At 38.4% G+C, this 65,656-nt stretch overlaps 5 protein-coding genes across 11 annotated transcripts in view; all 5 read left to right on the top strand.

Moving 5' to 3' along the window:
- Positions 1-5,201: 5,201 nt before the first annotated feature.
- On the top strand, positions 5,202-43,508 carry htr4 (5-hydroxytryptamine receptor 4). 2 transcript variants are annotated; one of them, XM_084708656.1, is made up of 7 exons: positions 5,202-5,446; positions 15,938-16,019; positions 24,366-24,479; positions 26,596-26,796; positions 28,141-28,294; positions 30,722-31,287; positions 39,019-43,508. In XM_084708656.1, the coding sequence occupies exons 2-7, from the start codon at positions 15,985-15,987 to the stop codon at positions 39,104-39,106; spliced, it is 1,158 nt and encodes a 385-aa protein (XP_084564782.1). In that variant the 5' UTR covers positions 5,202-5,446; positions 15,938-15,984; the 3' UTR covers positions 39,107-43,508. The 2 variants fall into 2 exon arrangements, with proteins under 2 accessions (XP_084564782.1, XP_084564790.1); XM_084708664.1 differs by lacking the exon at positions 39,019-43,508 and adding an exon at positions 31,945-32,255.
- A 4,043-nt stretch (positions 43,509-47,551) lies between these two features.
- On the top strand, positions 47,552-52,565 carry lman2 (lectin, mannose-binding 2). 2 transcript variants are annotated; one of them, XM_084708643.1, is made up of 8 exons: positions 47,552-47,761; positions 48,453-48,571; positions 48,797-48,914; positions 49,147-49,226; positions 49,746-49,907; positions 50,748-50,862; positions 51,172-51,291; positions 51,537-52,565. In XM_084708643.1, exons 1-8 carry the CDS (start codon positions 47,569-47,571, stop codon positions 51,695-51,697), a joined length of 1,068 nt encoding a protein of 355 aa, XP_084564769.1. In that variant the 5' UTR covers positions 47,552-47,568; the 3' UTR covers positions 51,698-52,565. The 2 variants fall into 2 exon arrangements, with proteins under 2 accessions (XP_084564769.1, XP_084564758.1); XM_084708632.1 differs by lacking the exon at positions 49,147-49,226 and adding an exon at positions 49,016-49,098.
- Positions 52,566-52,999: 434 nt separating this feature from the next.
- On the top strand, positions 53,000-56,545 carry tmed9 (transmembrane p24 trafficking protein 9). Of its 3 annotated transcripts, none has more exons than XM_084708611.1 (6): positions 53,000-53,187; positions 53,627-53,727; positions 53,896-54,021; positions 54,277-54,423; positions 55,096-55,241; positions 55,429-56,545. In XM_084708611.1, exons 1-6 carry the CDS (start codon positions 53,043-53,045, stop codon positions 55,598-55,600), a joined length of 837 nt encoding a protein of 278 aa, XP_084564737.1. In that variant the 5' UTR covers positions 53,000-53,042; the 3' UTR covers positions 55,601-56,545. The 3 variants fall into 3 exon arrangements, with proteins under 3 accessions (XP_084564737.1, XP_084564729.1, XP_084564747.1); XM_084708603.1 differs by having other exon boundaries at positions 55,408-56,545; XM_084708621.1 differs by having other exon boundaries at positions 53,009-53,187; positions 55,096-55,550.
- Positions 56,546-57,078: 533 nt separating this feature from the next.
- Positions 57,079-60,945, top strand: b4galt7 (xylosylprotein beta 1,4-galactosyltransferase, polypeptide 7 (galactosyltransferase I)). 3 transcript variants are annotated; one of them, XM_084708585.1, is made up of 7 exons: positions 57,079-57,691; positions 57,858-57,899; positions 58,223-58,552; positions 58,725-58,950; positions 59,358-59,441; positions 59,600-59,704; positions 59,837-60,945. In XM_084708585.1, the coding sequence occupies exons 1-7, from the start codon at positions 57,639-57,641 to the stop codon at positions 59,984-59,986; spliced, it is 990 nt and encodes a 329-aa protein (XP_084564711.1). In that variant the 5' UTR covers positions 57,079-57,638; the 3' UTR covers positions 59,987-60,945. The 3 variants fall into 3 exon arrangements, with proteins under 3 accessions (XP_084564711.1, XP_084564702.1, XP_084564720.1); XM_084708576.1 differs by having other exon boundaries at positions 59,831-60,945; XM_084708594.1 differs by lacking the exon at positions 57,858-57,899 and having other exon boundaries at positions 57,080-57,691; positions 59,831-60,945.
- A 2,611-nt stretch (positions 60,946-63,556) lies between these two features.
- Positions 63,557-65,656, top strand: part of emx3 (empty spiracles homeobox 3) — a 7,523-nt gene continuing 5,423 nt past the window's right edge. Inside the window, exon 1 of the mRNA XM_084698990.1 lies at positions 63,557-64,255. Within this exon, the coding sequence (XP_084555116.1) occupies positions 63,910-64,255 (346 nt within the window). The 5' untranslated portion in view covers positions 63,557-63,909. The remainder of the gene's footprint in view (positions 64,256-65,656) is intronic.

Here is a 65,656-nt window from a genome sequence, read left to right as displayed (position 1 = left end):
GGATCCCCTCCTCCAGAGACGGTTGGTAAGAGAGAGGAGCAGAACACAAGCTAAACATAGTCATACAATGTCAATGGGTTTTGAAACACCAAAGGACATGATGTACATGATGGCTAAGGACATGATGACCTGTCCTCCACAACTTCCATGACACAGAAATACAGATCATAATATTAGGAAAATATACAAAAATATGTAGGATTCTAATAACGTTCAAACTGTAGAGCTACCATGGATTATGATGAACATAGACAAATCTTAAATCCAGTTTCTCCCACAGATCTTGTAAAACAGACTGCACATTCAAAACTTCACAGTGTTGTACTTAAGATAGGATGTTATTGTTGATACAATGTATTATCTATGGAATCATGAAATTTAGTAGATGAGATTATGTTACTTTTGAGCTGTGTCTAGTAAAAAAACGGACCATTCCTTGATACTAGTCTTTCATTATCTGCCGCACTCCATATTTGCATAATTTGATCATTGCTTTGGATAAAAGCGTCCGCTAGATGGGTAAATGTGTAGTGCTTGAAAAGTCAAAGACCAGCCTCTATAAAGAATAAATACAGATTGACAGTTAATAGTCAGGTCCAGACATAAATATGTAAATTTAACATTAAAATGTGCACTTAGAGCAACCTTCCTGTGTAACAACACCATTCATTTTTGTAATCTACACAACATTTGCATAATATCTCTTGCCTTCAATTTTCTATCACTGTATGGGCAAACAGCTAGTACAAGGAAATAACATCTTCATCAGGTTCCTTGGGGAAGACGTTTTTTCTGGCTCCTGCTACCTTTTAGGTGGTCACAAAACTCAAACCCCTGGAAAACAACTTCACAATGAAGTGGCACGTTTAAATGCATTTGAGAATATTCTGGAAATAACTATATGAGGATCATTTACAGATAATTAAATTGAGCTGCATGAACTACTTTTCTCCTGTGAGTGTTGATGGCTGAAACAAGGTCACTCCATGTCCAGTTACTGAAACAGTCATTCATTATGTATACCTTTTGTAATACCAATTTAGAAACACATTAAATAATGTAGTGCACATACCTTTGACAACTGCTACAGCCCGCAACAGCTCCAAGGGGCTGCCCTTAGGTATACCCTCCATGATGAGGCGAGGCCTATTATGCTCAAGGGCCTGCTCCTCTACTGCTGTGAACCCAATTTCCAATGTCTTGTGTTTTCATTTCTTAGCCTACTTGGAAGAGCATTTTCTTTTCTTTTTTGGGAGCTGAAAGGAAAACTTCTGTCGTCAGCTGCCACATCCTAAATGTGTCAAGATACAGCCAGCTGTGCGTTTTGTGTGAGTCTACTATCCTCACCACATTGAAACAGTTTGTCTTGCTCATTAACCTTATAAACGGCAAACACATTGGGCCCGACCATACTGCAGCTCTGTCATCTCATGGGTATTACCCCACCTCAGGTTTCCACAAAGTTTGTAGGCCGTGAAAGTTGTGGGAGTCTGGAAGAGCAACGACACACGAGAGCAATGCTGCTCTTCCTCTCAAACAGCCTCCTCTTCAGCAATTTATTACACTGTGTGATTTATTTCCAATAAATATTTGAATAAAAACCATCAATCAGTCAATCAAGCACCTTTAAAAAAAAAAAAAGGATCTACTATGTAAGGTTTCCCTTGCAAAAATGTAGGCTTGCAGGTTGTATGGGACACGAGAGGTTGTTGCAGTCCTGTCTACATTATGCAATTACCCTGCTTCAGCACATTATTTTTTTATTTTGATTACTAAGTTGGTCTTCACTCTTTTTCTTCTTCCTGTTTTTCCGAGCAAAGCTCTCGAAGGGTGACGCAGACAGTGATGATCCTTTAAAGACCTGCCTCCTCACACAAACTGTACATAGTCCCCACATGACTGGGACAATACACATTTGATCATTGCTGTCAACATCTCAACTTGCAATCGTAAGAACATTCAGTTGCATGAAAAGGCACAGGGTCACCACAATACACTCCTTAAGAATCCAACACTTCCTCTGTGGGATGTTGGATTCTGAACAGTACTCCTATGAGTAATGAATGCCACTTGAATATGACAAAGGAGACACTGCAGGGCTGTAAGCAATGTGACAGAGAGCTAGATGAGCTGGCGGCAAATGGCCAGGATATTGCGCCCACAGCACAGGTAAATATGGACCATTTTGCCAAAATGCTGTTTCTTAATTGAATGCCCATAAAAGTCATTACCTGAAAGACACCAGGTATTTACATTTAGTCATTTAGTAGTCACTTTTATCCAGAGCGACTTACAGTAAGTACAGGGATATTCCCCCAAGGCAAGTAGGGTGAAGTGCCTTGCCCAAGGACGCAACTTAATTTGGCACATCCGGAAATCAAACCAACAACCTTCTGATTAATAGCCTGACTCCCTAACCGCTCAGCCATCTGACCCCTATTTCAGGCCTAACTCCATTATTCAGGTGTTCCTTAGACCCCAGTTAAAGATGCATCGATAGCCACTGCTAAATCCTTGAACACCGTTCTAGACCTAGCAAGCGGTATGGGATGTTAAGAACCTCAATCTTTTTTATTTATTCCTACAGTGAACATCCATCCCAACCTAGTGAATGTAGGTTTTCGTAATGTTTGCATATGTAGAGATTGTTAGTACTCCCCGTGTGTTGTGTCTGATATCACCTTTATATGCAACAGACGGGGTCTTGCAAGCTCTGTCAGGCTTTTCTGGACCGTGTTCATCCCTCAACGTGAATCGAGCACGCCATCTCTGACTTCCCAAGCGCCACCAGTACCAGCTACGCCAACGAAAAGCTAGCTCTTCATTGACGCGGGTGGCCCCTACGTACTTGAGTATGATACTCATTTGTACCCGATTCACACCGGGGACACATAGTCTAATTACTTATTTTCACACAACCTCCGTTTGTACTGTTGGGCACCTGATCGGTGATTTGAACTAGCCAAATTACTCGTGTTCAATAATTCCAGCCGCTTAGTTGAGGCGGTCTCGTCGACTTCTGGAAAAATTGCCTGAGCAAGACACAAAATTGTTTATCCTGGAGCGTTAGACGGGACCCATGAGTGTAAGACAAAACTGCAGTACGCTAAACGCTACCCAGGTGTGTCTGTGGTCCAACATTTTTGTCCATTCAGGTAAAAGTTTCTTCCCGCTTCCTCTTCTGTCTCCTCCTCTCATCTACACTGACTCATATGGATTTACCAGGCTAGGGATCATAGTTTCCCTAGATTCACCTCAGTCTATAGAAAGAACAGGTGCTCTGTTTTAAACAGTCAGTGTCTTTTCATCTATTTTATTTGACAAAATATTGTTACAACATCATGCAATATCTTGGATGTAATGCTCAAAGCAATATTCACAAATCAGTTTCAACCCCCCAATGCAATGTTTTGGTATGTTGGTCCAATAAGAGAAAGAAGGAACAGAGATGGAGACAAACGGTGGGGTGCAGAGGGAACCAAGAAGAGAGACAGAATTAGGGAGCCTCATCAAAGCCAACAGACTTGTTGGGTGGTTCATGCACAGTCGTTATCATTGGTATTTCCATGCCGCCTTCGCAAAATGTTTGAAGTCTACAAAGAAGTCTACCATTATTATTGCAAATTACTGTATAGGTTGATATATTCAGGATGGAAAATGTTCCTCATAAATCTGTAGTAGCATTTATTACATCAGCTTTGTATTACCATTGATTGGGACATTGATTCAGTTTCCTAATTATAATAGAGTAATTATAAGATTAATCATAATCTGTAGAGCAGATTCGTTTCTTTACATTCCTCTAAATTCCTCTGCCACAACCTGTCAAATGCATTCAATGACTATTGTTTTGCATAAATTACTTAATTACTCAGTGTAATATATATTTCACAAGCCCACATACGTGTTGAGGCATGTTTTTATTGTTAAGTTGGTTATGTAAACTGCTGTTATATGAGCCTCAAGTATGAACCCTGGCCTTTTAAACAAAGATCAGATAGAGTAGCAGTGCTACTACCTGTGGTATTGTTAAAGGCATGTTGTGAGAACGAGATAAGGGTGTACGTTTGGTTAAACATTGGTGAGGACACCCTTTTTCATCACCCAATAAATGACTAATACCCTAAAGCTGACCTTTACTGGAACTATCGCTGCCATTGCTGCAGTCTACAACACGTGGAACTACCTTGGAAACTAAAACTCCTAAGTGGGGTAAAACCGATGGTTTATGCTGAGAACTTGGACCAACTAATAACTATACGGCCTATCTAACTATCACTATCTAACTATCACTGCCACAATATACAGAAAATACATCAAAACTATACCACTGTTTAACACTTTCACTGTTATAATCACTAACCTATTAAAAAAATGAAATGTGACTGTTGCTCCATTTATTCCTGCCTCTATTGGTGCTTTGCTGTATTGCTTAAGGAGTTTGGACTGGTTAAAACCTTCCTGCACTTAATATTTTTTTAAATCTTAGAGTAAAACCTTTAAAAAAATAGTAACACATTTTATTTGTATAGTCCTTTTTACAAGCACCATCACAAAGGCCTTCACATATGCCCATATAACTGCACCTCAGGAAACTCAGAGGTGCCAGAAACCTTGGGAGGAGCAATTCAATGAGGGATGTCCTCCTCCAGAAAAGGTTGATGTTTCGTAATCATCTTTGCACTTTTACACAAAGCAACAGACAGAGAATTGAAAGAAATGCCATATTAAAATTGTATTCTGACCTACAAATGACACTTGATATTGAGCTCTAGTACCTATTTCCATTGATCATCCTTGAGATGTTTCGACAACTTTCTACACACTTGGGTTACTGTAACTTCAGTTTATTAAACATGTCTAGTCCATCTAATGTCCCACTCCCTTAGTATACAGTACATGTCATGAGTGAACCTCTCTCATAGATTGATAATTAGTTTGATATTCTATTCGTTTGGCTGCAGTGGCTACTTTAATTAAACAATGACAATTGACCAGTTGTCAGTTTGATCTATTCAAGCGTATTTGTTCAATTAATTCCTGTACGAATTATCAGTGTGTGAGAAAAAACAGACGGCCAAGCGTTTCATAAATCGTGTAAATTGTGGTGGTTCAAAGAGGAGGGACTTCAAGATAGTGTTTGAAGGGAACATCGAGGGCTCCGTAGTCGCTATGTTTTTCTATAACCACACACAGCTCACGGTGTAGACACGCGCGCTAAAGCTTCCATCCCTTTCCATGCGTGCTTAAACTGCGGACTGCGCTCGAGGCTTAAAATGGGAAATTATTTCTGTTCGTGAAATAACATTTTTATTGACTACATTCTATTCAGTTAATAGTATTCAGTTATGATTAGAGTATTTTGTCACAAGTCGAGAAGCTGACGACTCATGGGGATATAGAAACGTAACATGGTTTTAGGACCCGGCGTTTACACTTGGAAATGGTAAGTTTATTATAGTCTTGCAGTAGGTTGGGTATAATATTGGCATATTGTAAAGTAACCTGAGTACTATATCCCCCATACAAACTTAAATAAAGTGTAACCTATTGGAATGGGATAAAGAAAATGGTGTAAACTACTGCACATATAGCTTTAAGGAAATATATTTTTGTGGTTACAAAAATATAGCCTACATAAATCAGTTTTGCAATTTTCTCTCAAAGCACGAGGCTTTTGAGATGATCTCAGAATTGCTACTACTGCATACAGTGAATTCTACTGTCACGTACTTTCTTATTTATCATATGTGTGGTACTTACGTATTATAAAGACTTATACTTGCATACTATACTAACCTCACGTATGCATAGGATAATTGGATGAATTGAGAAAAAGCCTCACCGTTAACATTCTTTATATCTTTTAATTTACAAAATGATGTGATGTCCTGGCTCCGTGGACTGTATGGAGCAATCACAATTTGACAGTGTGCTTTGCTTAATGTTGTATACACATAATACAATGAAAGGAACTTGGCCTTCCACTTACAAAGTTTTGTCTCTGATATTTCTTTTATTTTGTAATCACTTTATCTGCTCTTTTTTTTATTATTCAGCATCACTATAGAGAAAGCAGAGTTTCAGAGTATGCTTTTCTCAGCAGTGCTAGTGCTGCGGATCACAGTTTAGTGTCAGCAAACATGGCAAAAGTCAAGTCAGCTATGCATGTTGAACTGCTAGGTAACTGTAAAGTTACACATAACTTAAACACAAGGCATTTATTTAAATTGACAGACATGTATAAATACAACCCTTCACATGCATCCAAACCCCACTTGACTACCTCGACCACAAACTCAGTCTATAAGTCAGGTTTAAGCAGCTAGCCCACTGGGACTTCACCTTTAACTTACGTGTTTTAAATTTCACCGACCAGCCCTGGGCACACAACTGAAAACTCGCTGCTGTAAAGTTTGTTAGTTCATTACTTGTTTGTCTGGTACAAGTATTATTATGCTAAATGAGCGTAAACAATCTCCAGAAGTGACACATCTACCTCCTACCTAGCATGTTAAGGCCATATATAGAATTTAATGTAAATACTTCATATACTGTATACTAGCAGCGAGACAAACTGTCTGTGACCTCTCCTGAGTGAGCAAAGCTGAGCACCCTGCCTGCTGCCTGGTCGAAGTAAAGCTTACGCAACATTCGAACAAGCCAGTTGTCAATAAGGTTTTGCCAGGCGGCTGAGGCAGTGGAGGGGATGTATCGTTATGGATGACAGGGAATGGAGTCAGAGCCTTTCTAACGAGATCAATAGCCCCACACTGCATTAGGAGGATGGTAGAATCACTGGCGAACCATCTCTCTCTCTCTCTCTCTCTCTCTCTCTCTCTCTCTCTCTCTCTCTCTCTCTCTCTCTCTCTCTTTCTATATATATATATACACCTTAACAGAAAAGATGTACAGCCTCTGGGACGGTGTTCAGTTTACGGAACACTCCTCCATGGTCTTCTATGACTCAAATTTGAGGGAAATAGCCTCAGGTGTGTTGCTAGCACCATTGTAGTTAATCTCTCTCAAAAACTCTTGAATCCGGTATGATGGTGGAATCCCTTTGTGATAATTGGACGTGTTGACGTTACAGTGGACATAATCAGACACAGGGCTCCTGGAACTCTTTGATGTGTGAGATTAATGAGAATATGCTCCCCTTGGTGGATGAACTGAAAGGTTCTTCAAATAACTACAAATTAGAAAATCCAACCCAGTATGGTCACCTACATTAACACTATTGTATTCTCTCCGAGAAAAGAGTACAGTAATTTCTGAAATATCTGGGATGTTTGAAAATCACAGTTTCTTACATTAGGCAAGGGGTTGGAATGGTGGACATATTTGGTAGCAGTCTGTAGCAGCCAGACAGCTTGTTAATGGGAAACCAACAGAGCCAAGACAGTGTTGGCTTGTCTGACTTGACCTGCATGTGAACACCAATGCAAACCAAGGTCAACAAACGTGTGAAAAACAGCCTATTTAGAATATCATATGGATTTTTTTAAAATTGTAGGTGCTTTATGGGGGACAACGTTAACATTTGAAATTGTTGAAACTGATGGCCAAGTGTTTCTCTGATGTGCCTTGTGAGTTTAAAATAATAATCTCTCTGTACAATAGAAAATGATCATGCAGGCTCCTCCCCCCACCCCAGACACCAACTTCAAACTTCTATGGTGACAAATGTCAATTTAATTAAACAGAGGAAGATGATGCAAAAAGGTAAACGTCCTTACTAGGTCATCAACAGGCCCATCTGTAAAACCCATTGCATTAACAATCAATCACATAAATATGAAGAAACCTAAGGTTTCCCCCAAACTCATTATCTTTACTTTAATGAGCTCCAGGGATTGTGTGAGTACTTCTCACAAGACAAAATCAATATTTGAATTCAGATTTTGGGCAACAATTTATATGTTACATTATCTATCATATTGGATAGAGCGATTATTGTAATATAAACATTGGAGGTACATAGGATTTGCTATGTTAATGTAAATGGTAGAGGCACAATAAAGCACAACATGAATGAGGGGAAAAAGGGGTAAGTGGATGTTGTAAACGGGCTGTTGAAGGTTGTATTACCAAAACAAGATCAATGTGACCATCCACTTAACTCTGGAAATCCCAACCACCCACAAACCGAGTGTTACTTGTGTTATATAAGTACTGCTAAACTATAGTGAAGTGTAACTGCATACAGCACTAGTCAAAAGTTTTGACTGGTACTATATCTGTTCTTATGTAACTACAATATTGTTACAATAGGTAGTGGTATGTAGTTACATGGTAGTTTAAGGATTAATATTTGACCATATTTTGTGTTTAGTGAAAGATTATTTGCATTATAGTAACACTGACTGAAATAAAAATATGTTACAGTGACTGAATGGCTGTTAAATATCGTAGATAATTGAAAGTAACAGAATGACAGACAGTCGGCTGGATGGAAGACAAATCCTGTCCCAAAGAGCTGCTGCTTCCGCATTTATCCCATTGAGCTGGCCTCTGTTTAAATTCAGACACCACTCAGCCTGTACACCCCCAAAACACACACACACACTGCACAGACAAACACACCCACTCCCGTTCGCATACTCACAGACACACTTAAGACTATGCTCTTACCTCCAAATTTATTGTGCTCTGTCTGAGCTAGACTCCACTGAAGAAATCTCTAGTTTATAAGTGTCTGGAATGTTAAGGCGTTCCTTATGTTATGGGCTAGCACATCAACATGCCTACTGCTTCAAGATGAAATTGAAATGGTACATTTCCACTGGCACTCTTGACTCTGGTGTTTGGCTCAGAATCTTAGACTTTTGTGTTTATACTACAAGGAACTGTCCCAAAGGAATTGGGACCAGTAGCCTTTGGTGGACTTAGTCTAACCAGGGAATGTTTGAGCCTTTTTTGGTCAGATTCTAGGGTTTGGCAGTGGATGTCTGATGTCTGTATTCTTGGTAAAATAACGGACAATATGAATATGTTTTGTCTGTAGGTAAAGCCATCTTAAAAGACAATATTTTGGACATCTGGCTCAGCTGATTCGCACCACTGGTTATGTATTCGCAGTAAACAAGTTAAATGAAAGATAACTTCTGTATCATGCCTTAGACAAGCTCAGGTGCTGTGAGATTAGGATGAACTGCCAACTAGCTGCCTAGTTAAAGCAGTTTCTTGGTATGTTTTGGGGATGTTTGTGATGTGTTGCACATTACGGAAGCAAGCAAGTTGGTTCATGGCCATTTAACTAGAATTTCAAAAAAAAAAAAGGAAAATGTCGTTTTCTTCTCTAAATACCAAACACATTATCAGTTTGTTTATGATGACGTTGATAGTGTGATCCTCCCTGTTTGCTAAAAGCCCTGTAATTACACTAGGGTAGTGAAAACACAGCGCATACCGGTGTAAATGGGAAAAAAAATAATTAACTGGTGTGGAACAGACACACCAAAAATGTGGATATTCGTGTTACATAAATTAATGCAAATGATGAAGGTATGCAAATGATGAAGGTATGCTAAAGCCTTTGTTATAGATATTATTGCATTTGTTGATCAAACAAAACCAGTTTATAAGCACCTGGCCACTGGCTCACAATTAGAGCCTTTAGGAACTTTTGGCGATGAAGCACAATATTTCTATCACTCTGTCTATAGATATAAAATATATCATCTTAATCAGCTGTGAAATTAAAAGTGTAGAAACAGAACCAGTCTATGCTCTTGTACTGGATAACTAACATGAGGTAAGAACAACAGAAACAGAAACCTATGCCATGATATTTGATGCCGACTGATTTGATTTTACACTTTATGTCTCAGCTGATTAAGATGGTATATTTTATATTTATCAATTTGGAAATTGATTGTCCATTGTAAAATGAAAAGTTTGATGTTGCTGGATACAATTGCAAACGTTTGTGGTTCCCTGGAAAAGCTGTTCAGACAACCTCTTTCACGAGTTGTTCAGTTCTCAAGCTGATGTTCAAAATTATGAATATAAAACATATTAATTTGTCTTCTTGTGAGTCATGCATATGACCCTTTTTGGGTAGTGGAGGTGTATTTTGCACTAAAGAGGTTTATGTTAATATGTGTGGGTGGTATTAATTCCTTAGATATGGCAATTGCAATCATCCATAAACTTGTTTCTCATCTTGATATTTTGCTTTACAATTTATTGATAAAGTTGTTTTTCCATTTCTGGATGTATCTAGAAAATGATATATTGTATTTTTATAATTTTCCTCTGAAGTAAAAGTGAAAGTAAGAGATATAAGAGATATGGCTATGCTTTGAAGTGGCTTTAGGAATGTAGCCTCCTTTTACAGACATAATTTCATCAAGTGTTTGAGAGTGATAGAAATATTGTGCTTTATGGCCAAAAGTTCCTAAAGGCTCTAATTGTGAGCCAGTGACCAGGTGACTATAGCAACCTTTATTTGGCGGAACTATATCCACTTACACTTACACTCAAGCACTCTCTATACATACACATACACGCTTGCACACACATACACACATCTCCATTGGTCCAACTGAGACCCCCAACTCAGTCCTTTACTTTACCCCCAGTTGGGCTATAGACATGTCCCTGATGTTTGCTTTTCAGTGTTTTTGCGAACGTCTCACAGTCCAAACGGAAGTGGAAAGTGCATTTCACACAAACCAGGCAGAGAAGTTTCTCTATAATCAATCACAGGTCCTCCCTGCTGAGCAGGGCTCAGTTGGATGATTTGTATAAGTTTGCACAGGAGGCTCAGAAGAGAGCGGAGGGGAAGAAAAAAACTAAAATTCCACTGACTTACAGAACTCCTTCTAGGTCCAGCACTTAGACAAACATTGAACATATTGACTCACCATGGAAGGCAAGTGAGAAACCATCAAAGTTTACCCTGGCAGGTGTAAAAGTTTCTTTATTGCACCAGTCTGGCATGCCAGTCGACTGTCATTGATCAATCCTTGAACTGGAAAAAAAAATACTTGTGCAATATCCCCCAGTCATGAACATAGCATTTTTAAGATTTATTTTAATATTACTAACCGAGAGTGAGATCATGCCGGGAAATATCAAACTGAGGCTGGAACGTATCGACCGAGCGATACTGAAAATGCTTTCTGATAAAACATGTATTAAGTACAACAGAGTGGCACATTATTCTTATGTCTGTGACTGCTTGAGACAGTTTGACTTTCAACATTGAAAAGATGGATTAGCATTGGTTCTCAATCCTGGTGGAGGATTTGAATCAGGTTCCAACGCACCTGATTCAGATGAATAGGTCATTACCAAGCTCGGGAGCAGCCTGATAATGACCCATTCATTTGGATCAGGTGTGTTGGAGCAGGGAAACATCGAAAACACGCAGGACATGCAGGCAGGGGACCAGGATTGAGAAAGGCTGTCTTAAAGGTAGACTTTCTGATGGCTATCAGTATATTGTCTGTTTAAAGGCCTTGGTGGCAATGATCAAGTGGAACAAAACATTTTTCATATTTTATTGGACTATGGCTCCAACTTTCCTACACCTGCTAGCCAAGGAGCTAGCCCTTATCTAATCGTTTTTATTATTTTTTATTATTTCATCTTTTATTTTTTTAATTTTTTTACAACAATAGTTTTGAGTTGTTGGAATATAATAAAAGTGAACATCTCATAGAGCAATAAACCCATGATGAAATTTAACAGGAGGACCAATATTCTGCTTATCACTCCAACATTCCTTGCATCTTTACAGACGACAGCTTTTAAAGTTTTGAAGGAGCCATAGCTATGATTTACCTAATTTTCTTTTCCCATGTGGATGAGGTTAGCGCACTGGCATCCTGTAAGAAACCACTCCCATCCAGAGGGCAACGCTTCATGATAAGATAATGTTGATCTCTCAGAAAACGTTGTATTAATTTGCATTGACCCTCTTTAAGCAGACGTGGATCCAAACCATGTCATATTAAGGCCTCCCTGTCGTTTTTAAAAGATCTTGTGATGTTAGTGACATATTACTGTTAAAAAAATGGAGGGCAACAATCTGCAGACTTAAATTGTAAATTGAATTTGCCTCAAGAAAAGAGTTAATTAACTCATTTGAGGACCAAAACTATCAAAAATAAATAAAAATAAAAATACACAGTGAAAGATGATCAAATAGGCTTGTGTGATCAATAATTGTATATTTGATTTGGAGACCTCAAGGGTCTGTAACTGTAAATTGATCATTGGATCTGCCATAGCCCCATCTTCGGTGAATATGTTTGCTAGATCATGTGTCTTCGTTGAGGGTATCTAATTTTAGCCTTGTGTCTTATCTACATCCAGACAATCAGTTTGACATTTATAATGTTGGCTTAAGAATTTTAAGGCTCTGACTCAGAATATAGAGCCCTCTTCTCAAAAAGTCCATTACTTTATTTTATGGGTCTTGCAGCTGGTATTCTATCAACAGATGAGTCACTATAAAATAATAGCTTAAATATTGCTGCCGCAAGGGCTGTTAATGATCTTTCTAAATGTCCTGTGATCACTTCAATATGAATGTTTGCTTTACAGAAGGGTTTGGAATCACATTTCCAACTGATTTGTTTAAAACCTGCCAAAGTTTAGTTTACCCAATCAATCTGGTGTCATGAAACATTTCGACACTGTCATTCATAGCATAAAATGCTTAAGAACTCTTATATGGCAGTTGTTGTTGTGTGCATTGGTATAGTTATTTGTATTATTCAATTTATTATTTTCGATCAATACTATCATATTTGTATATACTATATTAACGTAATTACCAGTTCTACTTTTCTCTTTAAGCTATTAAAAATCACTAAGTATTATTTTAGTAAATGTTAAACCGTTGAAAACCCTTTGACCCTGCATTTCCCAACCATACTGTACATACTGTACGTACAGTAACAGAGCTGGAGTCAGAAACAACACCAGTGATTCTCTCTTGGTACAATGCTTGGCTTGGGATGCTACAGAACTTGACATTTACATGGAAGGTGGTGGTCAGTGAAAGAGCCAGCCCTGCTGCATGATTGCACAACACAACCACATGATGTGGATTATTAATGGGTTAGAACATTGCTTTAAATTCTCTCCATGCCTCAGAAATGTACTAATGGTACTGACACCAAGAAAGGCAAGAGTCTTCAGTAAAAAATGTATGACATCAGAACCACTATCCATCTTCAGTTTCAAATGAGTGTTTCAATTAGAAATCCATTTTATAAGTGTGTTTGTTTATGTGTGTGTGTGTGCATGTGTGTGTGGTCTTTAGTACAAGTGGTAATAGTGTCCTGCTGTTCTGTTTTGTGTAATTCACTCACAAAGACAGTGGACCATATTTGTATAATAGGGTAACCTAACCTGAGATTTACAAATGAAGTGAAATATTCATAAAGAGGCTGTGCTCTTCAAAATCATTTGTTGAAGATTCAGAAGGTATTCAGTCATTCACAACAACAAGTTCCTATAACCTATAACCAAGTGCTCTTCCTTGGCAGGGAATGCTAAGGGAGCTGTGAAATAGGGGAAACTTAGATACAAACAACAAATTGTAGAATAAATGGATCTTTTATATCATTTTACTATGTCAAAGGAAAGGTTATGGAGAGCGGAGTCAGCTAAAGTGCAGGAGCACCCGACATTTCAGTGGAGATAAAAGTCCAGAGGATCAGTTATTTAAGTTAAACATTAATTCAGATGTGCAAGAAAGAAAAAAAAAAACATTTCGAAAAGGTTGAGCTGACAGTGTAAAGTTGTTTCAATGTTAGAGGTAGTAGTTGCTCATGTATATATATCTTTCTTCCTGACTACTTTTCAATGATTTGTCCAGCTTATACTACTTAAGATAAAAAAGTAGCTTGATAATTTTTCAGTATTTATCTATATGTTAATTTCCATCTACTTGATTGGTAAACAACTGGGTTGGTGTGAGGAAGAGCTGGGTATGATTCCTAGTCTGTAAGCTAAATAGATCATGGGACCATTTAAAAACCCTTAACCAGTCAGACTTTGTGACTGATTGTAAGACAATGCTTCAGGGTACTTCATTCAGTCTGAAATGAGTCTGAAATGCCTGTCCAGAAATTACATTGCAAAGAGAAATGGTTAAACACATTTATGCTTGATGAAAACAAAGTGTGTTTCATTATAAGGCTACAAACCTGACCTTACCAACCTACTTGTCCACCATTTCTCTCCAGATATACTCCAGAGACTATACTGACAGTCAACAACATTGCAGTAGTTTCAGGGGGTGAATTAACATTTTGTTAAATTGAAATCCAACATTAAGCGGATATACTTTGAATTTCAATGTCACTCAATACAAATTAAAAGGAAATGGAAATTATATTCATGATTTCATGAATGAGATTTCTAATTAAACACTTGGCTGCAACCAATGCTCCCAGTTGCTTTGAAGGCTTGACATGTGATGTATCCAGGAAGCATGTGCATGTGATTTGCAGCACATTGAAACACCGTACGGTTCCTTTGAGAAAGCTATTAGCCCCTGTAGTTCAGAAACGTGTTATTTTTTTAACAGATAATGTGTTCCCCATGTGGACACATTATCTCAGGCAAGATAGGTCTGTGATAAAAGGAGCAGGCACTGTGTACTGCTGCATTCAATCACACTCATCTATTAATGGGTTGGATCAAGTCTTCCCTGTTAATGCAGTCAGGTGCCAGCACCAAGCAGCTCTGTGGAAGCCTGCAACCTCGTTCAGGTTTTGTCTGTCCCATAATAAAAATGTCACATTGGAACTGACATTGGCAATGTTTCCAAGATCTAAGCGTTATAAGAGCGCTCCTAAAAAGCTCTTAGCGCTAAGAGCTTCTTAACGAATCTGGAAAACGCAGCCATTATTGAGTGTTTATTCAGACACATTTTTGGTAAAGCATATTGTCCATGTTAAGGTTGTTAGATATTGAAAGTCCATTGGTACCAAACCAAGTCTGTATGAATGCAAGAGTACAATACATGAAGCTGTCAGTAATGCCATCATGGAGCAATACTACGTTAGCCTTCCACCTTGAAATGATCACACTGCACCAATAAAAGAATAAAAGCACTTTGAACATTTTTATGCATGGTATGGCAGTAAACTTGTAGCAATGGATACCAACCAGGAATAGGAAATTAAATTGTACCAATAGAAGATAAAATTGTGTACTATGGACTTTGACCATTTTAATCTTAGTAAAATGCTATGACCTTTAAAGTACTCCGGAAACTGTAAACATGATTCACTACAATGTCAAAATTAGAAGGTACTTGTAACCTGTTTCAATGTGAGAGCAAGATGCACAGTATAGAGCAAGATGCACAGTATAGAGCAAGATGCACAGTATAGAGCAAGATGCACAGTATAGAGCAAGATGCACAGTATAGAGCAAGATGCACAGTATAGAGCAAGATGCATGGTAAAGCTATATTTCATTATGAATGTTAGGATTTGTGATGCTCAAATTAGGGTAAGCAGTACAAAATAATTGTACTTCGTTTCCAACCTGGTGTGGATTATAAACGCGTGGTTGAGTGGTGGGCAACATAGAACATAATAAAAATATGGATGTAGACGACGGTGAACTGCAGCATCTCTGTTTAGACCGTAATTATATGGACAGAATCAACAGGAATCAGCAGCAATGCTGCTTGCACTATTAATGATACCTTTTTTGCTTACACCCATTAATAGTACTGTACATTTAGCACATAATAAACTACTAGTGCCTCCTATTTTCATGACAAACAATCTAGACAGAAAAGTCTTGTTGGAGGAAAGATAACCTTTTTTTGGGGACGTGACTACAAAAACCTTTGATATTTTTTCATGGAACACAACCTTAATTTACATTCAAGCTGAAAAATGATACCAACTTTCAATACTTGTCATCCTAACTGTATCTATGTTTTTTTCGGCAGGGTGTTTTTGTATTCATGAGCATATAAATCTGAGCTTGGAAGGCCAGATGGCGATGATGGAGGAGGTCAACATTAATGAGAGGTGAGTTTAAACTATTCTTAATAAATTAGCAAATATTCAAAGAAACCAACCAGTATAAACAAGTAAACAAACAATACTTTACTTTTATTTGCGGCCATAAAGGCAACAGGCATCTATTTTGGCCTGTTGTGTTTCAGTTGGTTGAACATTATACCATAGCTACAGTTATGTGGTGGGGGATTACATTCCTACAGGGATAAAATTCAAGATGCATCTACCACCGTACTGTATGTCACAATGGATACTGTAAATGGTAATTTATGACTATTTGTAGTCATTCAGTATTGAAGGAATCAGAGGCTCCTTCTTCCAGAATCAGCATTTTTGTGCCCACATCCTCTGATACTCACTGAAGTCTTGGTGTCATGTGACATACTTTGGAACCTGAAGGACATATTTGTCAGACAACATTCTAAACAGAAGCTCCAAATAATCATACAAAAGAAAAGTAAACACCAATTTAATAGAAATATTACTTAGGTTTAGCATATTTTGTTTGTGCTCTCCAGATTTCCGGGTGTTCTGTGTGTTGCTATTTTCAAGGACATGCTTAACTTCTGGAAGTGCTTTTATATTTAGGATATTCTTTTAGCTCATGCTTACAGAATGTGGGCCTGGGAATATTTCTTCAGTTGATTCATCCTGTTAAATAACTGAGAAAAATATACCAGCAAATGTAGACACACAGATCTAGGCACAAATCCAACCTAAGATGCATCTGCATGCAATCCTAAGACTCCCTAACAAAGCTGTCAAAATCTGTATTGATAAAACCCATGTGCCAACCCATGTGTTAATAGCAATATCAAGTACAGCAGTTAAGGTAACATTGTTTCAACATACACATTCTCTTTCATGTCTCATGACATGATTTATCCTACGTCTATACGCTCATTTAATTAACACAATTAACACAAATGACAGTATTATTGATGTTAATTTATTGAGTCAGACATTTCAATTTGTATTCTGGTGCAAGAGGGGTATCTACTTGTACAGCAGTAGTGGTTTCCTACCTATTTTAATTCAGGAGTCTATGATCCAAGTTTCTTTCTGTTCATTTCTGTTCATGTCAGTAGACATATTAAGATGGAGAGAATACTGCTGCTTGAGTTACCCCCTATGTGGAAATGATTTGATTTGAAATGTCTGTGGCACTACAGGGATTATATGGGAGGTATAACAAATAGAATATTACTGAGAGACGATAGAAAGCAAAGTTATTGATATTTCATTAATCTAGGCATACAGCACATTGTTTATTACTTGTACTGATCTTCTTAGCTGGCAAAATAGCTGGATAATAAACTCTAGTGTTTGCAATTGGTGTACTGAAAAGGTCTAATGTAGTCTTTGGTAGTGAGCTGAGTAAAAAAACAAAACAATATTTAATTTAAGTTAGAATCAGCTTGGAGCAACCACCTCAACTTCTGTTACATCGGCACAGGATGAAAGGTGATATGGCTAAATCACCACAGTATATGAAACAGAAGACTTCCTACATATCCTCTGTTTGCACCATTAAGCTCAGTTTCACTGTCCTCTAAAATACATTTAGCTATCTCATATGAAATATAACAGTTTAAGGTATTTAAATGATTGTAACTCTACATGAATTAGTCTTTATGAACAAGTAGATTAAGTGATTGTTAATCGTTGAGACTAATCCATCTTGATGACCCGTTCCATGGTTTATTTCCTACTGTGCCATATTTAGAGTCATATGTCAATACCACACCGGGCTTACATCTGCAAAGAAGAGAGACAAGTAGAATTAATTCATGTGAATTCCTTGAAAACTCTACTGCATGTTGATCGAAAGACTTATCACAGAGATCGCAGATCAGTGTCCCCACACATCCGCTCTAGTTGATGTTTCTTTTGGTATGAACACAAGCACTAAGACTGCTGGTCCTCCAATTTGCCACAGGGCAAATGATAAGTGTTATTTTACTTCTGTCTGCCTTTTGCCAAGGTGAGCAGGTATCCAAGCAACAGAGTGGTAGCCCTTGTCTGCAACATGGCAGATCTGGCAAACACTTGAGAAGAAAATTACTCATTCATCATAATATGACTTCTGTGGGTCTGTATTTTGGATGAGGTACAGATACGTGTTTGTACAAGTATGATCAGCATTTTATTTGAAATAAATAATCATATTGCAAGTGTCTATTTTCTTTGTTCCCAATCTGCTGTGGTTTTCTGATTTCCAGTCGGCATGGTGCTGTAAGGCGTTTGTATATCATATATTCTTTATGTCAAATAATTTAACTTATACATAGATATAATGCCCTAGCCGCATCTGCATGTTTAAGAGTCTTTGCTAAGTCATGCAATGTTGCCAAGCAACTCATACTGGTCTTTGTCCACAGTCAGAGTGCTCAGTACAAAATGAAAATGAAACCAGAAAGATTCACTCTTGTAAATTCATCTTAGATTATTATGAAGCTACTGATACATAATGTGTGTAGAGTGATAGCAATTGCAATGTGCTTTAGACACACTTTAGACAAGAGGTTTGCCACCTTAGCAACAGCTCAGTAATAATGCAACATTTCCAGTGAATATGTGTTGTGTTCACAATTACATTCTATAGACATGTCATGAAGATGAAAAAGAAACATGATAGAGATTTGAAGCCTTGAACAGAATGTTAAATTATTCTCATCAACAAATATTGTAGTTTTTTAGCATTCGTGTTTATTCAGTTTCTCCCGGAAGGATGTCTATATCAGCTGGGATAGAACCAATTTAATTCAAAACAATTTTACTCCCAGCTTGCCCCTGGTGCTAGTCATTTCCAGATTCCCTTGCCTAAAATATAAGACCTAAACATAATGAGACTAGTATATTATTGAAAATAGGAAAGGGTTTAATATATATGTATATATATATATTTTTTTTTTTTACAAAGAATGTATTTGTACTGTTGTATTTGATGGTTGTGTTTCACCTCAATTCACCAACCATCAATTGACCTAATATACAGTTTCACAGAAGGTGTCTTGTGTGAATGGTTGTGTCTCAGGCTGTAGGCTAATGATGAGTTTACCGAGATGAAATAATGTAGACATTTCCTGCTTTTCAAGAACGTTTTCTTTCTTTTACACATATTTCAAAAGCAGAGAGGGCCTTCCTGTGCCCTACTTTATCTTTCTACAGAGAGTGAAATGATTTTGTCTGACATACTGTGATCCAAATGGTATATCAGTCAGATCCAGTTGTCCTGAAAGGATAATGCAGTGCAGTAGGTTGATCATCTCTGTCACAGATCATTAGCTCCACCCCCCTAATCTCATGCCACCACATGCAGCCCAACATAAGGTCGTCACATGACCTATGTTTGCCATTTTGTGGATCAGAATGGGGTCCAGAGACATAGTGATCTTGAGCAGACCAGGGTATAATGTCCCCATCTACCAGATAAAGTATAATTCTACGTGTAGAAGTAGCTAAAGGTGTAGAAAATATGTATTTGCTATATTTATAAATATTTAATGAAAAATTAAAATTGCAGAAAGAATGTTAAATGTCAAAATAGGCTCTCCATCAGTTCCCTTTGCACAGCTTTTGCAGTTCTGGTCATGGACCAGGCAGATTATGTTTTATGCTTGAATTTGTGATGTACTTGGCATTTGCATTTATAATGTGTTCAAACAGTACATTTAGTCATTTAGCAGACACTTTTATCCAGAGCAACTTACAGCCAGTACAGGGACATTCCCCCGAGGCAAGTAGGGTGAAGTACTTTGCCCAAGGACACAATGATATTGGGACGGCCGGGAATCAAACCAGAAACCTTCTTTTATTACTAGCCCGATTTTCTAACCACTCAAATTCCAAGACTCCCTCCTAAATTAGTAAATACACAAATAATTCATGGACTCATTCAATTAAATCAGTTGACTCTTCACCACATGAAATACTGCCCTCTAAAATCAGTTCTAATAATAAAAAATATCTCACAAGCATTATATATCTACCTGAATCCTACAGTGACCTAACAGGAACCAGTTTCACGAATGTTTTTACTGTGAACGATGGGCCAGTATGCTTGAAACTTTCCAAGTTAAAGTCTGTTTGATTTTATTCATTTTTTTGTGCTCTCCATTGAATCACAAATACTGGAAAGTGGGTATTGAGTTGGAAATAGAATGCTATCCACGTGGTTCACAAAACCCAGTACGCATACCACATACTCAATCACATTGCTTTCCCTCTCCAATCCATCCTCTGTGAAATTGCATCGTTCAGAGAGTCAGAACTACTTAGATCTGTCCTTGAATTTTACACATCTAAACCAGATTGTATTTCAGAGTTTGTTTTTTTTAACCTGATTTTAAATGAGGTAACAGTATGTAACTGGGAGAAAACTCAGTCACCACCTATCACTTCAGTTGATAAAGAAAAGCTAGCTTTGTGAGGGAACATCAGCAGCAATGGTTTCTTGCAGAGCCCCTTTCACTAGAAAGAAAATAACCATCAGGACTAAAATAACATGCTATCCAAGCCCACTTAACATCAAATTACAGCCAGCTTGCACTCTCAACCTCACCAGCTTTCTCTCAAGAGGTCACAGATGAACCATTTCACAATAATCTATTGAGTGTATATTCTTATGAATTGTAGGGAATGTTTGCTTATCTATCTATCTATCTATCTATCTATCTATCTATCTATCTATCTATCCTTTAAATATGTCAGTGTCTAAATGGCTGTGTATACATAACATGACTTTGCATTTAGCATACAAGACATTGAATTATAATGTTGTGCTACAGCAAAGCAGTGGACACAATCTGGAGGGAGAATGAGTTTTAGATTAAAAAACAACTGAAGAAAAATTATTCTTTTTGACTTACCAAGGAAAATATATGGCGTAGTTTCTAGGTTGTTATTCTTATAGAACCTGTTTGAGTTGTTTTAAATTAATAAAAAATAAAATAATTTAAAGGCTACTAACACTAATATTTCCTACACTCTTTCCCTACCTCAATATACATTTCTGATTGTTTGATGCACTTACTAATAAGAATGGCAAAAATTGTCTAGATACTGCTAGACAAACATTACTATGATGTTGCTTATCAATGTTTCCTTTCCGCATTTGCTCCCTAATCATAACACTGATTTAAAATGTATTTTTTGCCCTGTAGGAGATGTCTACATAATAGCTTCCTTGTAGTGTCTTGCTGAGAAAGAACACCACAGTGTGACTGCTTTCCAGCTATTTGTTGTTTAAAATTATATATTTGTATGGAGGGCATCTTCCTGTTAGTAATTAGTCATTTTCACAAACAAGAAAAAAAGCAGGAAGCAGAGACCTTGCATTGCATAGTCAAATTTAATATGCAACAATCACTGTATGTGATCTCTGGATGGTTGATACGTTTGCTATAACAGCAAGAGAAGGTATAAAAAGTACAGCTTTTTTAGAGTAATGGAGACAGAATACATTATTTTTGTAAACCATACTGGGATTACTACACTCACCAGTTGGCTTGTCATCCTGCATCCATTAATTTACAGTTCCTAAAGGTTCATTAAAATCCACAGACCACCGAGATGGATGCCAATCAACAAGTGAAATCTATCTTTATATCTCTGAAATCAATCAGAAAACACTCCATGTGGCTAAGATTTGGGACCAACCATTTGATACTGTGGCAGGTTAAACTCCTGGGTGGGAGGTAGACCTCAGACTCAGATCATCTGTCTGGCAGGGTTGATTGAGCCAGCTAAGCGTTGATTGCAATTCAGCATTCAACCCAATTACAAGTCAAGGGTCAAATCTCTCAGATTTCATGAGAGGATGAAGGCACAGGCCAGTATTGCCAACATACTTCAAATGTAATTTCCTCACCTTAATGTGATCATAAATAACATTGAGTATTTTTGCTTTAGTGTTAGGACTCTTTAGAAATAGCAACTTGAGCATGCTGTGAAGAGTGTGTATCATGGCGGTTTCATTGCGTCTTTTACCAGTGAGAGCATAACTCCACAGTTTTGTTCTTCAATCTGCAATCACTGTAATTGAGACCTACTTGTGTTAAATATGCCAGAGAGTCACAGACAGTCACAGACTCTTTACTATTCATGTCTGTCTTCTGGGTTTTAATGCACATTTTGAATAGTCCTAATAAAAGCCTTATCCAAGTTGATTTATTTGTTTAAGGAAAAAACCTGGATTATATACAATGTGGTAAATGCTTACAGAACCAAGACACCAGGGTCCGGTAATCTTGTAAAGGCCACATTACTGCTTTTTACATATTTATTGATATTCCATGATACAACATTATTCATTTCTGACATCTGTTAAATGCAGCTGTTAAATCCCTTGTTTTCCTCCCATCACTGATCCGGCCCCATCTGTACAGCATGTAACCCAATTCCCAATCAGCAATGAATCAAAACACTCCCTGTAGTTTTCTTTCTGTGTAGTGGTTCGTGAATGCAATTTTTGTGAATGATTGTGCAGATGAGAAATCATCAGCAATCAGAATCTGAGTGAAGACCTGCAGTTCCTAGAATGCAATATTGATTTAGGTTTACTTGTGAGACAGAAGAAACAAAACATGATCAGACTGTGCCATTTGCGGAGGAAAGCTAGCCAAGGACAGGGAAGCCAACTGCAATGATGAGAAGCTGGCTTTAATGATGTGCTTTGAAATTCACGGTTTCAACTCTTAGTAATCAGTTAGAGCAAGCATTCTAGTATGAAAAGATTTTTCTCACCATTTGATGAAGCCCAAAAAATCACTTAATTGTTGAGAGTTGAGCTTGAGACAAGCCAGTCAGTAACTGTTAGGTAAATCTTTAAAAAGAAGCAGAGTCGTTGGGTTCAAAGAAAGTCAGATGGCATGTATGAAGATAACGGTCAGAGTTTATAGCATGCTTAGTACAATAAGGGTCAGCATGTTTACGTAAGCCTAGTGTTGCCTGGAGTTCATTTGGAGGTCTCCTCTTTCTGCACACAAGGAATGCTGATCCTTTTATGCAGTATATAGGTTACATCCTTAATTTCTCTAACAGTAACCCTTACCTCAGATATACAGAAAGGTGACGACTAAAAGAAAAAAAACAACATAAAAAGTCTTACTAAGGTGTTGGGCCCCAACAGACCACCAGCCAATGTGCCTTGGCTTGGAATCCACAAGTCTCTGGAACACTATTTGAAGGACAGTGGGGGCTATAAATGATTTTTAAAATTGTATTGATAGTAGAGTTGGAGAGAGACAGGGAAGCAGGTAGTATGTGCTCTAACGACTAAGCTAATGGGGTGCTCTGGAGGGACAGTGGTGGTGAAGTGCTCCTTCTAACACGTCACTCTCATGGGGGTTGAATTTGAGTGAGGTTCAAGTTCAAGTCAGGTGACTGTGAAGGCCATAGCGTGTTCCACATCATTTTCATACTCATGAAACCACGTGGGGGACCCTGTGCGCCTCCTTCTACCTGACAGTAGACCTGGAAGAGACTTCTCGTGTCTATCAGGATAGAAACGTTTCATCAAAGGTTGAAAAATAATTTAGATTTGATATGCAGTAAGCCTTGACTCTGAGGACCCAGAGCTTGTCATGCAGGAATAAGGCTACCACGGCACACCAGAGCCTCTGGACTCCTCACTGCTGTCTTGGTGCAGCCTACTCCACACTCACCCACATCTAGAATATGGTGAAGAATGACTCATTCAACCATATCACTTTTTGTCCACATCTCTGTAGATCAGTGCACCACTGAATGTGCATTCATTTTGGAATGAGAGGTTTAAGCACTGCGACCGATGATATAAAACGACAATGTAAAATGATAGTATTCGACGGATTGTTCTTTTTGACAGGCGGACAATGTATGTCACTGTTATTCCCAGTCACCTGAGAAATGATTGTTCTTCTGTTTTTCTTTACAAATTACACAAATGCGTGAGCATCGCGGTAGTCCAGTGCGTGCTGTAGACCAAAAATGTAAACCCTATTTACTGATGCCTTTACCGGAAGTTGAGCAGTCTTTGTGACTGAAGCTCCTGCAATCTGTACCTTTTTAAAAATCACTTAGATCATTACCTCTCGCCATCTTGGTCCAAAGCGGAGGTAAAGTGGAAATGCTAAATATGTTTATACACCCCATAGAGCATGTTAATTGCTTAATTGTATCATGCAGCAAACCTATATGGAAGCATCTGCATTCGAAATGTTCATCCTCTCTTTTCATTCAGGTTTTTCCTTTAAAATATTTTGGCCATTTTTGGTATGACGTAAGATTAGTTACTACACATAGCAGTTGACTGTATTAATGACATGATAAATACACCAAACACACTGTAAAAACATTTTGCCTTCTCCACAGGGACAGCATGCCAAAGCGGATTGCTCTCATCTGCTTTCTATCTCTGGTCATGCTGATGACTGTCCTGGGAAACCTCCTTGTCATGGTAGCCGTCTGCAGGGACAGACGGCTTAGGTGAGTCTGTGTACAAACACGCACACACATGCACACTCACATGCTCTAACAAGGAATTGGACACATTCCTTTTTGTTGTTGATCACAAAGCGTCACTACATTAGACTTATGTGACGCTCCTCTGACCCTGTTTGTTGAGCTTGTCACAAAGTGGTGGCTTTTATCTACCAACACATACACTTTTACATACACAAACTCCTTATACAATTATACAACACCTGCAAGAAATCTATGAATACATTGAATCCCCCCCCTCCCCCCACACACACACACAAATTTCGCCACATTCCCAGAAATCGAAATGACAGTTAAAACTGATTTAGGATGGAACAGTCTTGTTGTCTGTCTTGTTTATAAATAACAAACAAGCTCCAGAGACTCTAATATGATAATAAAAATGAGAAATTGACTTGACCTTATTAGCATCAAACTAATTCAGATGGTCCTTCAACTGTCAATCTGAATCTGTTTTTGTTTTGTCCACCCACTCCCTTCCTGGCCTTGCTTATCCAAGCCTGTTGTTTCTGTCAAGGACATTTCTGTGTACACGGCTCCATTGTCCTTTGGTTGTTTTGTGATGTAGCATGTTCCTGACATGTTCAAATGACTTCTGAGTTGTCTAGGGTTCAACTCAGTCGCAATCAAATTCCTCCTGTACTTTACAACAGTGGGAATATGATAGGTATGGCTCACTGGTAGAGCATTTGACTTCAGATCAATAGGTTGCAGGTTTGAATCCCTCCATTTATATTTGCTTTGGGTAAAAGTGTCTGCTAAATGAACAAAGCATTTTATTATTTATTATCATGTAAAAATGCATCAATGTCAGTCATTGTAACTATAGCTTAGTAATTAGTTTGTGCTTTTTCTGTCTGGAGACAAACTTAATGTCGGGTGTCTCAAGAGTCAAGTTTATTTAGTCAAAACGAGAACGCGCTGCTCAATGCATGTTATGTGATGTCATGTTTAAATGTTTTTGACAGTGCATTCATGCACCTAAACGTAAGCAATGTTATACAAATACATCAAAATATTAAATGACATCAGTGTAAACCGTCAATCTTGTTTATATAAAAAATTTACTCGTTTTGACTTGACGCCAATGGGGCATGTTATTTTTCTGCTCCGTTAACAGACAGCTGCTAAATACCCTTTACAGCGTGTTTTGGTTAAATGACAGAGTGGTGGCCGTTAGCCATTCCCAGTGAGCTATTTTTATCCATCAAGCAAGCTTGTGAGTGGTTGGCTTAGACATACTTTTATTAGTCATTAATGGTGCGCCCTGGGCTCTGGTCTTCCTCACACACGCGCACAGAACCATTCACACAAACAGGAGACGCCACCCTGCATGCCAGAGAACTGTCCAGCAGCTAAACATCACTATGTGAATGTCTCAACGCAGCAATATCCCTCTTTTGTTTTTCACTGTTCTCTCTCTTTCCCTCCTCGCTGCTCTGCTTATCGTCCAAGTATGTGTATTTTGCAAGTTACATCCAATTTGCTTAGCTCATGGAAAAGCATTTTTTAAGTTATGTCACGCTTCTTTTTAAATACAAAGAAGACAGAGAAGTCCAGTATGCTAAGAGTTCAGAAAAGTTCCTGCCTACCGAAGCAAAACAATGCTGAAACACCTGGAATAAAAAAATTAGGACTTGAACGTTTTTGGAGTGTACAGAGAAGTTCTTGCATTTTCAAATCCAAGAATTCTTTGTATTTTTGACTTCCTGGTACATATAGTGTAATTTGGGACAGGTAGTGTAGCATTCCTAACCTGCATCTGAAATCAAATACTTAAACTTTGTATTTTTTGCTTGAAGAAGCAAAAACTCACCGTCTCTGCAAGGTGTCTTCAAGGTGCTAAGAATTCCTAAAATAGAAAGGCAACATACTGCATGTAATGGGCCATTCAGACCTTTCTATGCTCAGAACCAGAACTACACACATTCAAAATGCAGAAATATAATACGGACACTCCTTTTATTTGTTGTAGATTGCTTTTTATGTGCAGATACTCCTCCTTGGTTAAAAACAAAAATACAGCTTTAACATAGTTAATGGTACAGTATTTTTTTTTAAGCGTTCCATTTCCAAACTCTACTTCACCTCCCCCATGTAGAAAAATCAAGACCAACTACTTCATAGTGTCGTTGGCGTTTGCCGACCTGCTGGTGTCAGTCCTGGTGATGCCGTTTGGTGCCATTGAGCTGATCCATCAGAACTGGATTTACGGAGAGACGTTCTGTCTAGTTCGGACCTCACTGGATGTTCTCCTGACCACTGCCTCTATCATGCACCTCTGCTGCATCGCCCTGGACAGGTGAGCTCGTTCACTCACTGCTGCGTGTTAAATAACTAGTTCACCTTGAAAGCAGATGAAACGGAGCACTTCATCAGAGGTTACTGTTGCTAAGATGGCCACGCTCATTGATAGTGGATGAGTGTCAGTGTAAAGTCTCTAGATACTTTAAATCCATTCTAATTTAACAGCTGCTAATATAGACACAGTTTCAGTTGACGGAAGGGCATGACCTACTCAAGGATATTGGAATACAGCCCAAATAGTCTGGAGATCTTTATTCCTATTTTAGCTGCTGTGTGAGATGTGATGTCTCTTCAGTTTTGGGAAAAGCTGCTACCTTTTTCATATCATGTTAATTGACAGGTTTCTAGTCGTGTTTATGACACTTTTGTAATAACCCCTGTCAAAAGCCCCAGCACTTGCTGCAACTCTGCCAAACACTTAAATGGAAAAGATACCACTCGCTGGAAACAATGAACACCAGAGAAAATGGAAAACGATGAAACCCTCAGCATCTTTTTCTCTCACATAAAGTGCTTTTTGATGGCAGCTATAATAATTGACCGTCAAGCTGGTATCAAGGGGCTTTGTGCTCTAAGAGACTGCAGACTTTCTACTGTGATGATAGGCTAGTGCGATAGCATAATAGGCTTTGCTGTGCATTGTAACCCCTGTTGTGCTTGTGCCAATGTGCTTGAGGCCCTGTTGGCAGTTGGTGACTCTTCAAAAGTGAACCACACTATTTTGTTTGTGCTGAATTGGATGATGGGGTTGAGGATGTATGGCTACTCTGATTAGATTTTATATTACAATCGATCACATCTGTTGAAAGGAATACAGTATATTGATATTCTATGAAAAAGGTATGAAGAGCTGAAAACTATATTGATTGACAATCCTGGCCGTACCGTGGTACAGATGTAAAAAAAAATGACACAATGTCACATGTTAGAAATGATACAGTGTCACATGAAACAACTCGTGAAACAAAATGTTGATATTTTAAAGGCACAAATGTACTGGAAGCCGCAGGCCATGTGTTGATAGAACTTTCGGCTAACATTATCCAGCAATTTTTTTATGGTTTGTAGGACATAATAAGTGTACTGTAGCCAGTTTCCAAGGTTTTAACCAAGACCTCTGCTCAAGTATTCAACGATGACTGACATGATAATGTACACATGGATGAGTTGCCTACTGTTGTACTAGTGTTGCCCACTGTTGATTGGCCGTAGCATAACTGTGGAAAATGTGTAAAAATGTACAATAACACAGCTACTTCATGATATGGTCTTTATTGCATCAAAGCAATTACAATGTAAATGTTATGTAGGGATAACAATGTGTGTCTTTAATTTCCAGGTATTATGCCATTTGCTGTCAGCCCCTTGTCTACAGAAACAAAATGACACCACTGAGAGTGGCTCTGATGATGAGTGGATGTTGGGTGATTCCCGCTGTTATATCCTTCCTGCCTATCATGCAGGGATGGAACAGTATTGGAATAGACCACTTGGTGAGTCATCACAACTATTATATCCATGTGCATGTGTTTGTTTTTGTCAGCATTTTTACACAGGCTATACATAGTCATTCAGACTTTATAATGCAAAATCCACATTGTGGCTTTTAAGATCAATTGCAACACCTGGAGAAAAGCTTAATGGATGTTATGAGGGTCTTGCTAAGATGTGTATGTTGAATTTGCAGCAGGACTGTAAACATATCAAGTGGCCTGGGGGGCGATGTAATGAGAACCATGTGAAAGCAGGATTGAGACCAACATGCTTTATTGTTGATTTAGTTTTTACCTAAAACTAATCCAGAATTTCAGTATCCAACAATCCCATTTGGTTTGGCTAATCTGGATGAAGGGGGAGCATACTAAATACATTTAATTGGCGTCCATACTATAGAGGCCAAGAATCAAGACTCTAACTTTGTTTTTAAGTTCTATACATTTCAACAGGAGTCCGATTTCAACCCAAAAGCTTTGGAACAAGATTTGCGCTAATTCATGGGTCTCTGACATGAGAGGAATGTCCAGATGAGTGACATGATTTATCGTTTTCTTTAAACAGGGTTTCTGATTCATTTGAACCTAATATGAACTCTCATAAATCAATGGGAAGTTTCTAATATTGTATTACTGTTGGTACAGCTTGTTCAGCATTATACATTCAATAGAGTATTCCTGTAGAAAATAAGGATCATTTAGCTGGTAAAGCTAAATTTGGCCATGCCATGTGAACTGTCCTGTCTGTGAGCTGAGTGTTATTTGTTGCTATGACATCAGCACTTTTAAGCTGTAGCACACTTTTTATTTATCAAAAATCAAACTATTCATCATAACATCAGCACTAATCTATTTACTGCAATGCATAACAGAAGAGCAGTTACAATATCTCCTGCCTCCATTTTATTGGTCAATGGGGATTACAGTGATATTGGTGAGTGGTGCATTTTAGCAAAAACATAACTATTGTCAATAATTGCTGGAGCTCACTTTGCTTGAAAATGCATCTCAGTAGTATCTCATTTAGATGAATAGGTTTAAGGTTCGACTACACAAGCTTTAAACACTGCTCTTGACAGCATTATGAACATTTAACCACAGAACTTGTGTTCTTATATACATTGATACACAAGATTAACGTGAAGACAGCAGTACGATTTACAATACTTTGATGTTTACAAACATTGAGAAGTGTCTTTTGGTGTTTTATTCACTTTCTGTAGCACTTCTTTAGCAACTTCTGCATTTTTGCATGTCATCTTGGAAACAGTTGAATTCCAACAGTCACTGACGCAAGCAGATGTTTTTTTGGGCCTTTCTTCCTGCTATTCTTTTTATCACAAGTGAGTCACATCTGTAGTAACAGTGGTTTTGTCAGAACAGAGTGAATACAGTGTCAAAGTCCAAATGTTTGTCTGTCTACAGAGTAACAATTCATCCCAGCAGTCGGCTTGCTGCGTCACTGTCATTTCACACAGCATCAGTCACACAAACACTCCTGCTGGTCTAGAAAAATTGTGATAATAGAAGAAATGTGTTTATTATCCAGGTGTGCGTCTTCGTCATTGCCTACATTGCCTCCAGCCTCCAGCTTTGGTTCTGTTTGACGGTGCTCCATCTGTCAAATTAACATTGCACATTATGCAGCTCAGTGCCATTATTTAATAATCTAAAACTGCATCCTCGGGTAGTCACAATCTCTCGTGTTTTCTAAAAGCCGAACCGTGCTGCAAAAGATGGATGCTCGCATGGGCTCATGGGCTGCATGCTCACTCTAATAAATACTTACATGCTTGAACTAATACTTGTCTGGCAAAAACAATGTTACAAAACAAAAGTAAATGATGTGGATTGTTGAGACCAAAAATATAACCCTAAACCTTACTGATGATTACTGTAAAGAGTTCCCTAGTATGCCAACACAACTATGCTAAAGTTTGTGCAAAGAGAAAAGTCTAGTTATTTTAATGGCCTATTAGATACTATTTTGGACAAGGAGTAAACAACATGTCTGCTAAGTTGGTTTATGTGGAGAAGAGCCAGAATGAGGCATGACTGATGCTGCGTTCTGCCTCTGGCTAACACTGATGGGTTTTGCTTTATTAAAGAAGAATAAAGGGATTATGTATTTATCGATTGATTCATTTTCCACCTTCAGCGTCTGTGGATTGTGGCCAAAGAAGCTGGGGGGAATGCCAGTGGTAGCTAATGATTAATGATCATTTAGTCTGAATCCTTTTGCTGTACAGCTCATCGATACTCTTACATTTTCCAGGATTAAAACGGATTGTAGTCACGACAAGCAACGGAACTGAATTCGAGTACTGGAAAGTACTGGAACTACACGTTTGCCACCTGTGTGTGTACACGTGTGCTTGTCTGTATTTTCGCTGCGTCTGACACATTTTCTACCTCCCCCATCTGCAGATAGAGGCGAGGCAACAAAGCAGCGAGGGCAGTAACTCAACGCTGTGCGTCTTCATGGTCAACAAACCGTATGCCCTCACCTGCTCTGTGGTAGCCTTTTACATCCCGCTGGGCCTCATGGTCCTGGCCTACCAGCGTATATACGTTACTGCTCGTGCTCATGCACGCCAGATCAGCATGCTCCAGAGGGCGGGAGGTGCCAATGCCTCGGACAGCGCGGACAACCAGCGCAACCATCGCATGCGGACGGAAACCAAGGCAGCCAAGACTCTTTGTATTATTATGGGCTGTTTCTGCTTGTGCTGGGCACCGTTTTTCATCATCAACGTGGTGGATCCGTTCATAGACTACAGCGTACCAGACAAACTGTGGGCAGCATGTCTGTGGCTGGGATACATCAACTCCATGCTCAATCCCATCCTCTACGCCTTCCTCAACAAGTCCTTCAGACGTGCCTTCCTCATCATTCTCTGCTGTGGCAGGAAGCGATACAGGAGACCCTCCATCTTAGGCCCGGGAACCCCCTGCACTGCTACGCAGATCAACGGATCCACGCATGTACTCAAGTAGGTGTACTTCTTTCAAAGGCAGTCATTCATAAGACTACATGGGCCCTATCTTGCACCCAGCGCAATTGACTTTGTAGACCGACGCATGTATCATTCCTATTTTGCACCCAACGCACAGCGGACTTTTCCTTCCACAGACGCATGTCGGTAAATTAAGTTGAATGAACTTGCGCTCTGATTGGTTTATTGCACGTAACGCCCAAACCACACCTATGATTAATGTAGCTACTTCAGACCAACCCATTTTAGATTTGCGTCGGGCGCAGGAGGAATTTATCCTGCCGGTATCATAGCAACAGCACCAGAGTTCCGCCCACATAGTTACTTGCGTTTCGCATCTGATACTTGCGTTTCAGATCGTTAAAATAGGGCCCCATGTGTTAATAATATTTGTTAGGGTTAGTGTTATCGTAAGATAAAACGTGTGACTTAATAGGTAATAAGGCTCTTAAGAAATTTGTATTAACATTACTTTTTTTATAAGACATACTAACTAAGGCCTTATTACCTGTTAACTGATGCTTATTAGAAGCACCTGGATCAAAAGTATTACCACCGTTTTTTTTATGACCCATGTTGGGTTGATAGAACTATGCAGTATGCAATATTACTCACTGTTACACTTCCCACCTTTGTCTTGGATCCTACTGACAGGCAAGACTTATGACTGAACACAGCCAACACCTCTACCTTTTACTCCATTGTTTGTTTTCCCATGAGAGCAAGAGAAGGGCCGGCAGTTAAATGAGGTCAGATCACATTGTTGACTGCACTTAAGTCATGCACATACATGCATACAGGTGCTTGCAAACAATCACAAAATCAAATAGTCTTACTCCAACACAAATTACCTCAAGCATTTTCCCAATCTATGTATTATTCATTGGTTCTTCAAGAGGATTTTAGAGGCATGGCTTGCTAATTTCATGGCTTTGGTGTAAAGTGTGAGTACTGAAGATAAGCATTACAGGAAGCTTTCCCTCTCTTTAATGACTTCCTCTGCTTTGGCTCAAAGACAGCAGCAGCACTTCTGCTGGCCGGTTCATCTCTTACACTCAAAGTTGTGTGTTCTGGAGATGACAATCTCTCACACTCTCACATCTCTCTGAACTGAGGCTTTCTGCCATAGAGAATAATATAATATGTATAAGTTCTGATATGTGCAGTGTATGTGTTGCACAGCTCTGGTGGTATATGTAAGAACCCTATGGGTCATTACTGTAGATATATAATGGCCAGAAACACACATTGTCTCACAATGTTTGGCACCAAGTTCGATATTATATTATAGAATATGTTCATTTGGATTTAGAGTACCAGAAATTCAGACATATTGTAATGTACTTGTACTGGAAACAAGACAGCTTGTTTTTATAGTTTGATGCCTGTGTATTTTAAGTTTTAGAAGAAACGAAAGACATACCAGAAAGTTAGCAGATATCACAATTATGTTTTTTAGTTTGTTTCCATGACCTTAATAAAATTGCAAGTCATGCATCAACTATCTCAAACTCATCAAAATAAGAAATGTAATTCATAATTGATGGATTTATTTTTTCAATCATTTATTATGGCATGGTAGCAGTTTTTTTTAAAATAACTGTTCTTTATGCATGGCCTGTTAGTGACATTTAGCGTGATTCCCCCTGGATGACGTCAAGGTGAAGTAACTACTGCTGGAGAAAAAGTTAAAATAAAAACAAGTCACCTTACAGCACTTAGACAAAGCTACCTGGGGTGGTCTTAATTGAGAATTCTGGATTCTTATGCCCTCATAATTTATTGTTTAGTTTGTACTATTATAAATTACACACATTCCAGGAAAATATTTCAAAATATTACTTTAATAAGAACATGAACGCATTCGTCGCTGACAAATGTGTGTCTTAACAAGAAAGAGTGAGTGTGAAGCAGTGGCTCACAGCTTTGGCTGACTTATGAACTTGCCCTCCCATTGCTGCCAGAGGTTGTCATTTGCCTCAACCAAATAGTACACAAAACAGCACAGCTTTCAGGATAGTATAAATGGCTCGATGATGTTGATGTTGCATCAAATGAGAGTGGAGGATCATGGGTTTGACAAGTTATATGTGTGGTACAGTACCAAATCCAAGTTTTGTATGTTAACTTTTCTGTTATGCAAATTCCTCTCTTTCTCTGTAGACTTTCGTCAAAAAAAACATACGTAATCTAAACTTGTATTAAAATAAAATTAATGAATGACCCCCTCACACACATACACACACATACACATACACAATTATCAGAGTTCTGTGGCCCTTGGAACATATGCAGTAACATAAATCCTGGATCTGTTACCAAATGGCAGAGCTGTCAGCATGTTCGTCCAGACCATAAACACAAAGATGCTGGGATGTGCAAACAGCTGCTGCTGGAGGCCCTTTGGTGCTCTGTCATAAGGCAGAAAGGGGGTGGCAAAAGGAGTTGGAGGTAGGGTAGAGGTTAGGCTGTGAGCCATTTCACGATCAAGACGTGTCAAACAGGAGATGTATCGGTACATAAGAGGTATAGTTCAGTTCAGTTCAGTCACCTTTATTGTCATTCAATTTCACTTTACAGTAAGATAAGAACAAAATGTTGCTTCAGTAGGCTCAGGATAGTGCAGGGATGTGCTTACATGAATGGGTACATACACTATGTATCAAAACCTATGTCTAAAATATATATTACATTACAATATGGTATAGACAATATGCATACTTTTTTTCTGGGATTCCCACTGGCTCAGACATGTTCACAGCACTTTGCTAATATACTTGTCATCTCTGCCGTTGACGTCCCCGCTCCTCTGTGCATTAAAACAACAACAAAAAGCTTGCTAGCTTTCTAACGAATGCTGTTTTCAGGATCTTATAGTTCAGCTCATAAACTCATCATCAGCTCATAGAACCAACACTTAATTTGTTTGAAATGTTAAATCATTGTGGTACCAACACTGGCCAACCCTAACCGTAGACTAACCCTAACCTGTCTGACTCTGCTGTCATGTGGTTGGTGTGTCCTGGCCTTAAGTGTCTTGTTTTGTGAGGAGGGCAAGAGCAGTAATCCCGCTGTGGTTCTGGTGGGAGTCAGATGGCTGAGCGGTGAGGGAGTCGGGCTAGTCCCCCGCCATGCCAAATGGCGTTGTGTCCTTGGGCAAGGCACTTCACCCTACTTGCCTCGGGGGGAATGTCCCTGTACTTACTGTGAGTCGCTCTGGATAAGAGCGTCTGCTAAATGACTACATGTAAATGGTGCTACAGGCACTAGTCTTACTGGAGTCGAGAGTCAGTGTGAATGTTACTGTAAGTCACCGAATGTCACCGTCCCAACAGAAGTTCCCCCTAAAGCTAATACGGATGATATATTGGCTAATAATAGTCTGTCAGCCAACAAAGCCAACTCTGTTCCAGTATGCATCTCCCATGCCTCCCTGGCTTGACTAAGCTCCCATTAGTCTGCAGTCTGTGTCTGCCATGACAGCTCCCGCCATGAAATTCAACATTACTAACTGCACACACACACATCTGGTGGATGGTGCAAAGCTTAGAAGCAGTCTGTCTCGAGAGTTCAGGGGGGCATTGACTAGGAGGTCACACTGGAATTCTATCTGTGTGGTATTTCTTATGACAATACCATACCACTCATTATTCATAAACAATACAAAGAAAATAGCGTGAACTGTATCATACACTGTAATGTCTACCCTTCTCTTTTCCAATTTCTCTCTCCTTCGCTTTGACATCGACCGGACATATTGCTCAACAACTTATTGTGTTCAAAAAATAGCTTCTGCAGTCTGTATACAGTACTTCCTGTTCTCATTTTGTCTGGCTGAGATGTTTGGTTCTGCTATAATAGCCTTGAAAAAATCCAATACAATGTTTGTTTGTGTGTATGTGTCTGGAGTGTATTGTTTGCAGAAAATAAACAACGTCTACAAAGTAACTACAAAACAGGAAAGCTCAGATCAGGAAAAATGTCCAGATGCTGGTATGAATGTGGCAACTGCACAGCAACAGCATAGGGACTCTAAATTAATGTTGTACGCCAACTAAACAATCATTACTAAACTTGAAACTTGAACCAACTGCTGTAAAAATGGCTGTATCCGGATGCATCAACATTATTACATGTTTTTAGTGCATTTACTTGCAGCTTTACTGATCAGTATTTTAGAAAATTTGTTATTTTTACTGTACTTTGTCATCCAGCAATACAAGTTAGACACCAAGCATCAAATCAAGTTCAGCACACTGTAGTGTAGCTTCTTATACCTTTGTTGATTAGAGACATTTTAGCTTCCATTCAAATATCTGGGCTGTAAGAGTTCATGTACAGTAGCAGTCATGAGTGCATAGTCCTCAAAGTACATCCATAAACAGTACCAGCCATAAAGAGTCAATATCGGACTTTAAGATAACACACTAGAGAACAAATGTTATCACACGTGCACACAAACACTCAAACCTGCATTTCTAAAGGTCTTATTAACAACAGAGAACATCTTCATTATCAGATTTTCTCATACATTTGCACTGAGTCATTATTCTACGTGGGTTGCTTCTGTGTAACACATTAATTGGTATGTAGAATGTGGCATCAGTCATGAAAAACAAGTCATACTGAAGGCCTCACAAGGCTTTGCTTAATTATAACCCCGGCCTCTCAAGCTGCCTTCAGTGTCCCTGCTTGCACACTATCCCTGCTCTGTTAGACAGTGTTGAATTAGATACCTTTTTTCCCTTTTCCCCCCCCTCTCTCTGTTCTCTCTCGTCTCCCTGCTGTCTGGACCTCTGCTGCCCCCTGTTCCCTTCTGGTCATCAGTGGATGCTCGTCTTTCTCCAAACTACTTCTCTGGTTCTGCAACACTAGGCCTGTTCCCGTCTAGTGCTGTTGAAGGACTTCTCAAGTGAGTCTCCTTAACCTGCTTTACCCTCACTCTCCGCCCTTCCCATAGGAAGCATTTCTGTGAAGGACATCTACTGTCTATGCACGCATGTCTGCATGGATGTGTGAGTTGGTTTTTCTACCTGTGTGCATGTGTGCTTGCTCACATGAAGGTGTGTTTGCATTTAAAGAGGTGCTGTTCTGAGGGATTGTATCTTTTTAGACTGAATGGCTGAGAATAGCAGCATTGGGTGAAACTTCTTTTCAAAGTTCTACTTTTTGACACTTACTTGGGCTTTCGACTTTCATCGTGTAAAAACTGCCTGGAGAAGATTCAACCCCAGTTCAAGATCTTGTGTGGTGCAGATTGCAGCGCCATTTCCAGAGCTGTAAGCATCATGGTTGTCATAGCTCTTTGAATGGTACTGCCATATGTGCTCAGCTGCCAACGTCATCTCAACAAGACAGCAAACTAACATTGTGTCATCTGCATCCAAAAACATCCAAGGGTCCAATAACTCGTCGCTTCAGAAGCTTTCAAAGATTTAGCCACACAGAGAATGTTTGTCCATGAACAAGTTGACGGCCTATCTTGGTACAGCAGACGGCCTCTTGCTATATATAGGATGTGTACTACTTTATACTACATTTACATTTAGTCTTTTTACATTTAGTCATTTTTTAGTCACTACATACATAAATACGTACATACACTACGTACATAAATCAACACAGTATGTTCAACCAGTGTGGTATAATGAGCAGTACATCTGAAAGCTAGAGTCAACTACGTTGAAAGCTAGAGTCAACTGTGTTGTTCCAGACAGATTTGATCATCAGTCTTCCAATTCTTCTCATCCCAGTTTCACGAGGGCTGTCTGTGGAAATAGCTATAGCCAAAGCTATGGGCTATATACCCTTACTCTCATTTTTTAATCTTACACTTTTTTCTGACTGACCTAAATGACAATGCCGTTCACGCACCATTTGATCAGCTATGTAGTCATTTTGCATGCCGACAGCTCTATCACAACATGTAGGAGGGATGTATTATGTTACAATATCCCTCACTGATCTCCACGTAGAGCTGCTAAGATTAAATGCGCACCAATCTAATCCAAGAGCCGTTTCAGCCCCAAGGAAGGAAGGGATGATTTTATTTAAGTTCAGATAGATCTCATCTTTTACTCACAATCCTTATCATCTCTCAATATAATTTAGCAGTACGGGCACAGGATTTCTGTGGATTTCTAGCTTTACATTTCTAAAACGAGTCTATACAAAATGCATTTAAAAAGGATAGTCAAATATTACAACGACAGTTGATCCAGCTCTGTCAAAGTTTTAATTTTTAAACCACAGTCCATATGTAGAGTCACTGATTTGATCTGATAGTGAATAGAACATGTACTTTTATTTTATTTTTTACATATTTTACAATATTACAGTGTTTTAGTTTTTGGCTGGCACTTTATAGCTTTAAAACTGCTTTGAACTTTTCTGTTTGCTGTCACAGACCTCTAATGCCTTACTGATGTCACGGATTAGTTCCATTTGCAATTTGATTTGTACTTGACATTTAAAGAACTCCTATTTTTATACAGCATTACAGCACTTTCTTGTAGCCCTGCCTGTCGTGAAAAATAACTAGTGAGACAAAAAAAAAAGCTTTATTAGGTCAAATGTACTCCAATGTGCTGCCAGTTGGTGGTTTTAAATTTCAAGAAATTGTACAGGAAACTACACTCACCAATTTTACTACAATGTTACTTCTAGTGGCCACTACCAGAATGCTGGCATTCTGCCATTTGCTGTGTATTGCTGAGTTAAGCATTGCAATGTGGCAGCAATTTTGGGTTCTGCTCCATTTAGAAGCTCTAGCAAATTTCCTTTTTAAAGTCCTGGAACATCAGAGGGTGTTCAGATGGTTTTTGACAAGGTAAATGTGCATGGACAATTTCTCAGCAGGAATTGCTTTTGGTGTGCTTGTTCGTTATGGTTTTAGGCTAATTATTGAGTTAAATAACTCTTGCGTTAAATTCCAGACACATCTACATAACTAACACACACACACACACACACACACACACACATGCACTTGATGGGCGGACACAGGGTGTACATTGTCAAAAGGACATCTAATTGTCCCTGCCAATATTTGTGGTTAATTTGAAAACATTTTTTCATGTGAATTGCTCCTCCCAAGGTTTCTTCAATTTTTTCTCCCGTTGGGAGTTTTTCCTTGTCTTCCTGGAGGGTTTAGGTTGGTTGAGGGGCAGTTCTATGGGCGTATGTGAATCCCTCTGTGACATGCTTGCGTGTAAAAAGGGCTATACAAATACATTTGATGTCAACTTACAACAATGGATTTTGAATTTCAGTTTTAAAATACAATGTCAAAGAACAATATTTTATTGTAGTATTTGGAATTCAGAAGTATGACAGATATGGTCAGAAAAATACTTTTTAAAGGCATTGTATACAACAGTTATCTCTTCTGATATGGTGAAACCCTGTAAAAATGCTCTGCTTGTCTGATCATATGACAAAAGAACACCTGCTTAAGTCGCGTCATATTCAACGTCTGACATAACTGATATAATATAAATCCAGTGTCTTAAGAAAAAAAATGTTCTGTGTTCACACAAAACCTCTCATGAAACCTGATACAATGCTATGATTAAACACACAATAGTGCAATTTTCTAAATTAGATTCGAATTACGTGCTTTATTCACCTTATGAATTCACAAAGTGGACTAATCTGAAATGTATTGGGTCACATTGAACTGTATTTTCCTTTACTGTGTAATGTTGTAATAGTCTTCTTACTTCTCAGGTATTCCGCCCTGCACAACGGGAACAATACTGAACCAGAGAAACCTTCTCTACAAAACGACACTGAGTCACAGGAGTCCTGCTTCTGACAGCGACTGACCACAATTCTCCTAGAACAAGATAATGCTTCAGGATCAAAACTTCAGACTGGCTGCACTTATTTTCCAGGTCTGCCAGTTGTGGGAATGAAAGGTTATGGCACAGCAAGCTGAAGATCATCTGGATTGTAATCCAAAACAGCAAAAACAGATTTTAGTATTGGCTTTGTCAGAATAGTTGAGGCAAAAAAAAAGCTACTTGATATTGTATTATCATTTACTTCTTTGAACCTCTCCTTGACATTACTTTTAGGGAATAACTACTTTCTAAATTTTTCCCTATAGTTCCCTTTTCCCCCTTCGGAAAGCAAATTCCAATGGTGATGAAATTTATGACAATGTCACTAAGTAATCCTTTCAATAGGGTATACTGATCAAGGTTGTAAAGCTCCACAACATTAATGCACTTACTTTATTGACATGGAAGTGTTCATTTGAAAAATTGACGTGGATTTATTTTCTTTTTTTATTCCAGCACATTGCCCTGTCCTCTATACCTAGCAGAATACCCTGTAACTCATTTTTGAGGTTTTGCACAACTTTCAAAAGCAGAATGTTGAAGGTAATTTATTTCTTTTTAATTATTTTGTGTTGTTATAATAAGTCATTGCCCAATACTGGAGGTCAATATAAGCTTCAACACACTAAATGAACAATTCCATGACCATCACTTCTTTCTGACTAGTGAAAAAAACTAAACACCAGTTGTCACCAGTTCGTTCATATTAAAATTGGGCATTATATGTTGCCTATCACTGATATTGTGCTTCCATTGTGTGTGTGTGGATCTCATGTGGGATTGTGCGATGTATTTGTGTGTGAATAGTGGACTATGTGTGAACACTGCCTATTTCACACCTACAATGTCACACATGTGATCATTTATGCTTTGGGTAAATGTTATATTGCTTGGGTAAGGATGCGTCTTGTCCAAAGTTGCATCCCATTTGTTCTTAAAACATCTCTTGCCTTTATAACCATGTGCCAGAATGTAGTATAAAGGCGTTTCTCAGCCATTTATATTTATGAATATGTATTATAGATCTTCTTTAACTGTGGGCCAAAGCACATAAGGCCAGATCCTACCTATTCAGTACTCTGTCAATGTAAACAATGGCTTTTTCTCATTAAGTGTTTTTTTGGGCATACTCTGAGCAAAACATCTTAAGATTTCATAAGAAGCCCAAAAGGATTCTTATCATTTCAGTATGTAAAAAAAGCATGATTTTGACACTTAATGATGGTGCTTCCTTCAGTGTTAACCCAATTGATCAAGAGTACTTTTGTACCAAAAGAAAGTATTTATAACTACATGATCATTAGAGTGCTATCATGTACACACCTTTCCCAATTTTGTGTCAGCTATGGCTAGTTCAGTCAAGAAACTAATGTATTAGATTGAGCATTTATTGATAACCATGACACGGAAATAGGTTTGACTTTGGCGAGTGGATGATCTAAGGGAAGCACTCCCTGCCTCCTCGATGCAACGCATGCATACATGAAATATGAGGCAGGAAGCAATAGAGATATAACCCCCCTGAACGATAGAACATACTGACAGCATGGGGGAGAAGGGGATGGTGGAGGTCAGCAGCAGCACTGATCATACAGCAACCGGGGTTGAGTGTGTGTGTATCCGCGCTGCTTTTTAATGCCGCCTTATCAGACGTGGTCCAATGGGCTTGTGCTGGCTAACACAGGTGTAATAATGAGTGGATGACGAGGTAGTAATGAGGGTCCCATGCCTGAACTAGCTTCGCTCATTAATGGTGGGACAAAGTTCTCTAAACAACAAAAAAATGTTTCCCTTGGATGGTTGCAAACATTACCAAGCCAATTGCTTTAATGCTCTCATCCTCACCCAACCAGCACATATGGGGGGGCATTCGTTTTTCCTATTACAAACAATGTGTTTGCAGACCTTTAAATCAATTAGTGCTTGCTTGCTTAAAAATACATTACACAATTTTCCTATTCTGAAACTAGGAGACGCTACAAAACTATGCAAAACATCTCCAATATATTAATGTTCCTGGAATGTTGTCTGCACAAAATTAAACCATGACAGAAATTTTAAAAATTCAACATTTACATTATATTTGTCCCACAATGTTGTGGCACATAGTATTAAGAAGATGTTTCCCCATTGAATTGGGTCAGATCTTTTGGTTTGACTTGTAATATGCAGCATTGTAATACAGATGGAAACTGGAAGAAAACAACAATGCCAAAGCAGTTGTTTCTCCTGGATCTTCCCTTAGATGTGATAGGAAAATAAGACAGAGCAGGAGAAACCAGCACTGAAGTGGTTCACACTTCCAGCCAACATAGGACATGATAGTTTAATACCAGTTTGCTACACCTTAATGACCTGCAGTCATTTAGTCAACCAAGTATTCCATGCTGTCCTAATGTCATTCAGATGAGATTCTGGCCCACAACTGGATATTCATAGAGAGATCCTGGGGTCATAGACTTCATCAAGAAATGTTAAGCTAAATACTAAGCATGACTCATTGTATTATTTGGGTTGATTGATGACAAAAAGATCCATTTTAAATTAAAAGTGAAGGTAGCTAAGTATGTAAAATGAATAATGTTGACAGGACTATTGACCTATTAGTTAAATGTGCTTTCTTCTCTGAAGGCAAACATCTCAGGCCACTCCTAATTTCTGTGAAATCTCCGCCTCTCTCCACACATGCAACTTGCCTTGGAGAGTTTATTACAGTACAAATGTGATTTATGAATTGCAGACTACATGAAAGACAATCAGATAACAATGAAGAAACACTGTTATGAAGAGGCATTTGTCGACACTCTCTTTCACTCATGCACAATTGCACACCCACACACAGACACAAATCATGCGCACACACACAGCGTTGGTCCATAAAAAGCCTATTTATAGAATGGTTTAGTACAAAAAATTATATATATTTTCCTACAATAGACAGATAAATGTACTTGGAGTGCATCAATGCTCTTATTTTCACCTATATGAGACCTTTTCTTGTAGTTTCCACGTTACCTTACTTTCCAACTGTGACCTCTCATTACTGAAGCACTAGCACTTTTTCAACTTTGAAGATTAGTCCATGTCATTTTCAACACATAATGATGATTATTTTCCCTTTTCCATTTTTAGGATTACTTCCTCAACATAAAATCATAAAAATATTCAGTATGATGCCATAAATCAATTTACTTTTTTCATTGTATGTGATTGTATTATTATTTGTAGTACAATTACTTAATTCAGTTATGAATTTTAATGTTCCACACAGCTTCTTAGGCCTACATACAAGCCATGCAAACTGACATGTTGTGGATGAAACTATCTTGAAACTAAATCAGTCTTTTGGTCTTTTTGGTGCATAAAAAATATGTGACGCCTGTTCTCCTAGGATTATAAATCGTACACAATGGTATATTCTTCTGCAACATTTTTGTAATATGAATCTGTGCCTCTTCAGTGGTCTTAAATGAATAATTGTGTAAACAAATTTATTTTATTCTAATCTTTTGCCAGCATAACCCCTCCAGCAAAGTATCAAGATGAAGGATGAATGTTTATAAATGATTAAAAATGATAAGTGTCATACTGTAAAGCAGTTACCAGTGCTTCCCTTTCCATATCCATTCTCTTAGCTTAGTAAACATACTTCTGCTAGACTTACATCACACTGTGCAACAGTACACATTCCAACTGTCCCCTTTGCAGCACGATCAAATTTGTAGACAAACATTTGTTTTCAAAGGGTTATAGTAAATTAGAAAAACTGAAGTTACATCATGTAGCACAAGCACTATAAATTTGCAAAATGCACACGATACAGAAGCACCTAGTTACAACACAACAGCACAATCAACAAATATTCTTAGAACTTGTTGAGGGTGATTTTACAATTCTGCATAAACTTAAATCCATGAAATGTCATAGTGGTAAACTTGCTCAGTATAATTCTGTACAGTATGGCATTCACTTCTCTTTAAAGATTTCAGCAAAAATGAATGTTTAAGTTTGAATTCAGTCAAAACTTTGCCTCCTAAACCTTTTTAATAAATTGGATCGTATTGAGTTGTAGCGAGACCACACCTGTCATTTTGACTTCACCTGGGCTGTCAACCCTGCATTGTTTAATTCCCCTGAGCTCAGTTTTCAGTGGAAATGTTTAACAATACACAGTATAAATCACAACCCAACAAACCGTTAAAACGTTTGTAAACTCCTCAGTATTTACTGTATTCTAAAATGAGTAAGATATGCATGCATCTTGTCATGTAAAAAAATGCTTTTTATTCAGGGAGCCATGTGTATTACATTTTCTGTTGCTATGTGACAGCTCTGACGAATGAATAAATATAAAGAAATATTGATTAGCCTGAGTCTCAGCTTTACTTTGTTATAAACAAATATTTAAATAAAAAATATGTGATGAATCAAGATAGCCATTTCATTCAAACATGCACAACGGATTACGATTCAGATCCTTTTTTTTTTTTACACTTCATGGTCATTCAGTTTTAACTGTAAAGTCAATAAATGGGAAACAACAAAAGCCAGCATCTCAAGGTCTTGTTGAATATCATTTGGCACACTGTGGCAAAAACTGTACTGAGGTACAGTACAAAAATACTTTGACTTGTGCTTATCTTGGTTACATACAAAAGAAACAGGTCCCACATGTGGAGACCCTCATACCCCCCTGTTCTTGTCGTCATGGTTCAACAATAATGCTGGTCATTGACTGAGACAGCAGGTACTAATTTATCCTCGTACAAACAGGTATACTGTGTGCGTCACTTCTTAAACCTCTCCCAATTGTATTTACTGTAGACTTGCTCTAGACTTCACTTGAGTAACAGTGTAAACAAACCAGGAAGTAGACTAAAGAACTTTCGCCTTACCACATTGTGTTATTTTATATGCTTACAACATTACTGTAGCATGATATAGCTATTCAGTCAATTTAGAACCTTAAAGACCTTTGATTCAAGAAACATTATTTCTTACTGAATTCTGGCGACAATGACAGAATAGACATTACACAAAACACTAGACAGGATAAATACATTTCTAACCTAACACATTTATACGTCATTACATCATAAATGTCCGATTTGATGACAATTCAAACACAGCTCTCTCATGGAGGTCTCCATGGCACCAGCTGTGTTGTTGTGGGATGAGGGAACTAAACATGTTGACCATCTGGTTCAGTTATGTTGCTTGCAGACAGCTGTATGATAGATATGTTACCACACATCCTGACTCCCAGCTAGACCAAGGCATGACAGACATTATATGAGGGGTGGCCGTGTTTAGCTTGAAGAGGACTCTCAGGTTTGTTCAGTGACAACATGAAGGTTAAAAGCTTAACTGCCTCAAAACAGTGAAGCAAATCACGACACGCAATCTTGGATACTGTCCCTGGTAGATATGTTACCAGTCAGCTTGGGCATAATTAGATTCAGGATGGATCGGTTTCCAATAAGCAATTACATTTGACCGAAGCCAGTTGGATATAGATTTTCACTAATGCTAGCACTAACACTGATTCTTTTGAACTTAAATGTTTACACTTTATAATTATTTCTGGTATTGATATGAACCCAAAGAGAAAGGGTCATGTATGTGTGATAGAGTAATACAATTTATTCCCAAAGATTTCCCAATTAGGTATGTTCATGTTCATGTTCATGTTCATGTTCCTGTTCCTGTCAGCTGACAATCACACCTCTGGTTCAGATCATAATTCACTCTGATTACAATAGCAGAGGCTTTGTAGGACCTGAACTGTAACAGTAGTACAGCATAACTCGGGTACCATCCAGTGAAGGAGGGAAATAATGAATGGGTCAAGATTGCTAAAAAGCTGTGTAATAACTAGTTGACCACAATTCTGACAGCATGGTAGGGGAATCATGACATTGCAATTAGTATTCACATACAAATGCTGATTCTTTTTCAGCAGACCCTTAATTAAATGACACACACCTAAAGCAGGTAGTTGTGTGAAATGACAATGAACTCAACAAAATCTTACATGGCAAAACATTTTCCTTTCTTATTAACCAGTTCTCTCAATACAGTCCTAAGCCTCATATGTAAAATTGGTGAAAAGCTGACATTTCAAGAGATTGTATTCAACCTCTATAGCTCTTCTATTTAGTTCTCAGCTCTACTCTAAAGTCCATAATGCCTGGACGTCCTTCCTGTTTCATAATTTAGACAGTCACGCCTTTCTCTGTATATCCCACAGGGTCTCTCAGGGATCACATGATGAGGACAGGGAGACTTCACTGTGTTTACTCTATTACTCATCAATGTCAAGGTATCACATTCAATATTGGTTTTCAGAAAATTACCGGAGTGCATGACCTGAAGAGTGAGAAAGCTCTGATATTGCTTTGACTTTCAGATTTGACTGACTCTCCCTCTGATGTCACTTCAGAATGAACACTTATTGTGGTCAACCGCTGAAAAAGCATTGGAAAGCCAGAACATGTTAGATAAGGTTTAGGTTTTTCTTCTTCTTGTTGTTTCCACGACGCAAAAATCACATTTTTTAGAACAATATTGACTGTATCACATCATTTTTGCAAAATGTCAGAGATTCCCCATCTGCCTGCCAGTATAAGATGATCCTTTCTTATCGTACTGTCTCTGTTTCCTAAATAATTCCACTGGTGTGTCTATTGGGAAATGGTTATAGCAGAGATGTCCTAAAATGTCCCCTGCTGATTTATATCCATGGATGTTTTTACTGATGTGCTCCTTCCCACCTCTATCCTGTTTTATAGAATGAGACAGCCAGAGGAGACTGAGGGCTCAAGGACGAGAGCCATAGCTCCAATGGGCTGCTGCTGATGACTGTCACAGGCCTGAGCCCCAGGCAGTGAGAAACACATCTGCCAAAGACTATCTGAATCCTTTCTAAAATGGCCACACTCAAACCGTTCGATTTACACAAACGTTCCACAGCACTTACGTGTACTGTGCAGTAAAAACTCTTCCGTTTTGGCCCGACAAGAAATATGTATGATCATGATGTACACTGAAATGCGTTCAGATTTGGCATCGTTACTGGTGGGGACAAATAGATGGGTTTTTGACGTTTTGGAGGGAAATGTCCTTACCATCCACCCCTAAATCTACGCCTGTGTAGGCAGCAACGATGAGAGTTGTCCAGACAATTCCAGTGAAGATCAGATTAGGGGTATTGGTTGCACATATTATTTTTAAGTGGGTCCCCACCAATGCGGAATGCTGGGGATGCTCTACTGATTCTAAACTGGATATCTGTGTCCACCATTCATTTGGATTATTTTATTTTGATCTCTACTCTTACTGCATAATTGTATTCCGCCTATGGTCTGCACCTCTCTGTGGCCCCGACCGTCTATGGAGGAGGGGATCCCTCACTGAATTGCTATTCCCAAGGTTTCCTAGTCTTTGAGTGTCTTAGGTTGACTTAGGTGTGGTTCTGTGGGTAGATATTAAGCCATCTGCGACATTGATTGTAAAAAAATAAAAAAATAAAATAAAAGTCTATACAAATAAATTTGAGATAGAAGGTATCTACAAATCATATAAAATTAAGCACTATTCCCTTTATGCTTGTACAATGATAAGAAACACAATAATTAATTGAATGACACCCTGTAGTTTATTCTCTGCATGTCAATAAACCTGTGAATAGTAGTTTATGTAATGCAATTAAATTAATTGATTATTTACAGACAGCATGGTGGTGGTATTGTGAGGTACTCCTATAGTATACGTTACATTCGACTCTTAAAATAAACCGACCATATGCCACAGACAAACTGTAATCGTGTAACGCCCCCTAGTGGATATTTATTATGCAGGCACAACGCAGCATAAGAAACTTCCATTAACACACAGGAGAGTACAAGTGTCACTTTCCAACAAGGGCAGCCGTCGTTAAATAAGGAGATACCGTCCCTCATTCTACAATCTCCATTGTATTGTCCAGCAAGACAACAAGTGGCAGCAGAAGGCGAAAGCACTTTGTGTCTCCACTCGAATCCCCGAACTGTTTGACTGGTTGTCAATCAAATCGAGTGGTCAAACCACACTTAGAGGGGCGGGTTATATATTACATAAAATGTAGCCCAAAGATTTACATATATATTAACAAGTAATATAATTAGTAACATATTTTAACATCAATAAATATTGAGGACTTTTGGGCAAACTATTCAACAACACTAAACTATTAATATAGCAGCATCTATGGATGACATTTTATGTTTTGATTTTATCGACAACTCTTTGTCTTATGCCTAGAATATGAAATGAATGGCATATCAAAATATGTCAAAGTCATTATGCAGTATTATATGTGCCATACAAGACATAGGAACTTATGTCAAGTGATTGATGTTTCATATCGGGAAGAAAAGAACGGGGACTTCGAAACATGGTGCTTGAAATGATAAGAATAGTTGAGTCCGCCACTTCTTTACAGAGTGCTTCTAATATGAAAAGGTTGATAAAATTCCTAAGCACGTGCCTACTTGTGTTACCTCATTTGACTTTAGTACAAGGGGATATTACAGATGGCAACGCAGAACACTTAAAACGAGAACATTCTCTCATTAAACCGTACCAAGGTAAGCTAGTATGTTAGCTAAGCAAGCTAATTAGCTTGCTACGGTGTAATGTCTTGCACGTCCCATTCTCTGCCATATTTATTTCTAGGATGGCTCAAAATATGTTGACGCGTATGTTACTAATTGATAGAAGCTAAGCCAAATAGAAGGCTAGCAGAGTATGACTGTGAACAAAACACCTACGAGTATGTGACTGCGACTAGCACTACGTCTCATAACTTTTTATACAGTATGGCATTGAGTTAACCTAAACGTTCGGGGATTTTTTGTCTGGTGTTGCATGAAAAGCAGTTTCACTCAGTGGCACTGGAAGTTTAAGCTTCACCTCAACCATAGAGTACTTGTTTAGTTATTTGCCTCATCTTCAGCTGATGTGTAGCCTGTCGGTACCGTATGTTCACTATGTGATACTTAACCTTGTCACCACCCGATCCATCCTCCCGGAAGTAGCAAGATCCTGTTCTGGCTGTCAACGAATGTAAATATTTACCTCGTGCATTTGTAACAATGTTAAAACATATGTTATTTTCTTACTCGCGGATAAGTACAAGAATGTGTATGAACAGTGGAAACGCAGTTAAATAAGTCCATGAGCGACCTGAGTACTGCCCTATAAGCACTGCCAATGCACACTTTTTGCTTTGCCATGGTGGGACAATGGAAGTGATTAGCCTATTCATATATTTTCCAGGTATTGGAACCAGCCCGTCCAGTCAGTGGGATTTCTGGGGTAGCACCTTGGTAACCAGCCAGTATGTAAGATTAACACCTGATGAAAAAAGCAAACAAGGCTCCATTTGGAACACTGTGGTAAGAACAAACTATTACAAGCTTTAACATTAACTCTGGGCCACAAACTAAACACATTTGCCGGAAGAACAGTTAACACCTAACAGTTAACCATGTTGCATCTTTAATATTAGTCAGTGTCTCGAGAAACCAGCGCCTACTGTTAAAATTCGAGGATGATTCAGAACATGTAAATGGCATTGAATGACCATGTTGTAAGTGTCAAGTTCTATTCTCTATATGCAGCCATGTTTTCAAAAAGACTGGGAAATGCACGTGCAGTTCAAAGTTCATGGTTCAGGGAAGAAGAATCTCCATGGTGATGGCATTGCCATCTGGTACACAAAAGAAAGACTGCATCCAGGTAATGTTGCTGGCAGATTTCACAAAATCTCATTTCATTCCATCCTGCATTGCTTTTTTTAATTTGTCATTCATGATATCTTTGCCTCTGCCTCCATTCAGGCCCAGTCTTTGGAAACCAAGATCATTTTGTTGGCCTTGCTTTATTTTTGGATACCTTCCGCAATGACCTCCATGGAATGGATGTAAGTGACTGTGTTAGCTATGTGACTCATGTAATTCTTTTATTGCAGGGCCTGTGTTTAGCAGCAATTCTAATTTCCACGGGCTGGCCATATTTATAGACACATATCCTAATGATGAAGCCTCAGACGTGAGTTTATGGACTGTATCGATTTAATTTACAATCCAGCATGATGTTTTATGTTGTTTTGAACTTATATTGGTGTTTTTAACTTAATAGAAACACAGAATGTGGTTATATAAAGTACTGTGCAGAAGTTTTAGGCACCCAAGTGTTGTTTTACACAAATATGATCTTATGTGTTTCTTTTTTTGTCTTCTGTATTTGTGCTGCAGTATAAAAGTGCAAGGTTGATAACATTTGTGTTTAGTCTTAAAACATTTTTTCTGCTTAAACTTTTTTGTTGTTGTGCCTTAGACTTGCACAGGATTGTATAATGTTGTTGTCTTCTGTATTCAGTGGAAGTATTAAAGTGCAGTTGTGCAAAAATGTTTTCTTTCCATTTAATTATTAGCATTTTTTATTTACTTATTTACATTTAAATTGACTTTTCCACAGTACTGTACATGGAAGATAAGCTGTTTTGAGTCAACTACAGTTGATTTACTTTCCCCCTTTTCCTTCCTTTTTTTTCTCCTTGTATTTCAGCGGTCTTTCCCTTACATCTCAGCAATGGTGAATAATGGTTCCCAGCCATACGACCATGGAAAAGATGGACGTAACTCAGAGCTCGGAGGCTGCTCGGCTGAAATAAGGAACAAGGACCACGACACATATCTGGCCATCCGCTACTCCAAAGGCAGACTGACAGTAAGAATATTTTTTTTAACTATCTAACTCATTTTCAACAAATTGTGAAAATCAAAGTTTGAATAATTTGCATGGCAGTAAACAAAATCACTAAAATGTTACATGTTTAATTCTCAGAGTGCTTTAGACCCAGAACATAAGTCTTTCAAAACTCAATGGTACTGTAGGGCTGTTTTGACATATAATGTTCTGTTGCAAGTTCTACTCCCTTTTACCACAACGTTTTTTAAGTTAACAGATCAGTGTCCTCCTTTTGTGTAGGCGACCCCTCTAATTGTTATCCTACAATTTAGCCTCTGCTCTCAATAGAATGCATTACATCCATTGTTATATAAGCTGTCAAATAAGGAACATTACTACAAAAAAAGAATACTCTCTTAATGGCCTGTGTATGCTACTCCCATGCCTGGGAGCATGGCTACTTGTGAGTGACCTTAAGCGCCTAACACTGTAAAAAAAAATAATGATCAACTTAAAATTGCAAGGCCGCCTGCTGCACTGTTTCACCGAAGTTCAACTCTCTCGAGTTACAGAGTAAAGTCACTTCCTCTAAACTTAAACTGGGCATCTTACTGTACATATCAGCTTTTAATTAAATCCAATGCACTGTTGTTCATCAGTAGTAGGTTTTCAAAGCATTTTATTACCATTGGCGTTATATGGCAGTAGTTGTTTGGGATATCTGTATCATACAACGTTGATGTATATTTCATTGGTTAAAGATTGATCCTGCAACAGCTCATTTGTACTCATTCTTATTGATGAGCTACAACATCATGTTAAAGAAGTCATTGTATCTGACGTGAGTATCTGTGCTTAATTCATTTGGCATTTTCCTAGGTGATGGTGGATGTTGATGACAAGAATGAGTGGAAAGAATGCATTGACATAGGAGGTGTCCGTCTGCCAACTGGGTATTACTTTGGGGCATCTGCTGCAACAGGGGATCTCTCAGGTAGGTAAAGAGTGACCAGGTTGAGGTTCACCTGGGTAATCCCTGAGGTTCCCATATTAAATGAATATATGAAGGGTCAGGATATTGATACTATGTGGGAGTCAGATGGCTGAGCGGTTAGGGAATCGGGCTAGTAATCTGAAGGTTGCCAGATTGATTCCCGGCCGTGCCAAATGACGTTGTGTCCTTGGGCAAGGCACTTCATCCTACTTGCCTCGGGGGGTATGTCCCTGTACTTACTGAAAGTCACTCTGGATTAGAGTGTCTGCTAAATGACTAAATGTAAATGTGATATTTCCTCTCTATTAGACCATCATGACATTATCTCCATGAAGATGTATCAACTTATGGTAGAACATACTACTGAGGAAGATAATCTTGACTGGACAAAGATTGAACCCAGTGTGAGCCTGCTGAAGTCCCCCAAAGGTGAGGCAACATGGCAAGAATGAGCCAATAGAATTTCAATATTTCCACTGTGAATGGTTGATTCTTGCATAAAGCCAACACAGTTTTTAGAGGTTAAAGTAAATACTTTAATACGTTTATGAAAGGAGTTTACTATTAATCAGATTTGTTGCAACTCTGCTCATATTTGTAACCACATTGGAGATGAAACCAATAGGATTCTTTTACATGATTGAATAATAGAAATGTCCACCTCTTAATTTCAGACAACATTGATGATCCAACCGGCAACTTTCGAAGCACGCCTCTGACAGGCTGGAAGGTCTTCCTGCTTTTGCTATGTGCACTTCTGGGAATTGTAGTTTGTGCTGTTGTCGGAGCTGTTGTTTTTCAGAAGCGACAAGAAAGAAACAAGAGGTTTTACTGAGTAAGGAGCTAACCTTTATGTCAATTTGGAAAGAAACCAACTAACTGAGTCAACCGATTCAATGTGAATTTTGTAGATATGTTCAATTGTTTATATCATTGAAGCACTGCGATAAAAACAAATTATAATGATTATGAAAAGACCACCAGTGATTCTTGCTTGTATTGTAAATGAGGGTCTTTGTAACGTTTATTTTTATTTTTCTATTCACTCAGTTTTTTTTGTTTATCAGAACAGGCCAATACATCACAAACAACCTTCCTTTAGTTTCGAATGCAACTCAAACTAAATTCAACAGAATAATTTTTAGACTGATGTAAAACGATAAAGAAAATTGCCAGTCTCTGGTGAAGTTTGTTTTTGTACTGAAAATGCGTTTCCCTTTTAAATTCAAATTTTGGGATAAATCACGGTTGATTTACTTGTAATTTATGCAGGTTTTGCCTTTTCAAGCTTCCTTTGCCGACTCAAAACAAAGACCCATTTGGGCTCACATGCTGCAGTAGATAGCTGAGAAATATATAGCATATCAGAAGTTACATAATGTGTAACTCAGCTTCTACAAAGTGAGATGTTGATGATGGCCAAATTTGACTTTTTCTGTTTTGCTATTTGGTTTAAGCATGGTTGTATTCAGCTACCAGGTGATTTGGGAGGATACATTTACTAGACTTGTCTAGATTTCTTTGTGGTGGGACTTTATTATTGTGCATCAGAAGTTGTGCGGTTCTTTTTTTGGGGGGGGAGTAATTTCCGATCCATGACTTTTGAGTGGAATGTGCAACAATAAATGACCTACAGTACAGTTGAGTCTACCAATGGAATTGTTCTGTTGATAAAAAAAATAAAAATAAACTCCACTGCTTTTTCTTGTGTACTTTTCTGTAAATTCTCAGACTTCTAGTACAACTCTACTCTGAGAGTTGGTTCAGGTTAACCTTACCTCGGTGTATCAGGTCATGGATGAGACCTGAGTAGGTTATGGATGAGACCTGAGTAGGACACGAGAGAAATGATTAAACTACATAATGTCAATAAACATGCCTCACAAGCATTAAGCCAACCTCTACTGCGTGACGCCTGGTTCACAGCTCCTCATCCTGCTGGTCAGTAGAGTGGTGCCTGTCACTAAATGTGCTAAATGGAGATGCAACCTCCTGTTCCAAGCATGCCACTGCGACAGGTGGCATATATTTTACACCCACAATGAGCTGTAATAGAATGGCCGGTGTACTGTAAAATAATTCTGAGTGGTGATTGGACGACGGTCATGCTTTCTAAGGTTACGTGGCATTAATGAGTTCGCGCAAACTCAGTCAACAACTTCGTGGTTACAGACAGGGAGATGGCCGTCAAAATGCAGTCTTGTGTGTTGTCACTTTTACTTTTGAACGTTTATTACAGTTTTGTCTCATCTCTCTACTTTCACATCGGGGAGACCGAGAAGAAATGTTTTATAGAAGAAATTCCAGATGAAACAATGATCATTGGTCAGTATAATGCCTTGTGATATGGGCTTTCGGTTGCTAGCAGCTAACAGTTGCTAAAAAGTTAGCTATTCAGCTAGTTAGCTAGAATAGCCTTTTACCTGTAACTTAGCTAGAACTTGCTTGGCCAGCTGAACTACAACGTGGTGGTTGCATGACAAACGTCATTAGCATTATGAAATTACATTGAATACAGAGTTATATGTAGTAACTTCCAACTCACTGTCTCACAATTGGCAAGCTAGTTTACTATAACGTTATCAAGGAAGAGCTACAGGGGGTTCGAAGTGGCTGAGAGGAAACATGCTTTAGTAAATCAAGCGTTGCTGTGTAAGACATGCATGTATGTATCTAATAACTGTCTAGGATGTAACATGTACATTTATATATGTAATTCCTAGTAAGCCGTCCCATATAAGTCTGTATGCATTTTGCCATGCAGGAAACTACCGCACACAGCTGTATGACAAGCAGAAAGAAGAATACCTGCCAGCCACGCAGGGACTGGGCATGTTTGTTGAAGTGAAAGATCCTGACGAGAAGGTGATGTGTCAAATCATCAGACAAATTTGAGAATTCATGAAAATGTTGTTCATTGTTTGCCATTAGCTCTATGGGAATCACCATCACAGAGCAATTAAGAAGTAATAAACTGTGTTTTCATGATGATGGTTTGTTGCTTTGTAAATATGCCTTTCCTCCTCCCTATAGGTGATCTTGTCACGGCAGTATGGCTCTGAGGGAAGGTTCACATTTACATCTCACACCCCTGGAGAACATCAGATATGCCTCCACTCCAACTCCTCCAAGTTTGCCCTCTTTGCTGGGGGAATGCTTGTAAGTTGCCCATTTATATATTAACAAAAAATGTGGGTGAGCACTCGTACGTTGTCACAGCTATTGAAAATCTGAGTTTGTTGGCCGCATAACTCGTTTCTTTGAATAGTTTGTGACAGTAAACATATGTCGTCATTGTACTCTTACCGAAATCCATGTGGAAGTTGCATTAAGCCTAAATAACAGAACCTTCCCCCCCCCACAATTGAAAAATGTCTTTAATTGTCTTCACTGAGCTAAATGTTGTGTCTTTAGAGGGTTCACTTGGACATTCAAGTTGGGGAGCACACCAACAACTATGCAGAGATAGCAGCCAAGGACAAACTGACTGAGCTGCAGCTGAGAGTGAGGCAGCTGGTGGAGCAGGTGGACCAGATCCAGAAGGAGCAGAACTATCAGAGGGTAAGCCTGAGTCATGTCCTCACTGTGCTTTGGACCAAGAGTTTCAATGCAACAAGCTCCGTGTTTGTTACTGAAGAACCATCAGAACCATGAAGAGTTACGGCAATAGACTGGTTGTAGATGCGTGACAAATTGAAGGGAAAACTAACATTGATTTGTTAGTAAGGTGCTGGGCCACTACAAACTGCCAGAACACCTTTAACGTACCTTGGCATGGATTCTAGAAGTCTCTGGAGGGGGATGGCACACCATTCTTTCAAAAGATATTCCCTTGGTGTTTTGATGATGGTGGTGGAGACTGCTGTTCAACACATTGGTCCCATGGGTGTTGAATGATGTTTAGCTCGGGGTAATGGCAAAGGCAATAGCATATGGTGTACATTATTTTCAAACCATTCAGTGACCCCTGAGGCATTTTCATCCTGGAAGAGACAACTTCCATCAGAATATAAATGTTTTTGCATAGGATGAAGGTTATTAATTTGTACTGTTAGGTTTTGCTTTAAATGATTTATTGACATTGATCTTTTAAAAATTATAATTATTAAACTTTGATTCTTTTTAATTTGTATTACTATATGCTTTGTAGCACTCTGAGATTGCTTTAAATATAAAGTGCAATACAAGTCTTAACTGCTATTTGTTTTGTTCTTTGTTGTATGTGTTGGGCAGTACCGGGAGGAGCGCTTCAGGCAGACCAGCGAAAGCACTAACCAGAGGGTGCTGTGGTGGTCCATTGTTCAGACTCTTATCCTGGTGGCCATTGGTTTTTGGCAGATGAGGCATCTCAAGAGCTTCTTTGAGGCTAAGAAACTAGTGTGAGTGTGTCAGAGAGTAGTGTGAAATTGTTTATGTAGTCTTGCAAAAAACATCAGTCAGAAGGTGTCATTCTCTCAAAGGTAGCTTATGTGTGAAGACTTGCAAAAATGCCATCCTGAGTGTAAACCAACCTAATGGTTATTTTTTTTCTTTTTTTTTTCTAAGTCTATTTTTCTTTCTTTTTAGGTACCTTATTTCTGGGAAAGCAGACCAAAATGTATTTATTTCTCACATTTACAACAGGCAGATTTTCCCCCTTACTGAAATCTCACCATCATTGTATATATTTTTACATGCACAGCAGTCCACTCACATGCATACACACTTAGCTGTCTCAAGAGAAAAATTGCTTTCATAGTGATGACATTGCTATTTCCTTGAGAAGGGTATATGTTACTGGCCATTAGAGATCCCAAAATGTCTTTTTAGAAAGAATGTACATTGAGAGATTATTTTTGGGTAATGTGCATACTAGTTTGTTTTATTATGCTCAATGTGAATGTATATTCAACCTGTGTAAATGAGTGTATGGACTTCCAGAAATCATTGCAATTGAAATTGGTAATCTCCAGTTGATATTCTGTATAACATTTTCAATTTCTGAGCCGGTATGTGAAAGGGGAAACCTCACATGATGGTAGTGCCAAGTACCTTGTAGACACTGGTTGTAGGTATCTGGTATTTTGTCAAAGAAAAGAAACATATTTGTGGGAAAACTATGCATTTGTTCTAGAAGGAAATGTGTTTCTACTTTTTTCAACGTCACAAATGTTTCATGTTTAAGACAATGGTAGATATGCTAATTGTCTTGTACACATTTGGACTGATAACATGATACTCTTTGTTTTGAGAATTCATTCGATTTTGCAAACTTATTTCTCCCTTCATATACAGCAATCAAATGTTTCCTAATTTTGTTTTGTCTGCAAATTCTCAGGTAGCGTTGCTCTAAACAGACACATGAAGGCCTGCTCCATTTTTAGCTGACGGAAACCTGAATAATCTTCTTTTAAGTTGTTATTTTGATTTAGAAATGAGTCAGTACTATACATCAGTGTTATACACTTTTGAACTAATCTGGATAAATTGATCTGTACTTGTCTCATTTATTTTGTTTTCATTTGAGGCCTCCAGCCTTCTCATTCAATTGATAAAGACTTGTTTTTTTTTTGCGACTACATAACTACTGTTTGGTGTTATAATCAGTTGGTGAAAGTTTCTATTTTGAGGAGGGAGGTGTGTGTGTGTGTGGGGGGTATATTTTGTCTAAATTTGCACTCAAATTAAAGTTTGACACCTTTGGCTTGTTTTGTCTTTTTAATGTGTTTTCAATTACATATCTCGACCTACCCCGCTAATTAACTGATGCATAACTGAAATCAACCACTACAACCTAGTTTGAAACAGATTCACATTATTTCAGGATTTGCTCCGTTGTTTTTATATAAATAGAATGAATGGAATTTCAGACTTGCTCAAAACTGTAAAGGAGCATCCTTTATGTCTTCTTTAATGGCTCAGTATCCCTCATGTACCGGTATTAAATCAAATATGTATGTCAACTCTGCGTGTATTGCTGCTGTGTGGTTGCGTGGCATATGACGCTTTTGTGCATCCGGTATATTTTCAGTGTACTGTGTGCCGTTGTCCTCACTATGCAAGAACCAACAGTTTCAATGCAATCTATGCACGAGTCCTCTCAAGACAATATTTTGCCCAAATGTGTTCATGCGTCCTAAAATTGACCCCAAAATAGTCTAACTAATAATCTATCGACAGTCTAATTGATCTAACTCATAAAAATAGATAGGAACTTTAATTTTGGGAACAGTGTTCCGTCGGTGGAACCTGGATGGACCTCTGACATTAGCGGCAGCCGTATTTAGGCTAGGCTAGGTTACAAGTAAAGTTTTCTCCGAAAAATAGATCTTTAGTCTCGATCTCTTGAGATCGAGACTAAAATAATTTTGACGGTGTGAGAGCAAGAATCGGATTAACGCATGTCGTTAACGGGATTGCCAAAATATGTATAGGAAATGTATTGAGCTCCGTGTGTGTTACTGACTACTGTACTGTAGTGTTGCTAGCTACACGTTATTGATGCTTGCTATAGCTACGTGTAACATTCAGAACCAAGCATGCTGCCGACTGTTTACTATTTGACATATTTAGCATAATGTTAAAACAGAGGCAGGGTTAACAACCCTCAAAACAGCGTAGACGTCAAATCTTTGTGATCGCCAATGATTACAAGGGTATGGAGAAATACACGAAATGTATTTAGTTGGCTAACATTAGCCAAAGTTTTAAAACAGTATTAAGTGTTTCTGCTGTTACGCACAGTTGTTAGTTTAACTCTAACTCTAGCATTCTTTAGTTTCATATTGCTTTTTAAAATGATGTATTCATCAAGAAGAAAACCGGTCCTATATTTCAAAGAAGACAGGAGGTAAGAAATGATTCCTATTCGCCTGCTGCTTAGTGATTAAGTTATTGCAACCACATAAATTATCCACCCGCCTGCACAGTGCAACAGAGGTTGGTGGCTACCTTGCTATGCTTAAGATCACTTGTCATATTTAATCACATTAATGCGTCTTGATACAACCTTCAAGAAATGAGACCCAAAAGGTTCTGAAAGAAGATGAAATAAATAAGTGAGTAGTTGGCTACATTGAAGTAGGCTACACGGTGTGAGGTTGGCCACAATTGTTAAGGTGGCTTGGCATGTTAATGTCAGGTATGGAAAATTGTGAGTCCATTGTGATAATTTAAGTATCCATGCCATATTTTGTGTAATCATTTTAGACAAACAAGGTAATCAATTGCATGGAATTCTGCTCTTTTTATTTCCCTTTTATGCATGTAACTACGTACACTCCTCTGGGAAGGCTTTCCAGACGTTGGAACATGTAACACAGGAATTTCTTTTTCAATTATATACTAATTTCTGAATGAATATTTTTTTTTGTCTTTTCAGGTTTCTACCAGGGAAGTGGACAGTCTATAAGCTCTTTGGTCTGTGCATGGTTCTTGTGCTGGTATCTCTCTTCTGGCTCCAGCTCAGCTGCAATGGAGACATGAATCACGTAGTAATGGAAGACAGGCATCTCCCTCACCAGCCATGCCCTACAGAGAGACGGACAGCTGCAGATAATCCCACATGGGGTCCTCACAAACTAGCCCTCATCATACCCTTTCGAGAGCGCTTTGAGGAGCTACTGGTTTTTGTCCCTTTAATGCACTCCTTTCTCAACAAGAAGAACATACTTCATAAGATCTTAGTTATCAACCAAGTGGATCACTATCGGTAAGGAATGATATGTTACCTTGCTTTTTTGTGGTAATGGTGTTGTGCACTCAAATGAAATTTGAGTATGGCAACATTCCTTGAATCTTATTCGATTGTGGTCATACTAATCGCCAGTGCACATTTTTGTGTCCATTATAATGGGATTTGGCTAAAAGTGTGTGTCACACAGGTTCAACAGAGCATCCCTCATCAACGTTGGTTACATAGAGAGTGGCAATGACACAGATTACATTGCCATGCACGATGTGGACCTGCTGCCCTTGAACGAAGCTCTTGACTATGGCTTCCCTGAAGAAGGGCCTTTCCATGTAGCCTCCCCAGAGCTCCATCCACTCTACCACTACAAGACATATGTTGGAGGAATTCTGCTTCTTACCAAGCAGCATTACCACATGGTAACAACTACGTTATACAACTATACATCTACGTTATACAACTGTTGGTTAACATTTTAATAATACATTTCTTCTTTGCATTTGACATCATATTATTAATATTTTTATGAGCCTTTTTGCTGCTTTTGAGTTGTGGAATTTAGAAGAAAAAAAAAAAAAAAAACTTTGGTTGGTAAAACCACAACAGTCAGTTGTAATGGAAAAGATGCAGATGCCTGCAAAGGGAGAAAAGAGAAAATAATTATGTCCCGTTAGTTTACTGAATCAGTATCTTCACATTTGTATTGTACATATTTTCAATATGCGTCCAGTGCACTGACAAAATTATTTCAATACATGGTACATCGTGTAGTAGTCAGATCTGTTTTATATTTAGAGTAAAATGCTCATGCTTTCTGCTCTTGCAGTGTAATGGTATGTCCAACCGGTTTTGGGGGTGGGGAAGAGAAGATGACGAGTTCTATAGGAGACTAAGAAAAGCTGGTCTACAGGTAAACCAAGATGATAACTGAATGCCAAATGATCAAACATCAGAATGATATGTTGTGTTCTCAATGTGTTTAACTTTGTGTTCTCAATGTGTTTAACTTGAGCAATGGAGACAACACACAGACACCTATCTATAAATAATATATACATTTTTTTAAAGCTTTTCAGGCCCAGTGGAATAACTACAGGATATAAGACCTTCCAGCACATCCACGACCCTGCCTGGAGAAAGAGAGACCAAAAAAGAGTAGCATCACAGAAGCAGGTAGGAAATTGGATGCAATATAAAATTGGTGCTTTTATAAATAATAAATTGATTGATTGAAAATAAAACTTCAGAGCCTCATCATGTCTAACTCTTTTTCACACTAAACATTGTTTCCTTTGCAAGGAGCAGTTCAAGGTGGACTATGAAGGAGGCTTGACAAACCTGCAGTACAAGATTGAGTCTAAACAGGAGCTAAGCATCAGTGGAGCCCCATGTACCGTTCTTAACACCAAGCTGGCATGTGATCAGGACAAGACCCCATGGTGTCTGCCTGGCTAGATGGCCTTCTTCTCTGCATTGAGGATGTCCAAGGATCACCTCACTGCTGCTTGAGAATAACCTTAATCCCTTCTTGTAGTCCGAGGTAGCACCCCACCGTTCACAATGACTAATACAAGGGGAATGCAAAGACTTGGACCTGCACATGGTGGAGATTTCACAGACTTAGCTTTTCCCTGCATACAATACAATTACATAACTGCAGCTTCTCCTTCTCTTTTCGACCACCCACCCCCTCCTCCCAAGGACATGGGGGCCTTTCATGGCCCAGAGAAATTAGCCCAAACTCTGTGAGAATGTATTTTGATGAACAATAATAATTATAACAGTGCTGCTGTTGTTATATATTCCTCATAGACGCTACAGTCTACTACCCTGCCTTACTTGAAAGTTATTTGGTTTTGGCATACTTTTTGTATGTGTATTTATTCGCAGATCTTTGAGAACCATGTTTTAATTTTTAAAAATCCTGTTGTGTCAGTAAAACCTGTTCATAATTTTTAGTAGAAGTCTCCATGAGGTAAAACGTCCTTTTGTTTGTCTGTTTTGGCCTCTTTTGGCCGAGCATATAAAGTTTTTTGATTGGACAATATAGTCCAATCATTTTATTTGAAATGCATAAATCATTTGTACAATATTGAGTATTTATATAAGACTATGCTTTTTGTCAAATTTGAGGATGTCTTTTCTCATTGTTATAATTTGCAATGCAAATAAAATAAATTTAGCATGACTTGCATAGGAAATTAGTAATACTGCAGCTTTTCAAAATGCAGCAGCTGTTGTTTCTATTTTCAAGTGTTTCTTGAGCCATAATGATCATGGGGACAATGTCAGTAGACAAAAGTATTTACTGAATGTGCTTTCAAACTCAAAATCTTTATTTTATGTAGAGGGTTGTTAAATGGGTATTTCAGAAAGTTGTTTGTTATTCACTAATTAAACATCGGTCGAAGATGCTCGTGTTTATGATTTCTCTAACCCCCCTCCTCCCACCAGGCGGTGTTGTAGGCCAGCAGGATATCATTCCCTATTTCTTCATGAATGCAGGAGATGATTCATTATTCGTTTTCAATTTACAAAGAAGACATATTAATTTCGTGAGACTGCAAAAGCTTTTTAAGGGAAAGAGTACCATTGAATCAATTTTGTCATAATTCCAGCGATTTGTACCCACACGTCACCCTTTAACTCATGATGGTGATTGGTCAATCAATGTCAGCAGCACCTTAGTGAGCCCTGGTAATAACAGACACCTTGTGATGCCCACAATCATACTGCAAGTCAAATAAAAAGTTAACGGAAAAGAAAACGCATTATGTGACCACTTTACTTTGGCTATAGGATGCGTGCCGGTTGACGCATAGTTGATATGACGTAGGCCTAAAGGACGTGCACGATTCAAAGTTACTGGTAAAACGCAAGACTTGGCGGCAATGGAGAAATTCATGTCAATAGCAAAAAATCTAATCTTGAAACGTAAAAAAAAAAAAAAAGACGGCGCTACGACCACGGGAGGTTGACGGTCAGGAGGACTGGAGATAATCAGTAAAATAAAGATAGCCTATGCTACGCGTCAATATCTGCACAGTAGACAAGGTATTTTTCTTACTTTGTTATGCATTAACTGATAAATGAACGTCTATAGTGTCAAAACTTGTGTATAGTTGTAGTTTATTCGATGCTTTGAAATAAAATGGAAGATTATCTAATCCAACGCGCCTTTACTTGTTCACTTTCACCGTGAAGAGTAAAGTGGAGCCTTTTGGCAATGGTCTCAAGCAAGATAAACTCACATTTCAAATATTAAGTCCTATCGACGAAACCAGTCAGTTAAGCAAGGGGCGACACAAAGGTGATAAATAGCCTAATGCCCATAATTGATCATTACTGTTCATTTCGTATTTACCATGTATGCTATCTTAAAAGTTGGCCTTTCTGAAAGACATTTAAATGTGAATGTCTTCCAAACGTTCCAGGAAAATTTACAAATAGCCTTAATGTAGGAAGCTAAACTAAATTGTTGACCAAAGTCAAAGTGACCTTTGACCAAAGCATATGCTACAGAAAATCTAAATCTAACTGCTGAGATCAAATGTATCCACTAGAGGGCGTATATTTACCAATGTTTTAGATTACAATTAATTCAACGACATAACACAAACTATGTATGTAACACAAACTATACAACATACTTATGTTCTTTATATTTGCGGGATTAGGTGAGACATTTTTACTGCTGCATTGCCCTTCTTGGTCCGTCGTATTTCTCTTTAATGCACTTTACAAAATAATAATGAGATTAGGCTATGTTTAAACACATAACTTTTCTATTGTGGCTGATAATGTGATTCTGCTTTGTGTAGTTGACATACAGACCGACCTCAAATGATGCTAGATATCAGGGCATTCCATTTAATTTAATTCATTCATGAAGTTCTATAAATAGCAATAGTTTTTCCTTATGAACAGCAAATGTTTTCCTTGTGAATTACTAGAGGAACAATATTCTACTTACATAACACATTTATGTTATCTTATTCAATCTCTGTCTCCACTAACATGTTTACTTAATTACCAGAAACAAATGTATGGTAATGGGAATCTAAGCACAGTCTAAACGTCTAAAATAAAAGCTATCATTATTTGTCTTTTATTTGCAATAACTGTATGCAAAAGGATTGGTGGTACAAAATAACAGGAGACTGAGATACTTTGAGACTCAAAGGGATCTTTGCCCTAAGAGGTTCACATGGGTTCCGCAGAGCAGATCATACAAGAGAGAGGCAGGGGGCTTTTGTGGCTCCCCTAAGCCAACAATTAGTGCCCCTGAATAGAGGTGGCATCTGTCCTGGGTCTCTGACTTTGATCTGGCTCTCCCCACCCGTGCTCTCCTAACAACATGTAAAAAATGTAACTGACAAAAAGGGGGCGGGGAACCCTGATGTACTGGTGTAATGGTGACTGAAAAATTGAGGACTGTCAATTTGTTGAAATAAGACTCTTTTTTCATTTCGGGTGGTTCAGATGTGTGTCAATGTCCTGGAACTCTCAATCTTATGTAGCCTACAGTGATTTAATGAAGCCCTCTGACCTCAAGACGTTGACTAAGCCCTATACTTGGCACTGGTGAATACTGTCAAAAGAATAGGTTATGCATTAATAGGCTAAAATAACCCAACTTTATTTCTTCAACAGTTAGTATTATTTGTCAATTAATTGTCCTTGTTGTACCATAAATGTATTCTAGCACATGATATCAAACTGAATTATTAACATCTTTGTAATATAGATAGTGACAGAAAGAACATGCATGTATTTATAAAAAAGGCTTTAGATGGACAATGTTATTTATTTTAACAATCATTTAGGCCTTCCATCTCAACAAAATGTTTTTATATGAGTAAAGAAAACAGAACTAACCACTTAACAAAATGGCTGAGCATACAGTCATGTCCGCGCATGCTCACCACACCTCTCTTACCGACCGCTGAAAGCAGGTATTGCGTCTGATGAGTGACAAGCTCCTTCTCAAAGACTCACTGATCCGCGATCCTCATACAGAGTCCGAAAATGGTCCTCGGTGATGATGAGAGAAGAGTTACTTTGTCAAAGACCTAAACTAATCATAGGCTAAAAGACCATACGCTAGTGTCGCTTTTGATTTATAGGCAACAGCACTTTAGTTAACCAATTAGTTGATATTGGAAACGATTATTTATTGCCTATAGCGCGAAGGGTGATGGTTAATTAGAGATATTGTGAGAAGTTTTTCTTAACAGCTGCAACTTCAAAGTTATGGATTCCCGTCGGACTGCTCAACTACCTTCTAAGAATTAGACACCGTAACCGGATTTCACTGGTTGTTTTCTTTAACTTATTTTGTCATATCCTTCTTGACGCAAAGACACACGGTTGACACTATGTACCAACATAGTAATAAGAAATGTTTTACAATCGAGTCACTGGTTGGAAAAGACGTAAATTGTTCGCCAGCGGTGGACGAACCCATCAGACCGACAGCCTTGAGGTTTACGGAATCAATTCACTCCGCGCCCTTTGGGAGTTGCTTTCAAAACTCCAGCAGGGCTCTGTACAGTAGTCCAGATATGATGTTCCCAGAGCCGGGGACACACACGAACAACTCTGGTTTGCCGCTGCATCCGCTTCAGATCCCATCGCAGCCTTTCTTCAATCCGCACCAGAGAGAAACCTTAAATTTCTATCCGTGGGTTCTACGAAACCGATATCTCGGACACAGGTTCCAAGGTAGGCTATATGTGCATTAACATGATTTTTTTCATGTTCATTTTTTTCGCATAAGATTGATTATAGCCTAGCCTACATTACAATAATAAACAATTGATCACGTCTTCTCCAATTACTGTTACAGTCAGTATTTCCTGCATAGACGTAATGAAAGTCATTATTTTGCATTTGAGACACAAAGTGCATTGAAATTGTGACAATTTGGTTCATGATGTAACCTATAAGAAGATTATGCATTCTCAATTAAATTAAAGTTAAGTACATAGCCCACGCCATATTAAGGCCCAAATACATTCAGTACTTCCATAGGCTACGGGCTTTGTTATAGCCTAATTGTCAATATATATTTTATGTGAGAAATATAGGCTGGTAAACGGTTTTGTACCAATTTGTAGCTTGCGAGTTTTTATATTATTTCATTGTAACCTACTATGTTAAAAGCACATCCCAATTCAGTAGGCCGAAGTAATTGGCAAGTAATTTACGAATTGCTTACTGCATACGAAGATAGGCCTACGAAACCACTTTTTCATCTTACTTTTGGAGACCAAAAATCACAAATTTAAATTGAAAGATGTTTCGGGAAACACATGGTATAAACCACTAGATATTGCGACCAATATGTGTCAAGACAAATGCAATAAATTATGCTATGCTTACCCTTTATGTTATTTTAATTTGGAAGTTAGCTCTAAGATTGCAATATTGAAAAATGTTGCTTGTTCACACCCAGGCAGAAATACATTTCTCTCGTATCTATCGATTTGCTCAGGTTAGTCTTTTCTCCTTCATCTACGTATATTATTAATAGGATTCACTTACACATTATTCGCAGTTGTGAGTATTGTTAGTCATAAGCTATGTTATTATTGATATGATTGTTGTTACTGTCTTCATTTGAGTAAGAAGACATCCTGTTTAATTTCGTTTTTATCGGTATTTTATCGAAACAAAAGGCCTGAATATCAAGACTGCAGCTTATATTGACATCGCCAGCCCTCGTCTGCTGAACTTTGTGTCAGGCCGTATCATACCCCTTATTCAGAAAGCAGTAGGACAGCTAATCTAGACAATTATCAATCAAATTATCTAACTAAGTGTTCAAACGAGAAACTAAAGGACAGGGTGGACAGAAATGACCTACTTCAAACTATACCTTCAAGATTATTTTCTCCTTCGCTACAAAGGTACACTCCACAAACAGGTTCAAACCATTTGAAACCCTTTCACTCCATCCTCCATATGGCCAGAACAATTAGCATGATCAAATGATTGTAGAGGTGGTGCAGTTCAAGGTAGTGCACTGGGAGCAAAGTGGAAAGATAAAAAAAATAACGCAATTTTGCTGCAATTTTGATAGGGGCACAATGTTTGTTGCTCTGGAGTTTATTGAGTTGCTAT

The sequence above is a fragment of the Hypomesus nipponensis genome, chromosome 1 (assembly GCF_054491055.1).
Source record: "Hypomesus nipponensis isolate SF chromosome 1, ASM5449105v1, whole genome shotgun sequence".
Taxonomy (NCBI): Eukaryota; Metazoa; Chordata; class Actinopteri; order Osmeriformes; family Osmeridae; genus Hypomesus; species Hypomesus nipponensis.
This window is presented reverse-complemented; position numbering and strand designations above follow the sequence as displayed.

Bases quoted from the DNA above. Each gene is read 5' to 3' on its own strand.
- b4galt7 (XM_084708576.1), top strand. From the start codon at position 57,639: ATGATGTATTCATCAAGAAGAAAACCGGTCCTATATTTCAAAGAAGAC. The intron at 57,692-57,857 runs GTAAGAAATGAT...ACAACCTTCAAG, and splicing joins TATTTCAAAGAAGACAGGAG to AAATGAGACCCAAAAGGTTC. The intron at 59,442-59,599 runs GTAAACCAAGAT...ATTTTTTTAAAG, and splicing joins TAAGAAAAGCTGGTCTACAG to CTTTTCAGGCCCAGTGGAAT.
- tmed9 (XM_084708603.1), top strand. From the start codon at position 53,043: ATGGCCGTCAAAATGCAGTCTTGTGTGTTGTCACTTTTACTTTTGAAC. The intron at 54,022-54,276 runs GTAAGTTGCCCA...TTGTGTCTTTAG, and splicing joins TCTTTGCTGGGGGAATGCTT to AGGGTTCACTTGGACATTCA. The intron at 55,242-55,407 runs GTGAGTGTGTCA...TTTTTTTCTAAG, and splicing joins TTTGAGGCTAAGAAACTAGT to TCTATTTTTCTTTCTTTTTA.
- htr4 (XM_084708656.1), top strand. From the start codon at position 15,985: ATGGCGATGATGGAGGAGGTCAACATTAATGAGAG. The intron at 24,480-26,595 runs GTGAGTCTGTGT...TCCCCCATGTAG, and splicing joins TGCAGGGACAGACGGCTTAG to AAAAATCAAGACCAACTACT. The intron at 28,295-30,721 runs GTGAGTCATCAC...CCCCATCTGCAG, and splicing joins GTATTGGAATAGACCACTTG to ATAGAGGCGAGGCAACAAAG.
- lman2 (XM_084708632.1), top strand. From the start codon at position 47,569: ATGGTGCTTGAAATGATAAGAATAGTTGAGTCCGCCACTTCTTTACAG. The intron at 50,863-51,171 runs GTAGGTAAAGAG...CCTCTCTATTAG, and splicing joins TGCAACAGGGGATCTCTCAG to ACCATCATGACATTATCTCC. The intron at 51,292-51,536 runs GTGAGGCAACAT...TCTTAATTTCAG, and splicing joins CCTGCTGAAGTCCCCCAAAG to ACAACATTGATGATCCAACC.